This window comes from Saccostrea cucullata, unplaced genomic scaffold, assembly GCF_032062105.1.
Source record: "Saccostrea cucullata isolate Sc308-1 unplaced genomic scaffold, CSIRO_AGI_Scuc_v1 ctg1993, whole genome shotgun sequence".
Lineage (NCBI taxonomy): Eukaryota > Metazoa > Mollusca > Bivalvia > Ostreida > Ostreidae > Saccostrea > Saccostrea cuccullata.
Window position 1 is genome coordinate 1232 of NW_026937029.1, and position 72089 is coordinate 73320.

The 72089-nt window shown below is 33.6% G+C and overlaps 1 protein-coding gene, 1 non-coding gene and 1 pseudogene across 2 annotated transcripts; 1 reads left to right on the forward strand and 2 right to left on the reverse strand.

Annotated features, from left to right (window-relative positions):
* Nucleotides 1-511: 511 nt before the first annotated feature.
* On the reverse strand, nt 512-31644 carry LOC134247081 (myosin light chain kinase, smooth muscle-like; the record flags this gene model as incomplete). The annotated part of the gene is made up of 11 exons (XM_062729421.1): nt 31609-31644; nt 29260-29326; nt 28783-28870; nt 27690-27893; nt 4927-5065; nt 4190-4389; nt 3844-3996; nt 3097-3142; nt 2123-2200; nt 1872-1974; nt 512-575 (listed from the first exon to the last, which is right to left on the reverse strand). Coding segments are annotated over exons 1-11 (1178 nt in total), but the record flags the coding sequence as incomplete, so codon positions are not given.
* Nucleotides 31645-50805: 19161 nt separating this feature from the next.
* Trnan-guu (transfer RNA asparagine (anticodon GUU)) lies at nt 50806-50880 on the forward strand. The gene is given in 2 exon segments: nt 50806-50841; nt 50846-50880. It is a non-coding gene; the product is annotated as a tRNA-Asn (tRNA).
* A 7888-nt stretch (nt 50881-58768) lies between these two features.
* On the reverse strand, nt 58769-60415 carry LOC134247080 (uncharacterized; annotated as a pseudogene).
* Between the last annotated feature and the right edge of the window lie 11674 nt (nt 60416-72089).

Genomic DNA, 72089 nt, shown 5'->3' on the forward strand with positions numbered 1-72089 from the left:
ACCTACTAAAATCGCATCACAAAAAGGATAAATCATCGCATTTTAGCTGCAATCAATATCAAATAACTATGTTACGATAACTTCGCAAGATGAAGATTTACTTCCAACTTCCACTTTGTCGCCATTTTGTTTCTTTACGATTGCAATACGACAAAACGAAATTCGTTAAAAATCGCTAATTTTTTCGGTAAAAAGTGAAAACAGATAAAAGGAAAGTAATTAAATACATATTACAAATAAAAGTTACACCAAAAATAATTTTTAATGGCTTAAAATAGCGATGCTGTTTTTGAATTATCCACTTCCGGCAGGATAATCCTACTTCCGGTAGCATCACTAGCATTGACCTAGTTTCAAACCAGCATCAGGATAAGGATCAAACCAGGATCAGGATAAGGATAACTAGCATCAAAATCAGCAAGCAAAGGAAGCATCAAAATCAGCAAGCATAGGAAGCACCAAAATCAGCATTGATGCTGTAACAAAATTATTTCCCTGCACTGTAGCTGACTTGCCTTCTTTCACACTTACATTTCTAGGACACATGAGAAATTTTGGAGCTGCCTCCTTGTGATCTATGTGATAATTCATAAATTTCTGCATTAATTTGGTAGCTTACTTCAGTTATTATGCATTCAATCATAATTCATTATATGTTCTTATGTAAGGCATCACATGAAGTATAATATACCTAACAAAAGGTAAACCCCATCCTAACCCCAACCCCCTCCCCAAATACAACACAGCACCACATTTAAGCACACACTGAGGTCATATAAAATTTATTATATAAAGAGAAATAGACAGGAACATAGGAAGAAAAAGGGAGATGATATGGGATTTTTGATGAAAGGCTCCACAAATATAGCATGCTATTAAAGATTGTGCTAAAATAATTAGCAAGTGCCATGAACAGTTCATTTTAGTGGACACTAAAAGGAAACAAATATGTGAATAGGAAGTTGAATTTTATTTAAAAGCATAAATTACTTAAAACAAGAGATGTTTGTTAAACACTTATGTCCCCCTTTGCCCAAATTGGAATTCGTCCAAGTCCAAGGGGCAAAACTCTGTCAAAAATGACATATTTGTACCCAAAATAGATTTGACCTAGATATTCATCTGAAAATTCTGTATTCTAAATTTCATCTCAGCATGTGCAACGGTTGTGAAGAAAATGAACAGAAACTGCAAATAATTGGGATTTCTCTAAGTCCCAGGGGCATAACTCTGTCAAACATGGCACAATCGTACCCAAAAAACAAACTTGACCTAGATATTCATCTCATAAATCTGTATACTAAATTTCATCTAGGTATGTGCAACAGTTGCAAAGAATATTAACGGAAACTGCAAATAATTAGAATTTTTCTTACTCGAAGGGGCATAACTCTGACAAAAATGGCGCCATCGTACCCACACCAGATCTTGAACTAGATCTTCATCTGATAAATCGGTATACTAAATTTCATCTCAATATGTGCAACTGTTGCAAAGAAAATGAACAGAAACTGCAAATAATTACAATTTTAATAAGTCCAAGGGAAATAACTCTGTCAAAAACAGCGCGATCGTACCCGAAACAAGGTTTTACTTACATATTCATGTGATATATCTGTATACCAAATATCATTTCAGTATCTGCAAGGGTTGCGAAGAAAATGAACGGAAACTAAGTGGACCGACAGACCGACGGACAGCAGCAAAGCAATAAGAAGTAAGAAGTTTAAATGAGATTGTTTCATGAAATTGACATCACTTGCAAAGTTGGATTCCTTATGAAAATGACATGAAAATTTATTTATTACAGACACTACATGATACATCAGTGTACCCCCATCTCCTATAAATTGATAGAATAAATGCAATACCGAATTCTGCATCATGAATGTGGTACTCTTTGGGATGAAGTCTTCGGAGAGAGCTAAAGTTAGCCATGCCTCCAATACCTATCAGTGGTTGTGGCCAGCCAAGCTGTTAATTTAAAAAATATAACATCAAAGGAATGCATCTTCTATTGAATCCTTTGAGGATTTCACTTTTCAGTAATTCGCCTTTAATGACAATCAATTCTACATTTTCGAATCATGAATGCGTTGTTGGTTACATTTAAATTACATACATATTGTTCTCGGATCCTGGGCATGATTGCATCATACCGAGTGTAAGCAATTTGTGTCGTCCTTGTGGCAAGATCACCCTAAACCAAAACAAGAGGCCCATAACCCACATCGCTCACATTAGCAGTTGGGATAGTTGAAATACTCACTTGAGTACTGATGAAATCAACATGTGGGATATGGGGAAATTTGAATTTTCTATTACTTGAGAATTTCACTTTATCAAAAAAACATATATGTATTATATCGCCAGAATTTAAAAAAAATCTTGAGTAGCTTCAAAATTATTCATTGAGCTGCCATTGTGACCCCTTGCTAACACCCCCCCCCAACCCACCCCACCTAACCCTGCTTTGTTGGCCTGCCCTAACCCCAGAAGGTCAGGATTTTTACAAACTTTAATTTACAACCTGTGAAGAGGCTTCGACATGTTAAAGTGTAATGGTTTTTTTAGTTAGGGTTTTGGGGAAAAAGATTTTAAACAGATTTTTGATATAGTTACCTATGTAAAACTTTTATCAGCCATTGTGGCGCCGAGATACCCCCAAAAGTCATGATTTCTGCAAACTTGAATTTACACTACCTGAGGATGCTTCCATGGGAGTTTCAGCTTAAATGGCTAAATCACGTCATTAGTTCTTGACAAAAACATTCTTAACAGATAAGTTTATTTAATATATATCTCACCTTGAAAGTAAGACAACAACAGACTAATTCTGATCTGAAAGGCCTACTTGAGCATTAACCTCACCTCAGCTGAAAAAAAAAGGTAACCATTAAGAGTTTAAAGCTAATTTAAACCAACTAAATGATTAAGTTGTATTTTTATAAATTTTTATCGGGTAAAATTCAAATTCATAAATTAATTCTACATAAATTATTTCTACATATCTTATTTCATAGGGCAAGTAAATGAATATGAAAAAGAGTTGTGCAAATATTAACAATTTATATAAGGTAACTGAGAATGTTTTACCACCAGCCAGGCATGGTCTAAGCTCTCATGAACTGACATCCTTTCACTGTGAAATAAAAAGAATGACATAACCACTTGTAATACATGTAGGTTTCCTTCAGTCTGAAACAACACATATACATAAAGGAGTACATAATTCAGCAAGCCTAACAAGAAGCCCGAGGGACTTATAGGTCACCTGAGTTTCCTGTAACAAGTTTCCAAAATTTGATTTCAATTCATGTTATAAAGCAGAAGGCATACACTTCACTTATACAAGTCATTCACAAAAAAATTGACCATTTCTCTACATGCACTTTTCTTCATCTTACTTATATATACTTGAAACATTGGCAAAATAAACAGGAGCAAAGATAAATATTTTCTATTGATTTGTGTATATCCAATATCTAATCAAAAGTCCCCATCCCCACCCATCCTTCAAACAAATGACAAACTCCTTAACACAGGGGCCATGAGATTTCCAAAGTGGGTTGAGGCACTCCTGCTTATTATAAGAATATATCAAGTTCATTTAGTTCATAACCAAAAGATCACCAGGTTACAGAATTCTCATATCCCAATTATGTAACATTTTCTAAATTAATAATTCAACATTGAATTCACTCCTATTCGAAATGAATTGGTAAAATCAGTTATTAAAGACTTTCAAACAACCTTCAATATAATGAGATTCAAGTTTCCGGGGTTAAAGCTTAATCTTATAAAAAATTTCAATCTAGGCTACGTGGTACTACATGTACTTACTAGGGGTTCCTCACAAGGAGTCTCCTAATGAAGTCCTTGGATTGTAAAGATACTTCAGTAAAACACTGGTCTGAGAAGTCCCACACACAACGACTTACATTCTGCCTAGTCTTCAGGTCGTCCTCACCAGCAAAGGGAGAGAATCCACTCAACCTTCACAAAGACAACATTTATTATAAGGAATGTGAAATAAGAGCAAAAACAATGCCTTTCATCTTAGGGTCAAGTTAAATATATAAAATAGCACATTATATTTTTATTCTTCATTTCTTCTAATTCATAACAATTACCTTCAGTTCTTTATCTATTGCTGATAATTTTTAAAAGTTAACTATTTCATACTCACAATGCATAAGAGAGCACTCCAACAGCCCACATGTCTGTGTAAAAACCAATAGGTTCAGAGTCTACAATCTCAGGAGCAGCAAAGCCTGCATTAGCAGTTGTCACTTTGACAATCTCCCCAGGTTTCAGTTCAGCAGCAAGGCCCAATTCTATCATCTTCAGATGATAGGGATTGATGGAATCACAAACTATATTCTCAGGCTACAACAAGAAAACAAAAAGCCACAGTCATCATCTCATCGTACAGATGGCCATCATGTTCTTCACATATATCTTTCTATTCTGACTTAACCCTACTCATCTCATACTTTTGAGATTTCATATTGTGGCTCACAGATAATCTTATTCTGTCCCATTCCTTATCAACAAGAAATGTATACATGATTGCAAAACATTTCCATACCGTTCTCAATGTCTACAATTGCTAGAGGGCATAGCAATAAATTTAACACAGCTTTTCTACAATTACTACAAGGGCTTAAATATTAGGCTTGTTCTATATTAAATTTAATTCCCCTTTACCCACAAATGCTTTGTACCAAGATTCGTTAAAGTGGGCACATTGGTTCTTGACCAGAATTAGAACATGTGAAACTTTTACCATTGGAGGACAGACAATGGAGGAACAGAAAAGCACACCTGAGCTTTCAGCTCAGTTGAGATAAAAAAAATCATTATACATAAATCAAATACTCAAAATAAAGCGTTAGTGACCCTGAGACAATTCACTTTACTGACCTTGAGGTCCAAATGGACAATGTTGTTCTCGTGCATGTGTTTGAGTCCCTCACAGATCTGTTGGATGTATTTAATCACATCGGCCTCTGTTCTATAATCTTCCATTCCTATCCTGGTAAACAAGTCCTCTCCATAAAGGCTACAATTAAAGAAAGAAATCCTGAAGATGGGTTCAATCACCTGACCCTAACCATTGCATTTTACTATGGCTAACTTGTTTCCTACCATTTGTTAGAGCCTAGTTATTATATAGAGTTTTCTACCTGATTGTCCAGCTAACTGAACATTACAGACGGCTCACGGCAAGTGTCACCAGTGAAAAGGAGATGCTTACTCTGTGTTGACACCTAATATCAGTGTTGGATATGACAGATTCAATGTGTTATACAGTCTTCGCCAAATCTTTTTTTCAGCACATGCCCTTCGGGCAGGTGTGATCACCAATTACGCAAGCCCAAACAAATATGTACATGTCCAGAATTTTATCAAGTTATTTTATTCTTATTTGCCTTTTCATGCCAAGGAAAACAAGAGGCCCATGGGCCTTATAGGTCACCTGAGCATCAAGCAACAACTTTTCAACCATTCAATTTGGTTCATTTTTTAAACCAGAGAGGCCATGGCGTACACAATTTTGAAAGAGGCACCATTTCTTATCATAACTATACAATTAGGTAGCCCCCCCCTTCTCTATGTTACCATTGACCCACATGACCCAGGGGTCTTTAAATTCACAATTCAGAATGAAGGACCCTTGGTATTAATTCATACCTATATTGACTTGTATTTGAAAAATTATTCTAATATATCTACTACTTATACAGCCAGATTGAAATGTATTTTAATATTTACCAAAAAAAATTGATAATATAAATGCCCATGAGATGAAATGTTAATTGTTAAACTGTACATGTATTACTGTATCAGATGCATGTAGTATATTAAATACACAAATATATATATAATATTGTAAAAAGTAAAAGTGAACAAAATGAAAGTTACAATAAAGAAGTAATATTTGATCAATTGTATGTTTCATCCAGACTTAATGAATCAATACGGACACATGACCACATTACAGAAAACAAGCTACAAAGAAACAATAATTATCAATCAATCAAATCCTTTGGACAAACTCGTATATCATTAACATTTTCAAATAATATCATTATTATACAAAATCATAGGTATACAACATTTAACTTATGGTATATCAATTTGATTATTACAGAACTGTTTACATGTGAATTTGCAATCTGTTAGGTAATAAAACTACCTCTTATACAGTGACAGTTTTACAATGCTGTTGTGGATTTAAAATTGTGGATTAACAATATAATTATACATAAATTAAATTTAAATAAAAAAAAGTAGACAGTACAAAGTATCATTAATAAAATACATAATTTCATCTCATGGGCATTTTATTCTACATCTTTTTTATCCCAGTAATGAAATTTAAAATACATTTATATATATAAAACATACTGAGAGTTATTGGGACAAAAAAGTAGTTGATGAGTGGCAACCCTTGATTTTGCCTAACCACTCTAGGCAGTATGTAAATATTTAGCTTCCAATGGAAACTAAATATTTACATACTGCCTGTTATTTGCTCGAGAGGGTTTTATGATACTACACAATGTAATTAAAATTCAGTTCTGTCTTTAGAATAGGTTGCTTAATTAAGTCATATCTGCAGCACAATAAATCATATTATGGTCAGACCAATAAGCCTGAAGAACATCTGTTTCTAAATCAGTAAAGTTGGTAAATATCAGGTCTAACTGTGTCTTATTCTTTGTGGTTACCTTGCTTATGATTTGCACACAACCAAATTTTTCTTTCATAAAGTTCAAGAAATGAGCATATTGACCAGAACATAAATCCAAATTAAAATCTCCCATTATCACAGTTTTTTCATCTTTGTTAACAAATGGGAGCAACCTGTTTGTCAAGGTATCGTAAAAAATTTGAAGAGTACAAGAAGGCTGCTTATATAAAACTACACACTGTATTGGAGTATTGGAGAGCATAATCAAAATGATGGAAAATTCAACAGATTTGGAAGTAAAAGAGCTGTATGAAACACACTGTAATTGATTTTTCACATATATGACAATACCATGATGTGGTCTGCTCTGGGAAGAACTTGCATCATTCCTGAACATTGTAAAACCCTCTAAACTAAAGTCTTCATCAGAATCTAATTCACAAAGCCAAGATTCAGCTATACCAATAACATCTGCTGCCCAAATACTTGGTTCCGATTTTATATCAACGAAGTGTTTGTGTAGAGATCTGGCATTGTTGAACAAAAATTTTATGTCTTTACATACCGAGTATAGTGGAGTATATGAGAGTTGCAATCTATTTTCTCTTAACCTTTCCATCTCTTTATCAACCGTTTCATCTTTTGAAAGACTCTTTTCATTGAAATCCAGAATGAACAGACCATCAAGTGACCTTACTCTTGAAAGTGCAACATAATGTATATGAGGAATTTTTCGCTGCTTTGTCTGTGCTAATCTGACTACTGCCTTTGAAAGAGTTGCTCCTTGTGCTTTGTGGATTGTTTTTCCAGCAGATGGTTGCAGTGGAAACTGAACTCTCTCATATGTTTTCCTGTTATAAACAAATGTTCTTTTAGCTTCAAATATGGGAGTCCATGCAGTATTAATATTTGTGCTAAACAAATGCCTGTATTGATGTCTTCGTGAAATACCTATACTTGAGTCAGCAAACAGAACCCATACTATGGCAGGTCTTAATCGTGATTGTCTATATTCAATGTATTTCACAACACACGAAGCACCATTTGTCAATCCATCTGTAACATCAAGATTCACTGATATGTCATAGAGCATATCCACAGCAATAACAAGATTTGTTCTTAATTGTCCAGTAGATGCTGGATTTTCAGGTAAATTTTGAACTAGTTTCAATTTCACTGATGCAGAAAGTTTTGTCTGTGATAATACATCTGTATCTGCTCTTACATTTACCTTAACTGTTGACAGGTTCTCTATTAAACTGTTATTAAAACAATCGACAAACTTGTTCTCAATGAACAGATGAGGAGCCTGTTTAGGATAGTTTTCCGAGTCTTGCCCAATGATGCGTTGAGAAATAAGTTCTTTGTCTTCATCTGTCATCTTGTTTTCACGAAGTCTATTCAACATTTCAGCAAATCTGAGGTCATCCTTTTGTCTCATAATTTCAGTTAGTTCATGCATATGAAAATGCTCATGCCACAAATTCGTTGCTAAACTCTGACCAGGATTAGAAAGGTCGTTGAAAATCCACTTGTCTCCAACAGGTGGTATCTGATATAAATCACCTACAGCTATGATACTAATACCACCAAAGTCTTGTTTTCTACTAGTAAGTTGTTGGAGTCTATCATTTATAAATGTCAGCATATTATTTCCAACCATTGAAATTTCATCTATTATCACAACTGACAAATTCCGGTACTTTGTCCTAAATGAGTTCAATTCATCTGCACCCATGTGCTGCTGTGTTTGATACATTTTCCTGTGAAATGCTGATGCAATAGTGGTCCCTTTGATGTTGTATGCAGCTTTGCCAGTGTGAGCACAAAGTAATATTCTAATATCATCAAGGTTTTCTCCTTCTTTTGAGTAAAGTATTCTGTGTAATGTTTGGAAAATGGCATCAATAACCACTGACTTTCCTGCACCTGCTCCACCAGTAAGAAAAGCATACAATGGTTCTTCTCTGTTTTGAATCCAGTTTGTCACATGATTGTAAAATTCTCTCTGCTTTGTATTCAGGGATTGCAAAAGTTATTAATACTGCTCATCAGGAATTCGGACAGCACTCATTTCTGTTTCAGTTACTTTTGAGGACAAACCCAAGTCTGGACCTATATCAAAATCTCTATGTTGAACTGTATCAGGATCAAAATGAACAAATTCCTCGGATGGTTCAGAACCTATCTCTGCATCTTCTGCTCAGCATGTTCTGTATTTGGTGCTACTGTCTCCAGATCATCAAGATCTTCTTCAGCTTGAAGTCGAGCTTGTTCTAATTCATCCACAAAATGTTCATACTGCCTTTGCTTCATTTGTATTATACTTGCTTTTTGCATGTAATGCTGTTCATAAGTTTGACAACTACCAAAAAGATCAGTATTCTCATTTCTCCACGGCAGATAGAGAAGAATTCTTTCTCTGTAATACTGTTCGGAATTTGTTTTTTGGCTGTACCCTACGTATCTTATAACCCGTTTGTTTTTTCGTCTTCTGATCTTAATCCCATTTTTCAAATGAACTAAAACATCCTGATCAGAAAAGCTTTTCTGTTGAGAATCTACTTCAGGGTCATCGTCATTCACTTCTTCTTGCACATCTTTTTCCATTTCTTTTGGAAAAGTGACTTCTAACTCAGAAGCAACATCAGCTAAGCACCAATTTTCTAGTTGCTTTGGTCTTCTTGCATATCTCTGTATCATACCATCTGACTTAATGTCAGTTGAGTCTTTTGGTAACTCATTCAATTCATCTTGATGTTTGAGTAAGAAAACTCTGTCTTCAGGTGGTGAGGTATTTATAAAAACAACCTCTCTACTAGCTTGTGTAAGTGGCATCTGAAGGATCAAATAACTTGCTTCTTGTGCACTGACCTCAACGAAGTTCAAGAACTTGTTTCCAATGTGTCGAACTTGGCGCTTAAGATCCATATTTCCCTCTGCAGCTTCTTGAGATGCCTTATCAAGCATAGCACTTATTCCTCTTTGAGATTTGCTGATGTAAGCAACAATGTATGTGGCACAGGCATAAGGGTCAAGTACAAACTGAATATCTAAGTTAGCATTCCAAGCCTTTAGCACTGATGTATTGTAATAATTCACTCTCATTTCAGATGGACTTCTCCTTAGAAACACTTTGGGACCTTTTAGGGATGCTCGAATACATTTTATATACTCATCCTCACACATTTCTACTACAGTCTGTAAGAATGACTCGTAGTCTAAACTACAACCATCTTTGTAATCATTCATTTTCTTTTGAATATCAGAATACAACTTTCTATAATGCTCAACATCAACATCCAAGGGTTCAAGAAGCATGGTTTTGGGCAAAGGTGGCAAAGGAAATCCAAATCTGCACACAGATTTACCCCCTTTTTTACAAGTCTTTGAGTGTTTATGTACTTGAAGCTCTACAAGGCACTTCATTTGAGAATCATTTTCCTGTATACCACATGTGACATACTTATCTACATATGCTTCAATTTCCTCATTGCTATTTTCTTTGTGCTTTGGAGCATCACTTGTCCATACCAGCATATGAATATGTGGCGAACCTCGATTCTGGAACTCTACCCTTCGAAACACATCAGTGACAACACCTAGAGGATTGTGAGGACTCTTAAGAACGGTATTGATGAAAAGTTGAACTCTGTTGTCAAAGAATCTTGCACATGTCACTGGATCTTGTTTAACTAGTTTTGATTTATCACTCCAATTCAAATCCTCTAGTTCTTCTGGTGACAAAGATTTTCCATCTAGCATTGCCAATGTTTTAAGCAGATCTTGCCATCTGGTATCAGCTGATGAGAGAGAAATAAACCAGGTTGGAAGACCCAACTGCCTTATCATGGCAAATACATCCTTTTTCTTTGATGAAAGATATGCAGGAGAATTTCGAAGTGTTCTGAATATGTAATATCCTTCATTTAATCTTACAATTTTTTCTGCAGAGGCTGGATTTAAAACTTGTTCTGCAGTGATTTTTTTACCCTCTGATTTACATCTTCTCAGTGCCAAGTTAACTTTGTCACTAACTTGCCTAATTTGAATTTTCTTCAATTTAAAAAAGATGTTAGGTACAGATTGTGCTGCTCGTCGATCAACACTGCGCAACTCCCATTTTGCAATATCACTGTAGTGTACTGGAACTTCTCTTTCTTCATTTTCAACTCTGCGTTGACCACAAAATATTGTTGGAAAACAGAGATATTCTGCATCTTTGTCTGTAAATAAACTTATTGGTTTTTGGTTTTCTCCAGGAGCAAACACATAAAGTTTATTTGTATCAATGTCTGCTTCATCTACAAGTGTATCAGAATTGCCCTGAAGGCAATCATCTGAGGAAACTTCACAAAAACCATCATCATTTCCTTCAGTCTCACGATCATCACTATCATTGAAGATCCTATCAGTTCTTGTACTGTTTCCTCATTACTTTGTTCTATTTCATCTTTCCAAGAATGGTCTATCACTATACCTGAATTCTTATACAATTCAGAATATTTCATAAGCCATTGTAAAGCTTTTATTACAACATTTGGTCGAACATTTTCTGTGAAACATGCGGACTTGTGAGATAATCTCTTCTTCAGTTTTACAGCTATAGTTACATGCTCATCTATTTGTCTCGGAAGGGCATTCACAGTTGGCTGAATATCAATTGGTACATTTACAACATTTCCTTTGACTGACATCTGACCTCCTCTTGGTAATTCTCTTATCTGCATAAATGGTATTCTTTGAGATATTAATCTCTCTTCCAGTGGATGTAAATTCAAAGCATCTGGTTTCTCAGGCCATTTCATTCCATTTTTTACTGAAAGCTTTGGAATTTTCTCATCTTTCAGAGCTGAACAACAGGTCAAACATAGCCATTCAATGTCATTGACTGATCTAAATCCAGTGCAGATACTTTTACTAGTAGCACTAAGACAAGTTGAATCTAGTTTCACAACACTGTTCAAAAACCAAGTTTGATGACAACATGTACACACATAAATTGGACCAATTTTTACTTGTTCATGGAATTTCTCTATGCAATCTTCTAAAGAATTACCATGACACCTTTTCTTCACCCCTTTGTTTTCATTGTCTTTGAATTCTGTATCAAGCCTTCTTTTAGCCTTAGAAACTCTTTCATTTTCCCTTTCTTTTTCTCTGTATTTTTTTCTACTTTGCTGTTTACGTAGCCGTTCCTTCTCCAACTGCTCTACATTGTCTCTTTTCCTTTTCTTTGCTTCTCTTTCCTTTAAACAGAATTCTGTACTCTGTCTTGATTTAGTTTTACTTTTTAAAGTACTTTCTCTGTCCTTCTGCTTTGTCTCTGAATTTTCTCTACTTTTCTGTTTGGAAGCAAGTTCTTTCTCTTTAAATTCTTTACTTTGTCTTGCTTTAGTTTTACTTTTTAATGTACTTTCTCTGTCCTTCTGTTTTGTCTCAGAATTTTCTCTGTTTTTTTGTTTGGAAGCAAGTTCTTTCTCTTTAAATTCTTTACTTTGTCTTGCTTTGGTCATACTTTGTAATGTACTTTCTCTGTCCTTCTGTTTTGTCTCTGAATTTTCTCTGTTTTTTTGTTTGGACGCAAGTTCTTTCTCTCTAAATTCTTTACTCTTCCTTGCTTTGGTCATACTTCTAAGGTTACTTTCTCTATCCTTCTGCTTTCTCTCTGGATTTTCTCTAACAAATTTTTTTGAGGCAAGTTCTTTCTCTTTAAATTCTTTACTTTGTCTTGCTTTGGTCATACTTCTAAGGTTACTTTCTCTGTCCTTCTGCTTTCTCTCTGGATTTTCTCTGACAATTTTTTTTGAGGCAAGTTCTTTCTCTTTAAATTCTTTACTCTGCCTTGCTTTAGTCATACTTCTAATGTTACTTTCCCTGTCCTTCTGTTTTATCAGCGAGTTTTCTCTTCTTTTTCGCATATAACTTCTCATATATTCATTTCGATTTTCTTGAGGTGAATCAGAAGTGTTACATTTTTTTGACATATTCTCTTGGAAGTCAAAGTACTTATCAATTAAAGAAGGTCGTTTGCTTCCCGCATTAGATTCACTTATTTGTGTTACAGACACTGGCTGAATCTCAAACTGGCTTGTCATTGAAATATTGCAACTTTGATAAAATGCAAACATGTAGTCCACAAGTTGATCGATATCACTAAAAGTGATTTTAATAGCCTTACCATCTGCAGAGGAAAGACCGTCCTCTCCATGTGAATGTGAATCAAAAAATACAGGACAGTTCTTGTCATTGACATATATTGCTGAGCAAAGTCCTCCAACTATAATTAATCCTTGATTGAATCGTCTAAAGAGTAGCTCAATACCTGCCTTCAAATTATTACTTTGGCATGAATTGTCCCAATCAATGTGAGTTACTGTTCCATAAATCTCTTCATGATAGCATATTTCATACTGGTTATCATTCACAAAAACAGACTTGGGAAGTTCTTGAAATTGTAGCATTTTTGAAACAAGTTGAACAGTTGACTGTAATTCTGCAATTCTGACTCGATATAAATCATCCGCAGCAAAGAGAACTTCATCTCGTTCTGCTGAAGTAGATGCACTTTTCAAAATGATCGACATCAAAGCATTGCATGTGCACTGAACTCCTCTTGAAAAAGGTGGAAATAAATTACTAGCTTGATTAATTGTTGCAAATAATTTTGTCACAGGCAAATTTTTCTCAATGAAAGACAAACATGAAGCCTGTTCAGGGCAAGAGAAACTTTCGCTTGCTTTTTTTAAATCTAAGGAAAAATTATCTGTATCCTTGGAATAAAATACCACATTGTTAGATGTCATAGAATGAAGTGGCAAACTGTCAGAATTTACAAGTTTTGAAGGTAAACAGGTATAGTTTAGAGACCCAGAAGACAAATTTGCATTCTTAATACATGTACAGTCAAAACTGCCATAGCGACCCACTGTATTAAGCGACTCACTGTCACATGTGACCGTAAAAATCCCCCCAATGCTTTTCCCTATATATTCTACCTGTATTAAACGACCACCTGTCTAACGCGACCAACGACCGTGATTTTCCTGACCATTTTTAGTAATTTCAAGCAATTTTACCTGAATTTAACGACTATATAATTTCAGATTTCTACTTTCGATTTCGGTCGAACATGCTTCGTTTTTGGTTCAAACCAACTACAGACATGACTTTATTTCATTTAATAATTATATAATGTGAGTTTTACGAATAAAACAACATTTATAAATGAATATTTTTACTTACGCTTCGATATTTATTGAATAAACATTAAAATCTACAAGATAAACATCACGTTTTTCTGTCCAGTGATCGAGCGCCATTTTGAAAATAAACGTTCGAGGTCGATCCCGATATCATTTCATGCTATAAGGGCCAAATGGATATTCAGCTATAAAACCTGCCTGTTTAACTTTAATTAAGACGTACTAAATCATAGATGTTTATTTAAGTGCATTGTGACACCAATGGGTATGTAAACACACGCTAACTAGCACCCACACTATGTGATAATTGAAGTGATTTAAATCACAAACAAGCAATTAGACACGGTAATTCAGTAATGAAAAAAAATTAATTAGGTTGAATAAATATCTCAGTCATAAATATAGTTTTAATTTGATACCATTTAGTGCATAACAAAAATCATGATAAGTTTTAATTCTTAGTAATATGCAAAACATACGAGGTTATTTATACACGTTCATGTAAAAAAACAAACTATTATTAGGGGGAAAAAAACTTTGCAGCTTTTTTATACAGTTACTGTATGAAAAGATATTAATTTTTTCAGATGTTCACAATATTTCCCAATATTCAAATGACTCATGTGCAGATCAAGAAATTTTTATTTATTAATAGGACAATTGTAAAAGCATTTTAGAGTTGACCAGTACCTATTAAAAAGTGTAAATGAACATAAAGTGTTATAAAATAATTCAACATATACACATATGATTTTTCAGCATGGTATATGTTGAACACTGCGAAAAATAAGCAACCTGTATTAAGAGACCACCTGTCATATGTGACCTTTTTTCCTTTCTCCATTGGAAGGTCTCTTAATACAGGTTTGACTGTAGTATCCAAAGGCGTATTGGCAGAGTTCATAGTGCCCGAAGGCAAATTTGCAATGATACTGGTGCCCGAAGGCGAATTTGCACTGTTTCTGGTGCCCGAAGGCGAATCGTGTACTCTTTTTAAGGAGGCAGTATCCCCCCAGTCTTTAGCACTATTTTTTACGTGGCTAGCTTCCACGAGTCTCAAAGGTCCGTCAATTGTTGCGTCAATTGTTGGGTCTTTCGTACTATTTTTTACGTGGCTAGTATCCACGAGTCTATTGTCACTTCTGCCACGACTCTGGTTCCCCATCTTCACCAGTCCCATCCTCCAGTTCTTTTTGCGAGGCATCATCCAATTTCTTTAAAATATACAAAAAATTCAATCAGTATTACTATTCCTTCAGAAATACTTATTTTTCATTATATCTCTAAAATAAAAAACAAAACAAGATATGTTTGTGAAACACTATTCGCCCGGCGGCAACAAACTTCAAAAAAATATTTTTAGTAGATAAGTCACAGTCAAGGTCACAAGGTCATTAACCTTAGTGTCATTTGAAAGAATGTAATCAGTGAAGTAAGCATACCAAATATGAAATCTCTATCTCTCATGGCTCAAAAGTTGTGTTTAAAGTTCTAAAAAGCTATTCTAGCATATAGGTCAGTCAAGGTCATGACCTTGGTGTCATTTGGAAGAACTTTATTAGTGGAGTATGCATACCAAATATAAAGTCTCTACCTTTAATGGTTCAAAGTTATGGTGAAAGTGCAAAAAAGCTATTTTTAGCATATAGGTCACAGTCAATGTCACAAGGTCATTGACTTTGATGTCATTTAAAAGAGCTTTATTGATGGAGTATGCATATTAAATATGAAGTCTCTATCTCTCGTGGTTCAAAAGTTGTGGTGAAGGTTAAAGAACTTTGACAATAGACAAACAGGAATGACAAAAACAATATACGGATCTACTGATTGTAGGGCATAATTAAATTTGGGCCTAGGATAGGACTTGCGTTGAGAGTTGAAGTTCTGATATCAATTTAAAAATATGTCCCCATGCATATGCAAACTTGTCTGACTTGTTTTCAATTAAGATTCCTTATTTTATGAACACATGTCATTTCCCTAAAATATATGAATCCTAATTCAAACGTAAAATGTTAAATTTATGAGATAAATAGTCAATCAGGTCAAAAAGTGTTGACACACAACTCTATACTTATTGCATCTTTATGAATGCTGCAGGATAAACAAAACACTTGAGCAGAAAATTCAGTAGGTTGGACAAGCCTCACCTTCCATCACATTTTCTTAGCCTCGTCCAAATATCACTTCTAATTTAGGATATTATAATCAATCTTTTATTTCTATATTTAAACACGAAGAAGTGAGGGATTGCACCTTTAATATTATTCTTTAAAACAATGTTGATGTTAATGTTAATGTTGATGAATAGCTTCTGTGAGTATCAGCATATAGTTTGACAGTAATTAAAGAAAAGTGAGGTCATGGTCTAAGGAAAAGTTAAAGTACCGGGGTAACAGTTGAAAAGCTCTCATCAGTATGTATCAATATCAGCATATGAAGTTTGATTACACTATCCTGAATGGTTTCTTTAAAACTGAGCTAAACACTTTTCAAGAAAAAAAATGTCACAAAAAAGGTCATGGTTGAAAAGATGATGCAGATGCATAGCTCTCAACAAAATCTAACACCATGGTGTTTGATAAAATTATCTTGAATGAGTTTCTTAAAACCAAGCTAAACACCAATCTCAGAAAAGCGAAGTCAAGGTCAAAGGCATGGTTGAGATCAAAAAATGTAGATGCAATTTAATTGCTCTCATTGTATGTTAATCATCATCTAAAATTTGACATCACTATCCTGAATGTTTTTTTTTAAACTGAGCTAAACACAAAAACTGAGGTCAAGGTGAAAGAAAGGTCAAAGTCAAAAGTGTTGATGCAGTTTAATAGCCCCTATCAGTATGTTTCCACATTGAAGTTTCATTAAAAAAATTACCAATAAATGGTTTCCTAACAACTGAACTAAACACAAGTTTATAAAAATAGGGTCATGGTCAAAGGTCAAGGTAAAAAAAAAAATGATGATGCAGATAAACATGACAAACACTATATGCCCCGGCCATATTCATAGCAGGGTATATACATTACCCTGGTCACTCATCTGGAAAATGTTGGCTAGATTTAAGATCTAAAGCAAGTATTATTCATCTTATTCTGATAAATATAGTTTCCAAGGACACTCCTGAACAAACAAAATAGAAATACATAAGAAATACAAATGGTAAGAAGCATAAAAAAAATCATTAAACATGTTCCAAACAATCTTTTTTTTCTGGTTAGTGTATATCTCAACATCAATTTCAATACAAGTATGAATCAAGTAGAACTTATAGTTACTTAAAAGGCCTGTTTAAACATTTTTTAACCTGTTTACTTTTAATATCAAGAAAATTTTGGTTAATTCCAACATATAAAACAAATATGGAAGTTTTCATCCTTACATGCACCATTTCTGCACATTTATTCAGAACAGGTCATATTATGAACCTATTCATAAAACATTACCCTGGTCACTCATCTGTAAAATGTAGATTTAATTCAGAATCCAAAGCAAGTATGAAACTGAAAGTTTCATTCCTAGATACATCATCCATGTTTATTTTTTGGTTAAAATATTGTTTGAATTCATTCATGTGGAAAATAAAGGTTAGATCCAGCATTCAAAGTAAAATGTTACATGGACAATAATGTCCCCTACCAGGTATTTGCAATATTATTGCAAAATCCATGTTGCTTCACCGACACTGAACATGCTATAATATCGCACTTTTACATACATAGTCATTACATAGCCTTTTTAATGATATTGAGAATTGTACAGTTGCACAATGTTTTGCAAGCTTTAAACAAACCAGGGGTTCAAAATTTTTTTGTCATGGGCAAGTCCAGGACTTGAAGAGTAAATTTTAGGCAAGTCCGAGGAAGAAATTTCAGTGTCCATATTTACCTATACATCATTAAATTTATGTAACGTATAATTTATTTTCATTTGTTGCATTGAATGAATAAAGACTATGTGTATTAATATATGTTTTATTTTTCCTCCATAAACTGTCATAAAGATGGGTATTTCAAAACAATACCAGACTGATAGATTACTGGTACATTACAATAACTTTTACAAATACTCACTACTGAATAAACCATCTGTTACAGTAAACAGAAATTAGAATGTGCTGTAAGTCACAGCTAAAACCGAAATTTAACAAACTCATTGCCATTTGTCATATAGGAGGAAACATGAGGAATTGCGTAAAAGCAAGAGTCTAACCGCAACAGAAAATAAAAAGACGGATTGTATTTTTGAAACGTTCGTAATGTTTTATGGGTATTTTAACGCCCACAAACCCACATTTTTACTTATTAATAATACATTTGAGAATTTGCTTTATTTTTAGCTTTATGATCATTTTTTTAACTTATAAAAAAAGATAAACAAGAAACATAGCCAAGTCCCAGGACTTTGGCGAATTCTAAATGCCGAGTCCGGATCCAGAATTTGTTGGTCCGGGACGTCGGGCTTGAGGATTTTTGAACCCCTGCAAACTGTTAAAATTTCAGATAAAGAAGGATATGCATATACCGTATAAATCCTATTAACCATCCTGTGCACTAAGGAAATTGTGAAAAAGGGGCGTTTTTTTTTTTTTGGTATCCTCATAATATTTAATGTCTTATTTTAAGTTTTGAAAACTTTTGAGCAAAAACAGGGCTCTCAATTCTCCAAAAATAATTAAAAGAACAACTAAAATAATTTTTAACTTTACTTTACGTGAAGATAATCTACCTAAATTATGTTAAACTGATCATTCTTAACCAAAAATTGGATAATAGAGAAGTTTCTATTTCATTTGCTTCAAATTTTGGCAGATTTTTGATATGCTTCTAGATAATTTTAATCACATTACAGGGGGCCCTCATTTCCAGACAATTGAAAAGACCTAGGGGTGCTTATCAGGTCCAGTACAATCACTAGATTTAGCTAAGTAGGTAGAATTACCTACGTAGCGTTACTGTATACAGGGTTATTTTCGCCCTTTTTTCGCGAAATATTTGCTCCATTTTAAATTCGCCCAGTCTAAGTTTTGTTTTAGAAATTATGCTGTGTAATTTCAATTCGCACTGTTTTAAATTCGCCCAATCAGGAAAAGGGCGAAAGGGGTGAAAATAAACCGGGGGCGAAAATTTCTCTGTATACCTACCTCAGGTAGATTTATTTGGCTATTTCAATGCAACTTTTCAAAGTTGTTCCTTTTATTTAAAATAGATAATTTATACATCGCTGCATTTTGACAATTTTAGAGCAAAACATGTAATTCCATTGTTTAGTTAACTGTCCTCTCTCATGCGTGCGGTGAGGCATGGCTGAGTATGATCACTTCACATTGTGCTGAATAATTACGCGCGCGCGCGCGCGCGCGCGCGCGCGCGCGCGCGCGCGCGCGCGCGCGCGCGCGCGCGCGCGCGCGCGCGCGCGCGCGCGCGCGCGCGCGCGCGCGCGCGCGCGCGCGCGCGCGCGCGCGCGCGCGCGCGCGCGCGCGCGCGCGCGCGCGCGCGCGCGCGCGCGCGCGCGCGCGCGCGCGCGCGCGCGCGCGCGCGCGCGCGCGCGCGCGCGCGCGCGCGCGCGCGCGCGCGCGCGCCCGCGCGCGCGCGCGCGCGCGCGCGCGCGCGCGCGCGCGCGCGCGCGCGCGCGCGCGCGCGCGCGCGCGCGCGCGCGCGCGCGCGCGCGCGCGCGCGCGCGCGCGCGCGCGCGCGCGCGCGCGCGCGCGCGCGCGCGCGCGCGCGCGCGCGCGCGCGCGCGCGCGCGCGCGCGCGCGCGCGCTGCGCCGACCTATAAGCTATTGTTGTGTTAACCTGAACTGGACTTCTTCGTCATTTCATTCAAGGAGTAACTGTTCTAACTGTCATACATAGCTCCAAAACTTTCAGAACTTTGACTGCAATTGCGCAGAAAAAAAACACTTCTTCAAAAGTGATTTTTTCATGTTCAAAGTTGAAAATGATCACTGCTGACACTGCATCAAAATTATATTTTCTGCACACCCTGAGAAAAAGGCTTTTTTATAAAAATAAACTGATTTGGTAGCTAAATAAAGCTACCTCAGGGGTAGCACTAAAATACGCCTGCCGATGCCTGCCAGGAGAAAATACGCCTGCCGAGGAAATCTATACGCCTGCAAACTTTAAAATGATTAAAAATTTTATTCTGTGCTTTTAAAATTATTTTTGTTTCCTAAAACATCAACTACAAGGTCTGTAAAAGTAATAAATAAAACAAAAAACAAATTAGTTCAATAAATAAAACGGCAGGCGTATGGATTTTCTCAGCAGGCGTATTTTCTCCTGGCAGGCGTCGGCAGGTGTATTTTAGTATGACCGACCTCAGGTATGTAAATAAAGCTAAACATATAAATCAAGCTACATAGCTAAATCTAGTGATTGTACCAGACTTGCTTATAGTTATAGAGGCAGGGGCAGTTAATGGGGATTAAATGGCAAGTCTTCTGAATCATTCCTATTACACAGCTACAATGCAGTGCTTACAGAGAGAATATTAATACATGTACAAGTCACAAAAAGTGCCGTTTTGCATATACTAAGTGCCGTTTTCACTTTCAGTAAGTGCAATTTTCACGACACTAGGTACCGTTCGAATGATTGTAAATGACGAAATATTTCATCACGTTTCAAGTTCAGGCACATTTTCTACATAAATACAAAAACAACATATTAAATACCCAGTAAAAATAATTTATTGTTACATATATAAAATGCTCGAACCGGCAATCCTTTATCACAGTCTAAAATTAAGTCACCTCAAAAACGATTACCGAGAAATCGAATTCACAAAAGCACTTCACATTCCATGCTGTTTAAACTTAATAACTACAAATAATGATACCCACCGTTCGCAATACAAACTGTTAAACCTAAGAAAAACACAAAATAAATCGTATAAATGGTATAATGTCGCCTGGCTTTCTCCGAAGACTCTTCTAAGTTGCCGGAAGAGACGCTGAGTGGCCGATAACAAGTATACGCATGCGTGAAATATTCTAAATCACAAAATGTATCGGCATCGCAACTATATTTCCGGAATACTAAAATCGGTTGAAAAATCTCTCTCGGGTGCATGATTGAATTTCATACATTGTTTTGAAACGGAAATTGGTTTTGTGATTTAGTTTCGTTTTAACGTTTTACCTACGTTCTTATATAAATTCTTAAACACTAAAAAATATTAATTCTTGGATCATACAAGTAGTATGAAACTGCCTTTGTACTAGGGCTGCACTGAGGTAATTCATATTGAGTTACGGAAACTCAGGGGACTGACTGCACTGAGGTAACACATGCCGTGTTGCAGGAACTCAGGGGACCTCTCTGGTGAAGGAGTGGATAAACATTAGTTTGTTTCTTCTCTTGCATACGGTCGTAAGACCTGAATAAGGCAGACGAATGCAGGGGATAAACAGCTAAGTGTTTCACAGTACAACAATGCACGTAAGACCTGAATAAGGCAGTCATTAGGTTGTAGAGAGAGGTGGCATACCACAATTAGAGGTGGGGGAAGTGCCAAGATGCAGCAGTACTAGTGGAGAGGCAGGGCAAAAAGTAATTCATTTGCGGGAGACACCCGTCGACCACAGTTAGTGGTTGTCCAATCAAGAAGAAACCCATTGTATTTGTATATAATTGATTATAATCCTATTGGTCAACAAAAACCTGAGTTAACAGGTTAACGAACCTAAGTGTAACGCCTCGGTGATACAAGACATATCACCACACACCCAAGCTCGGCCGCGTTGCACGTTACATTATTTGGGGGCAAGCGTCGGGATTTTGTTGACCATGGATTTGTCTAAGACAGATGTCAGAAACCATAGGGCGGATGGAGAAGCTCTTAAAAAGGATGAGAACGCCAACCAGCAACGATGGTCAGACAAATGCGGCAAGCCAAGAGTCTGGATATGCAAGACACAGTACTGATAATACCGGTATGTCAGGAGATGTGTCATTTGACGAGTACGGCGCACGGCTCAAAGTTAGATTTCCAGACGAAGGCAATCCAAGCTACACACCAAATGCTGGGGTTGACGACGTTGTGACGGACCATCTGTTTGACACGCCAAAACTACAGAGGCAGTCAATGGGGACAGACAATTCCAAGACAGGCCATACAATCAAGCCAGCCACGTATGACGGAACCAGTTCCTGGCTTGACTACGGATCGCATTTTGAGGCTTGTGCTGTTGTAAACGGCTGGACAGAAGATAAGAAGGGTCTTTACCTGGCTGTATCACTGCGTGGCCAAGTATAGTCAGTGTTAGGTGACTTTCCAAGCGATACTGGACAGCACTATAAGACCCTCGTCAGATCCCTTGAGGAGAGGTTCTCACCTCCTAACCAAACAGATCTGTATCGTGTTCAGCTAAAGGAACGAAGGCAAAGAGCATCTGAGTCCATACTAGAGTTAAGTCAGGCCATTAGACGACTAACAAATTTGGCCTACGCATCAGCACCCGGTGATGTGCGAGAATCTCTGAACAAAGATGCATTCATAGATGCCTAGGGAGATGTCACAAATTGTCAGGCAATTGCAAAGTTTTGTACATATGTAAAAATTGTAAATAATTAATCATATGCGGGACGCATATAATCTCGAGGAGAGGGTAATGAAACGGAAATTGGTTTTGTGATTTAGTTTCGTTTTAACGTTTTACCTACGTTCTTATATAAATTCTTAAACACTAAAAAATATTAATTCTTGGATCATACAAGTAGTATGAAACTGCCTTTGTACTAGGGCTGCACTGAGGTAATTCATATTGAGTTACGGAAACTCAGGGGACTGACTGCACTGAGGTAACACATGCCGTGTTGCAGGAACTCAGGGGACCTCTCTGGTGACGGAGTGGATAAACATTAGTTTGTTTCTTCTCTTGCATACGGTCGTAAGACCTGAATAAGGCAGACGGTTGTAGGGGATAAACAGCTAAGTGTTTCACAGTACACCAATGTACATAAGACCTGAATAAGGCAGTTACTTGGTTGTAGAGAAAGGTGGTATACCACAATTAGAGGTGGGGGAAGTGCCAAGATGCAGCAGTACTAGTGGAGAGGCAGGGCAAAAAGTAATTCATTTGCGGGAGACACCCGTCGACCACAGTTAGTGGTTGTCCAATCAAGAAGAAACCCATTGTATTTGTATATAATTGATTATAATCCTATTGGTCAACAAAAACCTGAGTTAACAGGTTAACGAACCTAAGTGTAACGCCTCGGTGATACAAGACATATCACCACACACCCAAGCTCGGCCGCGTTGCACGTTACAGTTTATAAACATTATTACAGACATTTTAGTGCTTATTCATAATACGTATTCTAATACTTATTCTAATAGGTAATTTACTAAAATTATCATAAAGATTTTCAATGCACCATGCTTTATTTCATACTATCATGGAACTAAACCCCACCCTGGGGACTCTATCTCCAAACCCAGAGGTTAGGCATTTTAAAATGTTAAGGGCTTATTGATTATTATAAGCTTAATCATACTCATGCAAAGTGTTTGACTGCCTATAATTTTCAGAAGTAAAAGAGTTATCTATAGTAACACACTTTCCCTATAATATAATCAATAGACAAACCCCCACCCCAGAACCCTTCACTCTGGGGCCACAAATTTCACAATTTTGAAAGAGGCACCCTTGGTCAACATTACCATACACCTAGTTTATCTGTTTTATTTACAGGGGGAAAGAAGAAGATTTCTAAATAATTTTACATTTTCACTATATGATCAACAAAGCCCCGCCCCAACTCAAGAACCCCTGACCCTGGGGCCATGGATTTCACAATTTTGGTAAAGGGCCCTCTGCTGATTAAAATTATGCCAACAGTTTGACTGCTTGATGTCCAGGAGTAAAGAAGAAGATTTTTAAAGATTGCATTAATTTTAGTGGTTTTGGCCCCACCCCTCAGGCCCCAGGGGGCCAGGGGCCATGAAATTCACAATTTTTGTTCCCCTTCACCCATAGATGCTTTGTGCCAAAACTGGCTAAAATTGGTATAGTAGTTTCAGAGAAGAAGCTGAAAATGTTCAAATGTTAACACACGACACACGACACACGACACACGACGCACGACGGACGACGGACGACGACGGACAGAAACGGATAGCAATAGGTCACCTGAGTTACTCAGGTGACCTAAAAATCTGAAAATCCATTCTGTCAATTTCTTGTCTCGCCATTTGTTTTCAACCTGTACACTTTTTGTGTCTCTTCTACAGAAGAGTTCCTTGCATTGCCAAATAGAGGTAAAATAAGATGTCAGTGTAATTTTATTTTTTTTACTTCACTCAGATGGAAAATCAAAGACTTTAAAGTACATTTTATGTTATTGGTCTTATTAATTTAATTATACCGAGGCTTATACCCTAGAATTAACATGCCCTTCGGGCTTGTAAGTGTACAATTTCCACATGCACGCTTCCAATTTTACCAGGTCCCGGACATTGGACTCCCGGGATTTGTCGAAGACTGGTTATACACTTATCAAATATTTTTTTCCTTCATGGAAGTCTCGATATAAAAGGAGATGCTTACCCTGTGTTGACACCTAATATCAATGTTGGATATAACAGGGGTCAATGTGTTATCCAGTAATAATAAATCTCTTTTTTTATCATGGAATTGTTGATATGCATCACTGTCTGTTATCTTCAACTCTTAATACTCTCCTTAAATCAAGTAAAGAAAATCTTACGCTGCAATAATTATTACCAGCACTATCTCATAAAAACGTTTGCAGGAATACTCTAACCCTTTCAATTGAAGTAGTCGATGAAAAATCCTCCCCTTATTAACATAGGTTATTAATCAAAGCTGAAAAATCAATTTAGAACTAGGTCAATGAAATAATCTTGGTGTTAACTAATTCTGATAACATTGACAGTCAAAATTTAACTGTGCCTTGTCTTTACTCATAAATTATTTTTATTTCAGCCAAAGCCTCTTAACTTCTCAAAAGTTATTATTATGTCTAATCTGTTTTAGAACTCCTAAATGGAAGGGTCAAGCCAGCGTCGGATAATGCATTAAAAATTCATATTTATAAAATCATATTACTGTGCAAAGGTACAGATGTTTTAAATAAATCCATATGAATATAAAATGCAATGACTAACCCTCATCAGACATCTTTGGAATAGCCTAAACCCTAATCAGTAAGAAAAGTGTGTAACAACTACAATCTGGACTTATTGGGGGGAATGAGAGACTAACCCAAAAGCAGTTGAAGAGTGTGCGAGGACTAACTCTAACTCTCTACAGTGGGTTTGAGGAAGACCATTATTATTCAAATGTTTTTCAAGGAAAAACCGTTTCCACATGAATGGTATGCGAGGAATAACTCTTTCATCTCTTGTGGGTAAAAAATATAAGAAATTTCAGTAAATGTGGGGATAAATACTAATGTACTGGCTTCAGAAGTACATTACAAAAGGATCAGAAATTGACATGGATTATTATGAAGGCATAACTGTTCATTGTTTCTCTGCAACATCGAACCTTGACAAATCGGATCATCACAATGATCAGTGACCTGTCACTGGTCAAACAAGTCAGCAGACTTTGGCGTCAATTATGGATTGTTTAGGAGCATCTGACTTAGCCTAGAACTTTATACTTTGACGTGACCATAGGACTTTGGGGTCTTGCATATATTACATACACAAGGCTAAATCCAACAAGAAAAACAATTCCAAATATCTAAATATAGATCAAGTGAGTGACTCCGGTAACATTATATCAGAATTATAATAACTCAGTAGTCTATACACAACAGACGGTCTAGAGCCGTAGGTCCTGGTCAGAATGAAGCAGGGTTCAATTTTACCAGACATCATCAGAATTTTCGCAATCAATATAATCTACTTTCTTTTCCTTTGAAGGGTTTTATAAATTTATATATTATTCTAATTAACATTGTCAGAGCGTCGTTCTGCAGTAAAGTGATTGTATCTATACTACATCTGTGACTCTACTGTTACAAGTACGATCGACTTACGATAGGGAAAGGTAAAGAAATGAAGAAAATTGATTAATACAGTAATACTGGTCAATATAATCGGTTGTTCGGATAAATTTGGATTGAAGATTGAAAAATTATATCTAAGATTAAGAATTTCAATCTATATAATGTTGTAGTATTTGTGCTTATTTTGTAATTACTTTCACGTCTTTAAAGGTACTTGGACACAGATTTGAAGTTAATATTTTCTGTATACTACACAGTAATATGACGAATTATATATTTTATTAGCATTTCACACAAAAATTAATTAAAAACCATATTTCATTTAAAAGTTATTAAAACTTCAAATTTTTTGGCGGATTTGATTGACACATCCCTGCACTTTCACATAAATTTAATTTTATTCTTAATTCTTCAGAAAAATGGCAATCTTGTCGTGTTTTAATTAGACATATTAAAACTTTAATCCAGAAAAATAATTTTATTTGGAGTAGAAATGTTAGAAATCAAAACGCCTTCACAAGTATCGTCATTCCGAGCTAAGTCGTGTGTGCAAATCGATCACACTCGTGTTATGTACACAGTTTTTGTAACAAGGCAGGAGCTCTGTTTTTGTTGATGTTTTGATTTTACCAGGTGCGTTTAATAGTCAAAGTATGCTCACCACAACTGCACGGACTGAGAATATATTGTGTGTTTGTTTTGCTTTCGAACATGTCTATTCTGAATTTTCTGGAATATAGTATTAATACTTTTCACTCATAAACAACAAGATTGCCACTTTTCCTAAGTATTAAGATTAAAAATAAAATTTGTAAAAGTGCAAGGATGTGTCACTATAACACGCCCAAAAATTTTGAAATTTTAATAACTTTTAAACGAAATAAGATTTTTAATTAATTTTTGTTTGAAATGCTATTAAAATATATAATTCGTTATATTATAGAGAAAAAAATTAACTTTAAATCTGTGTCCAAGAACCTTTAAGGTTGTTTGTATTACATAAATCAGTCCCAATATGTTATTCATGTCATTTGATGCACCCTCTCTGTAAAAATTCATCCGCTACAACCATGACGTTTTTCTTGCGTAAACAAATCGTTACCTTATAGTATAATAAATTAAAGATACCATGGGGCCTAAAAAAAAATATGTTTGTTTCCTGTAACCCGACCGACCCATTCAAATTATCCCCGGGTGGATTTTTTTTTTCTGACAAATGGCAAAACTTTGTTTGATCAATCAGCTGATTCCATTTATTAAATAAAAAAAAATTGCTTGTAGCTTAATTTGAGACATAAAATATGTCAACCAAATTTACATTTACCTTAAATATAAAGAGTAATGATTAGTGTAACAACAGTTTCCCCCTACAACTTTCTGAAGTTCGTTTTCTGCCGCTGGCAGCCATTTTGGATGCCATGTTGGGTGTCCACTGTAAATATAACACCTGTTATTTTCAAGCCGGGGAGGTTTCACCATTCATAAGCAAAAACAAAAAAAAAAAAAAAAAAAATTCCGACCTACCGACCCTTGATTTTTTTAGGAATGTTACAGGAAACAAACTTATTTCTTTTTTTTTTAAGCCTGGTCATATTTTCCCATTCAAGCTATTATTCTTTGTGAACATTTCAAAAGAATTTGGTTTACAGCTGTTGCTATTTCTTATTGCGGATGCATCCACTGACACATTCGGTTGCATAAATCTGATTGATCACTAGAAGTCGATAGAGCTTCGCACAACGCCATAGAAATGTGCTACTGTGAATATTTCAATACAATTTCTATTCTACTTACAATTCCATAATTAAAATCATTTCATGATTTTCCTCAAATGCCTCCTTCAGATGAACAATACTGGGGTGATGAAGTTGGCTGATTATCCTTATTTCATTCTTCACCGTGGCCTTATCAACTGGGCAAGGAGTGCTGATAAACCTGGCGAGATACTTCCTTCCACTGTCCTTCTCTATAGACCGATGAACTACACCAAATGCACCGCTACAATACATCAGCATATGTCATATGAATGCTTCTTTCTCCTACCAATAGGCAAGTTTTGTAATACTACTTCATCATTCTAGTTTGATGGCAATTATGACTAGTCTTTGAAATTCTTTCTTACAAAATAAATTATCAACGAGTTCGCCCTGTATGATAATGTGTACATCAAATTATGATTAAGCGAAATTGTATTTCCTTTAAATTTATATACACATCTTGGTATATCTGTTTTGTTTCTGGATATATCTCATGATAAACTGTCAAATATATTGTTATGTAAGTTTAAAAGTGTACTGTGTGAGTGTGTGTAATTGCGGTGGTGAGTGGGTGTAATTTCTTTGCTATGTGTTAACATATATGCATATGGAAAAATAGCTTCAAACTAAACATCAAAAGGCCTGAAGGTCCACAATGGCGCCGCGCTTTAGATATAGCAGTGATACTGTGAAATTATGGGATTTCCAAGCATTTTTAAAAGCATGCATATGTTTACATAATAATATAGCTGTACTTGTACATCTAGATAAACCTAATGGATTTTATTTTAATCACGATTCTACGATAACATCGATGTCCATTTTGGGTTTCAACATTTAACATCGTTTAACATCGCAAACTTACCCGATGAAAGTGGGTGAGTTGGCAACTTTGTATAGGACTGTTCAAGTTGTTTGTTTTTCAAGCAATTTAGGAAATAAGCACAAAAATTGGTAAGTATATTCCTACATTAGATAAAATGATGGTATTGGTTCGAGTACTATATAACTTGAACCAATTCCATCATTTTACACTATATTACTTGGCGCATAAAGAAAGTGGTGAACTGTAAGATATTTTCCTCATAGCCATAAAAAAACTGCCACGTCTAATAACCTATTGCACTTACCGACCAAGTTCCTCAAAAATGTCATAAAATTGGTGCACGCTGACTGCTCTTATACTGGCAAGCTCAGATTTTCTAGAACAATCCTCATCTGAAGAAAAAATTACTGAGTAAATACCAAAACACGTCCTTTTCAATCATTTCACATTACATAGGCATTTTTATATTTACACATTGGGTGAAAACATTACTGTATAATACATTTACATTCTTTTCAAAGACCAGTATAAATTATTCATTAACCGCTTTGCCATTTGCAGATATATAACTTGTTTGATGGGTTCTCATTGGATTTTTAGGAGTGAAATGTATTTCTATGTGCTGCTTTCCATTTAAAAGGGGATATGAATTTATGCCTCTCTTCAACACCTTAACTTTAACAGAATTAAACAGGGCATTTTATAATAATTTGAGATGCAGGTAGGTTTGCCATTACACTTCTGCACTACATTATAAAAATAATTATTTACAATTCCTTACCCGGTTCTCTATCTCCTGGGGACCGAGACAGTTTCTTCAACTCTACATTGGTCAATGTATCAGTTTCCTAAAATTGCATTAGAATAAAGTATATGGAGAACAGAAACAGTAGTCTATATCTAAGTCTGTAAAACGATATATATTAAAAGCAGAGTTTCCGAAAACTATCGGTCCAACCAGCAAAACCGATAGAAAATCGAAATGTCCCATGATATTCGCTACAGTATCGGTCCGTGTGACCGATCAGGGCTCTCGATTCTCTAAAATTGGGGCCGTTCAACGGCCCCGTTCCCAATGCAAAAAAAATACCTTTTTTCCAAAAAGAAAGGTGTAAATTTCCCAATTTTCATAGCAAAATATTAATTAAAAAATAAAAGTCCATGAAACTTAATCGCAAAAAAAAAACCCCAAACAAACGCACTTGAAAATGAAAGTGAAACTGTACCACTATTTTATTAGTTCGCGCCTAATTCATTCGTAAACTGGTTCGGAGAACCAGGTTATTGTTTTTACCGAAATGTGTACTATGAGTTAAGAGTATCTTGTCATGTACATTCGACATAGAAACATCATTTGGGTTTCGAAAAAAGACATTTCTCTTAAATATTAGTAAGCTGCACGTAGAAACATACCCATGCACGCTTCCGCATGATCAGTCTCGCGCTGTATTGGTAATCAACTTTGTCCATGTGATCGAGAAAATTCAGGACAATGTGACTAGCGACTGTCACTCAGAAAGACAGATAACCACAATATCAACACTCAAAGATAGTAATGACAAAGCTAATGTACTTTCATAAATAGCCTACCTACCCATGTTTGATCTGTATTCAAAACCAGAGTTAAATAGATGACAAAATGCTAGAAAAGCAAAATTTGAGGATTTCTTAAAATAAATTTTGGTTATCCAACTTTTCCCGAAAGGATGGTAATTTTCCTAATTTGAACGGCCCCGGCCCTAGTCCCAAAAAGTGGTGTGAGAGCCCTGCCGATTGTGGTGAGGGCTTGTCCTGATTAATTTCTTGTACTCTAATCTAGGCCTATTGCAATATCTTCATATATGAAAAATTTCAATGCAGCCAGCTCCTTTTCTTCGTTAATATCCATTATCTTATCCATCTTGCATTTCTACTTGACTTATTTACTTTCAAAAACGATAGTTTCTTCCTAATCCGAATTTCCTCTATTATTGATAAACACATATATAGGTCATGAGGTGCAATGCCCACTGAGAAAGCGTAAAAATAATTTTTTAAAATTTACCTTCATTTTGAATTTCTACTGCTTCTTCTATATGATTCAAATTTACAAGTGAGAATTAAACTTTAAATTTTAAACAGAATTCTAGAAACCTTGAGAAGTTTTCTTTTTCAAGAATTAACTTTTTTGTAATTAGTTGTTTCTTTCTCACAATATCTACTTGGGGCTAGTGCCTTTATTGCTGCCACAAGCCTGTGTGACCTGGTGCCATGTTTGAATTAATTATAGTTGCATTTTATATTCCTTTTATATCACAATCAGTGTTTGTGAGCCACCATTTTTCTTACATATTCATTGCCATTTTCTTTGAATTACATCTGACATGAGAAATACACTATATATTTTAAAATTCATTCGGAATAATAGAATATGTTTCGGACTGATAGAACACATTAAGTCATCAGTCCGAATGACTGATAGAAAAATTTGGTTTTCGGAAACTCGGTAAAAGCACAGCCAACAAAAAACTTAAAAACATCAGAGGTGGGATCAGGTGCCATGAAGGAGTGAGCATCTCCTACCAACAAGTCACATCCGCCATGTGCTCCTAGTCATGCTGTGGAAATAACGGAATAACCTGTTGTCATTTCAATGTTAAAAATTATGGCCTAACAATAAGCATGACAAACCTCATGGAACTCAATCTTAATATGGTTTTTGCTGTCGAGGTCATTCAATCGACCATATAACTTAGGAAATGATGACTTTCATCAAAGTTGCTGATATTCTTGTTTCATCAATCAACCGCCAATGTCAACATTATCTTTTTAAATGGAAAAGTGTTATGATACATATCCTTGTATATTATGTGAAGTGAAAGACTTAGGAATTAATGGCCAATGTCAGAACACAAATACAAAACCTTCACAACATCATTTCGTACAGTATGGGGGCATACCATTTCTCACCGTTAGTATACCTTACACAGAAGAGGACATTTGACCTCATCAGGATTAATTAATCTCATACCATTCTTGAGAACTATAATAAGGAATTTACAATTGCTTCAGTCCTTATTCAACTTCTTCCTTGAGAATGGATATCTGCGTTAAAGTGCGTTTAATCTGCCGAATTTAAAATCATACATACCATTTCTCTTACTTCTTTCCTTGTCCAATCCGCCATCCTACAACAGCATTATAACAATATATTCATGACCATCTCACTGGTAAATTATCATTGAAAATTCTACATTGATAAACGGTTGTATTCGGAAACATATGAATTGATAATTCAGCTAAATACTGTATACAGGGAAATTTCCCCCCCCCAATTATTTTCGCCCCTTTCGCCCTCTTCCTGATTGGGCTAATTTAAAACGGTGCGAATTCAAATTACACAGCTTAATCTCTTAAACAAAACTACGACTGGGCGAATTTAAAACGGGGCAAAATTGTTAGCAAGTGCACCAGGGCGAAAAATAACACGGGGCGAAAATAACCCTGTATACAGTACCCTATTTCTGTTTCAGAATCTATTTGTAGCATAGAAGAGCTCCAACACATCAAAAACCGATTAACGGCGACAATTGCTTCATCAGAGAGTAAGTTTTTCATCCTAGATTCTATACAAAAATTTCTTTACACAAATTAGAGGTTTACAGCTATATCGGAATTATAGATCATTTTGTGCATTGCCCGTGCGCGGAAATGTTTGTTGACAACGTCATGTGGTCTACATTTATTTCATTTCTATACCTTCTGAATATCAGAGCACTACATCAAATTGTGACATGTTACAGTACCCGCATCGTTATTCTTTACAATTCTATCGTGTTCTATCGTGCGTGTATCCTATCGTATCGTGCGTGTATCCTATCGTATCGTGCGTGTATCCTATCGTATCGTGTTTTCCGTTTATCAGGTTTTGCGTTTTCTATCGTGTTTTCCGTTTATCGTGTTTTGCGTTTATCGTGTAGATCGTTTATCAGGTTCTATCGTGTATCGTGTTTTGCGTTTATCGTGTATATTCGGAAACCCTCGCTTTTTATCTTTACTATGTAAAGAAACTACTGAGCTATTCCGAGTTTCTTTTTCGTTTTGTGAATAAAAATAAGATTAATTCAACCGAAAAAGAGAAAATAAAGATTTTTCCCTTTCTTTTTCATCAATAGAAGAAATATTAAAGAGAAGAAGGAAAAAATAATTAATCGCGTATTTCATGAATGAATAAATTGATTTATTAATAAGTAATTAATTAAATGAATAAAATAATAATATCATGGTAAAGCAGAGAGTAATTGTCAAAATTTAAACAGTAACTCTATTTCTCGGAAATGAAATTATAAGTAAATCGATCACCTGGTCTATTTCTTTAAAAAAATAATTTATCGAATTGTATGATTTATTTTATCAAAATTAAATACTATGAATATGATTTTCTCAAATGAATCGGAGTTACCGGAGAAGGATTTTTCGTAAGCTAAGATGTTCCCGTACACAAAAAGCAAATAAATAAATAATAAGCAGGATATTGAAATGTATCTTTTTTCATGCAATATTCTGTTTTTCCTTGTTTATCGTCTGATAACGTTAGGAATATGTTAACGCGTCTGACCTGCATGTATGCACAATTTTTTAAAGTCTTGATGTAAAAAAGTCTTGATGATAATATAACATAAGACAATGATCCAGATGATTTAAACAACCATTTTGGCCCTATACGTTCAAATTTTAGATTTATTTTTTAAAGCTAATTATAAAATTCCTTGACACATGTCTAAATTAATAAAAGAAATCAAAATTATAAAATATAATGCATGGAAATATTCTACCCAATTTATCACACCATGGCTGTTACTATAAAATAGAAGATTTTCATTAATTTTATCTGGCATTAGATAACATAAAAATAATATAAACATGTACAGGGGAAAACATGAAGTTTTTTTAACAGCTTACCTTTTCGGCGTGGAAATAAATTCAAAATATAATTCAGCGGGATGCCAAAAATCAAAATAAATCGAAGACCTTTCCTTGCAAGAAAACTGACACGTATGTGTAGCTCTCTAATTAGCACACTGTCTTCCTGTGCGGTGAACCACCCCCTCCCACTTCTAGCCTAACTGACACCTCGGCCCGTGTGTGTGATCACCGTCAACATACCTGTACTGATTTCTCACCTGGGGTCAATTAGTAACCTCGAATACTACCTGGTTTTAATGAAACGCATCTACTTATTTACGGGATTTTGTTTCTAACTTGTTTGAATAATTTTATCAAAGATTTAATTCAAAGTATATTAAATAATTGTACAATTTTTGGATTAAAAAATCATCTTGAATGTTAAATAAAAATTCAAATAAATCAGCTTAATGCAATGAAGTCCCTAAACTCACTCCGTTGATTTTTTTCATTTCGTACAATGTTTCCATTATGTTTATGTAAATAAGTCTTTTAATAAACTTAAAAAAATATACTGCACTTATGGTACATGCACTTTCGGGTCATCGGATTTTCTACGTAATACGGACAAAATTAATTCTAGGAAACAATATCATTGATCGTAGAAACGGATGAAATAGTTCTAACACTCTAAACTATGAAACTTAGCTCGCATTATTTTTTTAACGGTATCTTACTATAAAAATAAAACAAAGGGAGTCGTCTGATCCGCCGTGACCATGCAAGGCTAATAAATACACCGAATCAATTTATAGTATTAATGGGTTTTATTCCATACGTATATAACTTTATTTAAGAATTCAATATTATATTTGGCTATTTGGTTAGATTTTGTATATCTAATTTTAAATTGGTTGCGGACTTTCAAAATACAGCCCTTCGAATATGCCTAATATGAGATTACCGGGTCAGTGTAAAATGATTTTAAGGTTTAATAATTCATTTGCCGAATTAAACCCATTTTTCGTTATTATTAGAAACAGTACACACAGAGTTGAATAGCAATGATTTATGATTATTTAGTCGGAAAAGTCGCATTTCACTCTTTTAATATTTGTTAATTAATTTTTCTGTTTTGTATTGTAAAGAAGAAAGTATTTAACCATTCAATGTTCGTAAATAAATACGAGGTTTTAAGTATCTTTAATGTAAAATGTTAACATGTACACAAGTCAGAGCTTAGCGTAAACGTACATGTGCAGTTGTAGCAGATTCAAATTCTCATGACACAGTTTACATGTATTAATGCAGAGCGCCATTATTTTGATAATTATTTAGATTTCTATTCAGGAGATTTAATTATCTTGAACTGTTTCGTTCTTGATAGATCTATCATGTTAAATTTATTAATTTTGTTAAAGCCGTTTTCTTTAAACCTTTCTTTCGGCCGAACTCCTACTTGTATTATTTTCTAAGATATTTAATATTTAATTGCGATTTTTGGATACATCGCAGATTGTAAGCTTTAGACATTAAATCAAATATTTAATTTATCGCGTAAATTTCTTCCGTGAAATAACTTGGTACTTGTAGATAAATTTATTAGATAGAAAATTAAAATGTATATTTTTCATAAATAATAAATCTGTTTATAGAGTTTCAAAATTCACACCCTTGAGAAGAAATAAAAAAAATACAGTCTCCATTTCATGAAAATCCATTTAATCACTGTCAATTTTTATATATATAAATAAACAACTTTTGTAAAATTAATACAGAGATCTCAGGTTCTTTTATAATAATTAAATGTACTTTATAGTTTAGATTTGAAGCTCTGCAAGTATTTAAATTAAAATATAATTTAATTTAAATAATCTTTCATCTTTTAATTTAATTCAAAATAATCTTTTCGTCTTGTCAGAAAGCGTTCCGCATTTTGAAACAATCCTATCAGGTTTTGCGTTTATCCTATCGTGAAGATCGTTTATCAGGTCTATCGTGTTTTGCGTTTATCGTGTTTTGCGTGTATCGTGTTTTGCGTTTATCGTGTTTTGCGTTTATCCTATCGTGCGTGTATCCTGTCCTATCGTGCGTGTATCCTATCGTATCGTGCGTGTATCCTATCGTATCGTGCGTGTATCCTATCTTATCGTGTATCCTGTAAAGAATAACGATGCGGGTACTGTAGGCTTTTTCAAGTATAATCAATCATTTCAATACTTGCACGTACAATGTGGAAATCACTACAGCAAAAAATTACCTTCCATCAGTTTACAAAAATCTACATAAAAGGTCTACTGACTCTTACTGTTTCAACTCATTTGTCCGAGTAGTTTCAGATACTTCAATTACGTCAAATTATTGACTGCAAATAGTGCTGATATCTATAAGATATATTTTTAACCCTGTGTGAACAATTATTTTGTTTCATTATCTACAGTGGTAACATAATCTACAAAGATATCCTAATTTAGCATTGCCAGCAAAAGACATGAAACTTGCATATTACCTTGAATCTATGACAAGCACGAATACAAAAGGTAAAAAATGTCAACCAGACACGTGCGCCTTTCTTTGGAGGAGTCCTTTGGCAGGCGGGGAGACGAGAGAGAAAAAAAAATATACACAACTTTACCTACATATCTGCTCTCATTCTCTTTAGAAACTTACTCTCTTGAAGCCCGCTAACTTCCAACAAAACTTTGAACAAAACCTGTTCATCACCTGAGCACCCTAATATGCATGCTCGTACTCCCGCCAGGTTTTTCCCCTTCTAAGCAGGGATGACGTAACTACATATTCCTACGCTTTCGGCTTCTGAACACCATACGGTACATGGTCAATAAGATTTCACTTATAACTTATAAGCCATTTCAGCTACGCCTCTTCTTTAGAATACCATAACATTCAAGCTCCTACATTTTAATTCTATCTGAAAATATCGGAGGTCTACTTCTTATCAGGCATCGAAAAAGGTGTTATTCGGATCAGGTAACACTACTGAATTAAATAACCCCTTAGATTCCAAAAAATCCCCTGTTGTCCCCCTGTCAGTCCCTGACATTTACCTGTGTCTCCCAGACTTTCTCCTATGATCCCCTGTCGTTGTCCCTGCTCTCCCTGTCTAGTCCGTGTCATCCCCTGTCGTTGTCCCTGCCTTCCCTGTCTACTCCCTGTCGTCCCCTGACATTCTCTGATCTCCCTGTCCAGTCCCTGTCGTCCCCTGTCGTTGTCCCTGCCCTCCCTGTCTACCCCCTGTCGTCCCCTGACATTTATTTTGGCCAAGAATAGGAGTTTAAAAAAATGTTTGTTGCATTTAAGAGAGAAAAATGATATATTCTTGAAAACTTTAAGTATATTTTTTGAAAATGTAGACTTAGTAAAAAGTTAATACATTTTTAAATGCCTTAACTTAATCCCCTGTAATTTAGTTAATATTACTTGTATCAATTTGATTTTTTTGGTTTGGTAGCATTTCGGGTGGAGAACGGCAGAGAATTGCATTGATTCTAAAGAAGAAATAAATTACCAATTTATTTCATCTTCTGATGGTTAATGGCTTGTACATTGTATTTTATGAACCTTTTATATATATTTATAATCTTTTTCATTTTTTATTTGATCTACTTTGAAACATGTTTGAGAGTAATAACTGTGTTTGTAGAAGAACTAGATTTAAACAATTCGGAATACATTATCAAATCCATGCATGGGATATTTTGTTTTCCCAAAGAATTTAATGAATAAAAAATAATTGAAAGGAATGATATATAAATGCATTAATAAAATAATTTTTTTTAAATAAATAAAAATTATTAAATAAAATTAAAATCTATTATATTCATTTCTGATGTGAATAAATCTACAAATCGAATGAATAAAGAATAAATAAAATAAATAAATAAAGAAAGAAAGAAAGAAAGAAAGAAATAGATAAATCAATCAATCAATGATGAGAATTATATAAAGTTATTCATTTATTTGTTTATTTTTAATTTATCACTCATTTATATCTCCAAAATTTGTTTTAATAGTTTTAATTTAATTATTTGCTGAAATATGCTACAAAGTATTTTATTAGCATATTTAAACGACTTTTTATTAATTTAAGTCAATGATGGGTATCAAAATGATCGTCTCATTATGCACAATATTCATCTGTCAATTAGATTTTTGACACTTTGTTTTGATTAAAAAATCTGTTTTCAAAACCCTAACACGGTTCTAAAACAACATGAAAGCCATTGATGTTGACCAGTAATTAACTCGGGGTACACAGTCATGACACCTATTATCTTTTTCACTGACCGCTATACCTTGTTTATAGTGTGGCAGGACGACCGTGTGTAGTTTGCAGCTGTTTGAAATAACATTTTCTCTTTGTATGAGAACTTTTTTTCAATCAAAACAAAATAAAAGTATCAAAGAAGCTATTGACGGGTAAAGATTGTGCGTAATGAGACGATTATTTTGATATCCATCATAGATGTAAAATAATTAAAAGCAGATTTAATATGCTTCAAAAATACTTTGACACATATTTTTTCATTAATAGTTTTTACATAAAATAATCCCAAAAAAATCCCATTCTCGGGTATTTGATTATTCAATTTGTTTGTATCGTCAATTTTAAAAATAAAAACGATTGTTTTTATAATAAATAAATACAGGCAGTTCATAAGTTTATGTTTTTGTATTGTTTAATACAAATGGTACAAAGTCAATCCAGTATTTAACAAATAAGACAGATTGCAGCAAAATAAATTCATAGAAAATAAATTAAAAACAAAAAATGAATAATAAAAAAAATTATTAATAAAATATCAATCTATTTATTTTTGAAATTGAAAATACAACAGATTAAGGAATCATTTATATCTGCAATAAACTGTGTTTCTTTAGTTTTATTTCATATAAACACTTGCATCCGTAGGTGTGCTACAAAGTATTTTATTTGCGTATTAAAATGACTTTTAATTATTTTAAGTACATAATGGATATCAAAATAATCGTCTCAGTATGCACAATATTAATCTGTCAATTCGAGTTTCGATACTTTGTTTTGATTAAAAAATCTGTTTTCAAAACCCTAACACGGTTCTAAAACAACATGAAAGCCATTGATGTTGACCAGTAATTATCTCGGGGTACACAGTCATGACACCTATTATCTTTTTCACTGACCGCTATACCTTGTTTATAGTGTGGCAGGACGACCGTGTGTAGTTTGCAGCTGTTTGAAATAACATTTTCTCTTTGTATGAGAACTTTTTTTTCAATCAAAACAAAATAAAAGTATCAAAGAAGCTTTTGACGGGTAAAGATTGTGCGTAATGAGACGATTATTTTGATATCCATCATAGATGTAAAATAATTAAAAGCAGATTTAATATGCTTCAAAAATACTTTGACACATATTTTTTCATTAATAGTTTTTACATAAAATAATCCCAAAAAAATCCCATTTTCGGGTATTTGATTATTCAATTTGTTTGTATCGTCAATTTTAAGAATAAAAACGATTGTTTTTATAATAAATAAATACAGGCAGTTCATAAGTTTATGTTTTTGTATTGCTTACTAAATATTTCAAATCAATTATTGTATTGATTTAAAAAAACTTAATTATTCCAAAATGCACCAAAACCCCCTGCTGTCTCTCCCCTTTTTTTAATACAAATGGTACAAAGTCAATCCAGTATTTAACAAATAAGACAGATTGCAGCAAAATAAATTCATAGAAAATGAATTAAAAACAATAAATGAATAATAAAAAAAATATTAATAAAATATCAATCTATTTATTTTTGAAATTGAAAATACAACAGATTAAGGAATCATTTATATCTGCAATAAACTGTGTTTCTTTAGTTTTATTTCATATAAACACTTGCATCCGTAGGTGTGCTACAAAGTATTTTATTTGCGTATTAAAATGACTTTTAATTATTTTAAGTACATAATGGATGTCAAAATAATCGTCCCAGTATGCACAATATTAATCTGTCAATTCGAGTTTCGATACTTTGTTTTGATTAAAAAAATCGGTTTTCAAAACCCTAACACGGTTCTAAAACAACATCAAAGCCATTGATGTTGACCAGTAATTAACTCGGGGTACACAATCATGACACCTATTATCTTTTTCACTGACCGCTATACCTTGTTTATAGTGTGGCAGGACGACCGTGTGTAGTTTGCAGCTGTTTGAAATAACATTTTCTCTTTGTATGAGAACTTTTTTTTTCAATCAAAACAAAATAAAAGTATCAAAGAAGCTTTTGACGGGTAAAGATTGTGCGTAATGAGACGATTATTTTGATATCCATCATAGATGTAAAATAATTGAAAGCAGATTTAGTATGCTTCAAAAATACTTTGACACATATTTTTTCGTAAATAGTTTTACATTAAATAAGCCAAAAAATCCCATTTTCGGGTATTTGATTATTCAATTTGTTTGTATCGTCAATTTTAAAAATAAAAACGATTGTTTTTATAATAAAAGAATACATGCAGTTAGTTAGTTTTTTTTTGTTCTGTTTACTAATTATTTAAAATCATTTATTGTATTGATTTTAAAAACTTAATTATTCCATAATGCACCAATATCCCTTGCTGTCGCAAACTTTGTATTTAACGAATAAAACAGATTGCAACAAAATAGATTCATAGTAAATAAATAAAATAAATGAATAATAATAAAAAACATTATTTATAAAATATCATTTATGTTTCTTAGTTCTCCTGCCAGACAACTGGGCTTGTTTTTGGTTAAAGCAGGCAAAAACAAACAACATTATTAAAGTGAAAAAATGTCATTTATTGAAGTAAATGATGTAAAATTAGTAAAAACATATTTACAATACAAGACAGGGGGTCAGAAAGGGGGATTTAAATATAAAATATTACATATCTTTATCACAATATTGCACAATCTGACCCCCAGCACCATAATGTCATTGTAAATGTTATACATAGAAAAAAGGGGGAACAACCAGTAGACTAATTAAGAAAACAAAACATGGAAAAAACATTGGCATGTATAGTATACATATCTTAGTTGACCCCCTACGAAACATAAAAAATTATAAATATACATGAAAATAAATGTGCTACATTGCTGCCTGCTATCAAAAAAGGTGGGTAAAAGAAAATAAAACAGCCACAATCCAATTGCAAATTGGATCCACCAAACTTATTCTATTTACTTTTGAAATTAAAAATACAACAGATTAACGTATCATTTATATCTGCAAGAAAATGTATTTCTTTAGTTTTATTTCATACAAACACTTGCATCCGTAGTTGTGCTACAAAGTATTTTATAAGCGTATTAAAACAACTTTTTATAATTTTAAGTACAAAATGGATATCAAAATAATCGTCCCAGTATGCACAATATTAATCTGTCAATTTGATTTTTGATACTTTGTTTTGAATGAAAAATTGGTTTTTAAAACCCTAACACGATTTCGAAAGGACATCAAAGCCATTGATGTTTACCAGTAATTAACTTGGGGTACACAGTACACAGTTATGACACCTATTGTCTTTCTCGCTGACCGCTATACCTTGTTTATGGTGTGTTCAGAGTGACTGTGTAAAGTTTGCAACTGTTTGAAATAACATTTTCTCTTTGGTTTGGTTTGAACATATTTTATTGTATAAATACTATACAAATGGTTTGAACACAAGTTCTAACAACTTACTAGGTTCTCACCATACAACTGTCAATATATATATATACATAGGGAAATTAAGTGAAAAGGAATATTAATGTACAAACAAATTTGTTAAATTGAAACATACATTTGTTACAAAATTATGATAAATATATAATTATATAGATATATAGAGTGTAAGTGTTAGGTAGTAATAGTTAATTAAATCTACCAGAATCTCTTATAAATTTATGAACTGACTGAAAAATATATTTATTGATTTCTACATTTTGTGACTCATTTCCCCACAGAAGTAAATGACAATCAATAATGTTCAATTTGATATTTGGTTTCGTAAGACACAGTAAATCTCTGAATAGCTTTTCTCTAGCATATTGGTACTTATTGCAGACAAAGAAAAAATGATATGGGTCTTCTGGTGTACCACATGAACAGTTAGGACTCTCAATAATGTTTCTTCTATAAAGATCATAATTTAAAATGCAATTGTGTCGTAGTTTAGTATGTATGATATTAAGTCGTCTATTACCATGGGAGAAATAAGAAGGGGGGTCTGCTGGTTTTTTATGTATGTTATTTTTAAAGCTGCTAAAAGATATGCTGTTTCTAGTGGTGATACTCAGACTATTCCATTGGTTTATTGTATCAGGAACAAAAGATTTCTTGAATATTTCAAGTCTACATCTAGGAATAGTGTAGTCCTCTCTATTGCGTGTATCGTACTTTGATTCATTACGTCTTGTTGCGGGAAAAATACTTTTTAAATAATCGGGTACTAAGTTGTGATGTACCTTGTACATAGTATTAAGTTTTGCTACTTTTCGCCTATCTGCAAGAGGTTCCCATCCTGTTTCTAAATATAATGCATCTCTTGAAGCGATAATTGGTAACCCTGTAATAATTCTTGCAGCATAAAGCTGTACCATTTCTAATCGTTCAACATCTTGTAAAGAACACCCGTCCCAAACTATAGAACAATATTCAAGTAGCGGTCTAATGAATGTTATGTACATTTTAGATAAAGTTTTTCTACCGATATTGTATTTCAGCTTTTTTAAAAGACCTAGTCTTTGGTAAGCCTGTTTAACTATATTGTCTATATGATCAGACCAATTAAGATTTTGGCTCAAAAGTAAACCCAAATGCTTATGAGAGGTTATGTATTCTAGATTACATCGTTGAAATTGTAATTTTGGGAGATAATAATTGGATTTTAATGTAAAGAATAATGCTTTCGTTTTAGATGGGTTAAATTTCATAAGCCATTTGGAAGACCACTTGTCCAGAATATCTAAATCATGATTTAAAGTATATTCAATAGTTGCGACATTATAAGAGGAACTTTGCAACGAGTTGTCATCTGCAAACAATCTACACAATGAAATCATGTTTTCTGATACATCATTCACATAAATCAAAAAAAGTAAAGGACCAAGAACAGATCCTTGTGGTACACCAGCGTTAATGTTTCTGTTAGACGAACAAATATCTTTGTACATAACTTTCTGTCTTCTATTACATAGATAACTCTCTATCCAGGTAAGAATATTTCCACATAATCCATAAGTTTTTAATTTAAAAAGTAAACCCTTATGCCATACTCTGTCGAAAGCCTTAGACAGATCACAAAATACCATGCAACAAAATTTCCCTTCGTCGATATTCTTAATTATAGTGTGATAAGTTTCAAGTAGTTGGTAAACGGTTGAGTGACCTGGCAAAAAGCCTGCTTGAAATTTGTAAAATAAATTATTTTGATGAAAGTAATTGTACACATGTTTAAAAACAATTCGTTCCATAATTTTGCTAACACAGCTCAACAATGATACCGGTCTATAATTAGTAGCTACTGAAGGATCATCTTTTTTAAACAACGGTAGTACATGAGCGATTTTCCATTTATCTGGAAATATATTTTCTGCCAGCGACTTATTAAATAACCAGCATAGCGGTTTAGACACAGAATTAATAGTAGATTTTAACATCTTGTGGCTTATTGCATCAGGACCTATTGCTTTATTGACAGGGAGTATTGATATTATATCGACAATTTCTTGCTCAGTAATTACTATATCACTTAGTGTGTCATTGCATAGGTAATACTGTGGTGGTAATTGTTTGTTAGAGTCATCAACATTGGATATAGAAGAAAAATACTTATTTAACACATCGACTTTATCATCATCTGAGAAAGCTATATTTTCTTCTCCGCTATCAGAAATGTATTGTATGGGTGGAATATCTTTGTTTGGTTTTACATGAAAAGCATCTCTTAGCATTTTCCAGTATAATTTAGTATTATTCACGCTCGCTTCAGATAGCTGAAGGTCCATGTTGTCATAATAATTCGATAGCGCATATTTTTTCATGTTATTGACTTGATTTCTGATTTTTCGATATTCAGCCTTATCCGATTCTTTCTTCGTTTTTCTTGCTATTTTATGTAATCTGTTGCGTATTCTGATATTTTTCCTGAGTACTGAGTCAAACCAAGGTTTATCTTTCGGACGAATTGTGACCGACTTTTCTGGAACACATTTTCGTACAGACGATAGGAAATGAGCAGTAAAGTTTTCCGTAGCAGTGTCAACATCTTGGACGTTATTTATTAAGCTGTCCCAATCGCAATCTTGAATTAAGGAATTGAGTTTTTCAAAATCTGCTTCTTTATATAGCCATACATTTCGCTTATACGCATGATTAATTTTGTAGTTCATGGTGAGACACACATAAGTCGCTCTGTGGTCGCTAAGATTCGCACTTACATTTAAAGTTCCTGACTCTGTAACGTCAATGCTTTGTGTTGTAAATATTGGGTCAATAAGTGTTCGAGAGGAATGCGTGATTCTCGTTGGCTCGCTGATTCTGTTGATCAGACTACAATTGGATATTATTTCATATATAATATGTGTGTGAGGAGTGCTTAAGAGATCAACATTTATATCACCAACAATTATTATTTTGTCGGAAAGTTCACTTATTTTATCTAAAGACCATGAAAAGTTTCTCCAAAAAGTGGAATCTGCGTGCGGAGGACGATATACGCAACATAAGAAGAGTTGAGAGGTAGGGTTATCAATTTCTAACACGACAGCTTCAATATTGACAGGTTCAAGATCCATTCGTCTGCTCGAATATTGTTACTTGTGTTAATAAGGACTCCGCCTCCGAAAGAATTTCGATCTTTGCGAAAAATACAATTAAAACCGTTTACGTAAATATCTCTATTCAGGATTTTGTCGTCGAGATGCGTTGCAGTAAAGCACACAATATCAAAATCATTTACTACGGCTTCAAGTGGATCAATTTTGTTCCTGAGACTTCGGATATTTAAGTGTAAAATGTCAAGGACACTTTCATAAGTAGGGCCTGGGTTTGTTTCTATATCACCAGATATTAATAACAAAATAAAAGCAAAAAATTGCATGAAAAGGGATATGTGTACTGACAGATTTTTACCAAAATACAAACTTTTCAACAGAATTTTCCGAGTCACATGTTGGAAAAAGATAAAAATATCACGCAGTGAAAGAAAAACAAACATTGACGAGCAAGTTACATACCTACACACAAAGTAAAAAGTTCCAATTGTAAGTAAAAAGTTCCAAAAAAAGCTCGATATTGCTCTATACTATTACCCATTGTCTATAATGTCGGATCTAAAGACATTTAATTCGCCGCAAAATGGAAAATTTTGTAAAAAATGTACACAGTACATGTATGTATAAAGACTAGGAGTTGAGTTTGAGTTTTTGTAACAGATATGTTGACAGTTGTAGAAATATAAACATGAGGTTATATCCAAAGCAAAACATTGAAAACAAATAAAAAGAAATTTACATACGAACAGAAAAAATACTAACAAAAACATCAGAAGGTCTACTATACAAATCTGAATGGGAAGGGACTCATTTGCATGTGTGTTCCCAAACAATACATGACAATAAATCATGATATAAGACAACATAATGATATGCAACATAGAAAAATTATATAAATATGTACAAAGGTCCGTAATAAGTGAATTATAAACTCAATAGTAAGTAAGCAAGTTAATAATCATAGTAATCATTTATTGAGGCTTGATCAATTGACATTGATTGTTAAATCTGTGAACTGACTGCATTTGTCTATAAGCGCACTTGTCTATAATGAATTGTTATATTTTATGAAACAACATGTTGAAACATGAAAGGGAGTGGCAATAACTAAGAAGTGGCTGCTTCGGCGGTGTTGTCCACGTGTTTGTCCGTGTTGTTTTTCACAACATCCGAAAACGAGTTGCGGTTGGTTCGATCATTGACAGTTTCTTCGTTTGTTTCGTCGTTTTCTGTTTCGGAGTCACTGTTCACTTGTTCATAAAAGATAGGTGTGTCAAGGTCATCATGTGACCTAATAATCACTCGTTTGTCATCATGTGTTTTGACGAAAATCTTGCCATCTGTTGTCCAGCATCCCTTTATTTTATGTTTTTTTAGCGCTTGTCTAACTTTTCCGTATAGGATTGCACGTTTCTGGGTCAGGGCTTCATTGATGTATATTCTGTACCCGTTTTCTTTATTCTCGTTGAACCCTTTGAGGTTAGATTTGTTTTGGTAGATTAAAGCCTTGTCATCGTACCGTACAAACCGTACAATGATATCCCGCGGTCTATCATGGCGTGGAGGGCCAAGTCGATGGGAGGTGCTGATAGCAAAATTGTCTAATTTATCGACACCCTCGGGAATGTAAGTTTATTTGTAATGTTAAGAACAATCTCATTTGTGTTCTCATTTTGCCTCTCCGGAATTCCAGTAAATTTCAAACACGTTTTTCTGGAATATTTCTCTTTGTGTGAGAACTTAATTTTTTTTTTAATCAAAACAAAATAAAAGTATCAAAGAAGCTATTGACGGGTATAGATTGTGCATAATGAGACGATTATTTTGATATCCATCATGGAAGTAAAATGATTAAAAGCAGTTTTAATATGCTACTAAAATACATTGATGCATTTTTATCGTAAATAAGTTTACACAGAATATGCCAAAAAAATCCCATATTCGGGTATATGATTAGTTAGTTTGCTTGTATCGTCAATTTGAAAAATAAAAACATTGTTTTTATGATGTTTTGATACATGCAGTTAATATTTTTTTTTATTTACTTACTATTTTAAATCAATTATGTTTTGGTTTTAAACACCAACATATTCTAAAATGCACCAATACCCCTTGCTGACTTTTTTCTTACAATTGGTTAAAGTTAAACCTGCATTTAATGAATAAAACAGATTACAGCGAAATAAATACTTTGTAAATAAATTAAAAAATATATTAAAAAAATAATGAAATAAATATAAATAAAATATCAATTTATTTATTTTTATAAAGTACAACAAATTAGTCAATTATTTATTTCCACAAGAAATTGTGTTTCTTTAGTTTTGTTTTATTCATGTTTGATTCATTTAATAATGGAGTGACTTTCTACCTTTTGTAAAATAAATAAATAAATAAATAAATAAATAAATAATTAATTAATTAATTAATTAATTAATTAATTAATTAATTAATTAATTAATTAATTAATTAATTAATTAATTTATTAATTAATTAATCAATTTATTTATTTATTTATTCATTTATTTTTTTTATTTATTTATTTATTTATTAAATAAATAAATAAATAAATAAAAGTTAAGATAGCAGGTGTATTGGCGCATTTTGGAATATTTTAGTTTTTAAAATTAATACAATAATTGATTTTAAATAGTAAGTAAATAAAAAATAAATAAACCAATTAACTGCATGTATTTAATCATTATAAAACAAAGTTTTTATTTTCAAAATTGACGATCCAAGCAAACTAAATAATCATATACCCGAAAATGGGATTTGTTTGGCTTATTTTATGTAAACTGATTAACGATAAAAATGCATCAAAGTATTTTTGAAGCATTTTTAACTGCTTTAAATTGTTTTACTTCCATGATGGATATCAAAATAATCGTCTCATTATGCACAATCTTTACCCGTCAATATCTTCTTTGATACTTTTATTTTGTTTTGATAGAAAAAAAGCAGTTCTAATAAAAAGAGAAAATGTTATTTCAAACACCGGGAAACTACACACGGTCGTCCTGCCACAACATAAACAAGGTATGGCGGTCAGTGAAAAAGATAACAGGTGTCATGACCGTGTACCCCGAGTTAATTACTGGTCAACATCAATGGCTTTGATGTTGTTTCAGAACAGTGTTAGTGTTTTGAAAACCGAATTTTAAAATCAAATCAATGTATCAAAATGTAATTAACAGATTAATATTGTGCACAATGAGACGATTTTTTGATACCCATCCTTGACTTAAAGTAATAAAAAGTCGTTTATATATGCTAATAAAATACTTTGTAGCATATTTCAGCAAATAAATAAAAAAGTAATAAAACAAATTATGGAGATATAATTGTGTGATAAATGAAAAAGTAAACAAATAAATGAATAACTATATACAATTCTTATTATTTATTAATTCATTCATTCTTAATTCAGTCGATTTGTAGATTTATTCACATGAGAAAATAATTGAATATAATAGATTTAAACTTTATTTAATAATTCTTATCTATGACATAAAAATTTATTTTATCAATGCTTTTATATCATTCCTTCATAAAGCACCATGTATATGCCGTCTACCATTACAAGATGAAATAAATTGGTAATTTATTTCTTCTTTAGAATCAATGCAATTCTCTGCCGTTCTCCACCCGAAATACTACCAAACCAAAAAAATTACATTGATACAAGTAATATAAAGTAAATTACAGGGGATTAAGTTAAGGCATTTAAAATGTATTAACTTTTTACTAAGTCTACATTTTCAAAAAATATACTTAAAGTTTTCAAGACTATATCATTTTACACTCTTAAAAGCAACAAACATATTTTTTAAACTCCTATTCTTGGCCAAAATAAATGTCAGGGGACGACAGGGAGTAGACAGGGAGGGCAGGGACAACGACAGGGGACGACAGGGACTGGACAGGGAGATCAGATAATGTCAGGGGACGACAGGGAGTAGACAGGGAAGGCAGGGACAACGACAGGGGACGACAGGGACTGGACAGGGAGAGCAGGGACAACGACAGGGGATCATAGGAGAAAGTCAGGGAGAGACAGGAAAATGTCAGGGACTGACAGGGGGACAAAAGGGGATTTTTTGGAATCTAAGGGGATATTAAATTCAGTAGTGTAAAATACAAATTACGGAACCGAATGCGGTTTATCATCCGGAATTTAAGACGGTTGACGAACTAAACAATACATGAAATCAGATCAAAAGAATGAAATGTATTCTGACTACCTTACATAGGCGTCTGAGCCTATGGGTGGGTGAGGGGGGGGGGGCTAGGATGGGGTCTGCCCCCTTTCTTTTCCAAATATAGAATTGATATAAATATCAGACATTGCTACGCAGGTCTAGCCTACCCCCCCCCCCTCCTAACTTTCCACAGACATATTGTAGCAGAAGCTTAAAATGGGGAAAGTGGAGGTATTTGGAAAACAAAATAGGTAATAAACTCAGAATACAACCCCCATATAGAATTTTCTGGTCTGCCCAATGCACTTTTCCATTTTTCTTAGGCTAGTCAATTTGTTTTGAAGGTATTTTTTTTTCACAATTAGCCCCCCCCCCCCCCCTCCCCGACTTTCATTTTTATTACATTCTACTAATTCAGTCTTTCTTTGAAAATAATCTCTGTTCCTTTCCTTAATTCTTTCTTTATTCAAAACATCTTGATTAGATCTGAGTATTGCAAGCTACCTAACAATACGATACATATCACGATATGGTCGTGTAATACAACATGTATCATGATACAGATGTCAACAATTAAATTAACTGATACCCGTACATATTCTTGCTTGCTATAACCTCCAAACTTTATAAATTCTTTTTGAAAATACGTTGAGACCACTACACATTTATTTACAGGTGGTCTACTAGTCTTAGCAATATTTCTTTCATTGCAACCTTCATTTCATTTATTTTAAACAATTACATTTCTTATTTTGCATGTAGAATTTTTGAATAAGACAAGGAAAATTAACTTCTCCTGCATCATGATACATACATGGCGATACAATATGCGTATCGTGACACCTTGTGATCAATACGATTGATATATCGCTGTATTGTTAAACCTCTAATCTTGATATTTTCCTTATTTTTCAATCATTTCTTTCCTTCTTTAATTATTCCTTTCATTTACGTAACTATAAACATACATCTCTTCCTTCCTTCATTTCCGTTCTTCCTATCTACATTCATTTCTTCTATCACATCTTCACTTTTGGACCTTAATTAAAAATACTATTCATGTACAGGTATGCAAAACAAATAACAATAAAAAAGGGGGGACCGGCAGTCATTTCAACTACCCCTGTAATGACATATAATTCTTCTTCGCTCCTTCAACATTGAAGGGACTTATTTTATGGAAAATATCAGGTTTAGCAATAATAAAAGTCTAGCAGAAACCCCAAACGGGTAATTACCCACCAACGAGGGTTTCAATATCTGTCATGCAATGCAGGGGAACAGTATCTCATGCAGTATCTAATACATACAAACTTAGCTATATCATCTAGCTTAGTAAATAAAAAAAATCATTATTAATGTTAATTCTGCTCTAAAATTGGTAAAATATGTCAACCATAATAATTCATAACATTAAATTTTCCCCTTATTGGAATTTATAATCTAGGAATAACGACTTATTTCCCACCGCTTCATACAGTAATTTCTTTTTTTTGGGGGGTGATTTTTCACTTACATTTTAATTTAATTGTGGGCTATAAATCAAAAGGAAAAATATTCTATGAATGAGAAAGATATGAATTTTAAATTACAATTTATATAAATAAAAATTATTCAAGTTTTCCTTCAAAAGATGTAAATTAATTTCTAATCAATTCCACATTTCTTCAAATTTATTTAAGGACTACACATTAAAAAATATTGCTTTATAATTTCATTTTAATTTGTATTTCTGAACACAGCCTGAACTTGATATTTGGATAATGCCGAACGCCGAGTGGTAGACAGAAGAATTCAAAGCAAACTTAAACCTCCGATATCAAATAAAATGATATTAACACCACATTTCCTTGTATTTCTTAATAATCACAACAATAATTATTACATCTTTAATACCTCATCAACATTACAAGAAAAAAAATCGAACCTCTCATGATCATGTCCTTTAAATTCGACTACTGGACTGTTCCGTAATATTTCTATAAGGGTAAGAGCGATAACTCTTACTTCTGTCGAATTCAGTTCAAGGCCCAAGGGGTTCCGAATGATTATTTGTTTACTTTCTTCAGCCTATTTGAAAGCATGTGTACCGGATTTCAGGCGTATACCTCTGCAATGTAAGTGATTTTTAGAATGTTTCTCATCATTTCTGATATTACATACCTTACTTTATTTCAAAGGACACCTTCCTTTGTATAATACGGCCATCAAAGGCTTCTGTTGGCATTATCATGACATACTTGTCATGGGGTCCAAAATAAAAAAAAATAATTACAGTGAGAATAATTATATCTTCCTCCTTCCTGTTTCATATTAATGAGGATTACAGGATTACATATAGTATTTTGGGAGTTTTGTGTCATTTCAAAGAGCAAGTCATTTCATATGTAAGTTCTAATTACAAAGGTTTCAAATGTGATACTCAGTAGGATTTTATAAACAAAAGTCTTAGCTCAGTTGGTTAGCTCAATGGTAGAGCATCCCTTTGTTACTTAAAGGGAGGTTCTAGGTTCGAATCCTAGACCAACTACAAGTTTTCTTCTTAGGAAATATATTTTGCACATTGGCTTTGGGACAGGGTTAGTAAGGGGGAGGGAACAGCCCCACCCCCTTTCTGCTAATATAGACAATTTCTATGCTTTGAACATAGGGGTTTACCATATTTTTCCTGCTGGTTTGGAAACCCACCACATAACATTTCTATTTCCAACCCAAACCCCACCCCACCCCCGCACATTAAATCTCCTCCTAACGCTCATTAGGCCGGTGGTCTGCGGATCATTCTGGCATTCATATTTCAAACACCTTATGATTCTTCTGAGGGTCATTGAAATACCATACTTAGGACATATTCATTCATTATTTATTAATGAAAAGTTAAGTGCATGAATGATGTCATTTATTAATTATATAAATTTATACTGATAATGGCTTCTTAACAAATTAACACAAACAGTTCCATTTTAAATCATCCATATAGTTTTTGCATTGGTATAGTATAGGAAATTATAATCACAACATTTTGTTCCTCTTAATAAATATATATACATGAATAATAATTTACAAAGGCTCCCAAACTTACTGGGAAGACATGTTGTTCGCCTCCCTTTGAATATTTCATTTTGTAAATATCACTTTACAATTTCCTACAAAATCAATGATTTGAATTGTTCTTTTCAACTTCACATATTCATACAGTGTTCCTTCACATTAAAAGGATACAGATTCGTGGACTATAAGAGATTATAATACTGATTGTTTGTGTGGTACACTAAATGTATGTTCAGTATAACCTTTCGGATAAGCCTATACTTCATGTTCAATAATTAACAAATTAGTTTCATGAAAATACCTACACTTATGTGATTCATGAACCCTTTCACAGTTTTTGCCCTAGGCACTTTAAACCTTGACACTACAGCTGAAACTGTTAAACATGCATACAGATATGTTTTTTGAAATTTTACCAAAAATGGAAATATCTACAAACAAGAAGTCATAGAAACCTGGGACCACCTTCATAAGATTTATTGACTTCTGACCTTTACATTTATGCAAAGGTCATAAGTGAAAGTCAATGCAAAAATGAGCAATTTGGCTCTTTCCTTATCTCCTTTGTCTTTGAAGATATACGAGGTGTCTTTGTATCATTAGAATGAATTATTAATACTACATTCAGAACTTTATTATTGTCCCTTCATATTGACCCTATTAAATCTTATTTGTCCCTTGCACATCACAATTGTTTATCGCAGCTACTTGGAAACCCTAAACTACAGAGACATGAAACCTTCACTAATGTTTTAAAGGAATTTAGGCACAATTTCTCTGTTCATGTTAGAAAGGATCTGAAATCCCCTTGAATGAGTTTTTGCGGTTGAACACTTTTGTGCTTCATCCTAATCCATATTAACTTTCATACTATAAATCATAGAGGCATGGAGTTAACTGCAATGTAACCCTTGACCTTTGACCTTCAACATTAATTGAAGGTCAAATGTCACGCTCATTTCTTAATTTTTAGAATTTTCCATTTTTCCCTCTCTTCAGCCCTTTCTGGTTTCCATTTAAATAAAAATTTAATTTATAAACATATATATTTCACGAATTCCAAATTCAAATAAGGTGGAAATACCTCTAATTTTTCAAGAATAAATATTCTACTATTGCTTATTATTATTATTTTTAAGATTACTAAGATTTACCCAAAATCCTTTTTCAAGAACTTCATAGTTAAGAATAATCGATATTTACAGTTGTTTAGTTAAAAACTAACCAACGCACATGACCTAGGTCACCTATGGTGTTCTTGCCCTTTGTACTCAAAATTTTGTTTTCAATACTCCCTCGAAACTCTTAACCAAAGAAGTTTGAAACCTTCACAAATGTTTTGGAATGCTTGGGTACATCCCACTAATTATGTTCCCCAAACGGAGTTTGGGAACAAATTGTTCTCACTCGGTTTCTTCTTCTTTTTCTTCTTATTTTATTTTTTTTCTTATTTGTTCTCCGGTACTTCTTTGTACGCAAGTGTTCTCAGAAACTGTTCACCCAACTGAGCTAAAACCTTTTTAGGGTTATTAGGTGTGTAGTGTAGGTGTGCAAAACGAAGGTCATTTTGGGCGCATATGCATGCACGTGCATGCGCGTTAAATGAATGAAATGACTGATATACCTAATATGGCCATAACTTTTACATTTTTTGATGAAATGCTTTTGAACTCATTACATAAGGATATATTAATAGTGTTAATAATATGACATTGTTAAATTAGCACGAACTCACGCACATGCACATGCGCTTTGCTCTGATTGGCTGAAACAAAAATCTCAATATCTCTTTTGTTTTTGACAAAATGCTTTGAAATTAAAAAAAAAATTATCCTTAATTAGGATAACCTACAATATGATATGAAAAAAAATCATGGAATCACACGCATGCACGTGCGCTGCAATCTGATTGGCTGAAACTTTAAATGGCTATATCTTCTTCATTTTTTGACGAAACGCTTTGAAATTTAAAACATAGTCATGCATCTGGATATCCTGCAATATGATATACAAAAAAATAAATGAAATCGCGTGGATGCACGTGTGCTGCAATCTGATTGGCTGAAACTTTAAATCTCCTTTCTTTTTTTACGAAATGCTTTAAAATTTAAAACAATGTCATGCATTAGGATATCCTACAAAACTATAGAAAAATATAGAAAAATATAGAAAAATTTCATGAAATCACGTGCTGCAATCTCATTGGCTGAAACTTGAAATGGCTGTAACTCCCTCGGTTTTCAACGAAACAGGATGGGAATTAGAACATAGATAGATATAAGGGTCTCCTGCAAGAAGGTATGGTCATCATGCATGCGCACACACGTGCGTGCATTTGGAACGAGTGAAATTAAAAATAAACTTGAATGAGTATTTTTTAATACTTTTGAAGTAAATGCTTTAATATATATAGTATATTTAAAACTATAGATAGTGTAGATAAGATCATATGATCATTATGCACATACATTCATGTGCGCATGCGTGCAATGCTAAAATTTAAATATGATTCGTACCTTTCTGGAAAACGTTGTTTCAGTAAAAAAATTCACAGAGGTTGTCTTATTTAATAAGGCTTACAAGGAATATAGGACCAAAAGGGAGATGGGCAGCGTTTGTGGAACATCTGTAACGGTTCCTGTTACAATTAGTACTAGTTATTTTTAGAATCGGTAGGAGAAAAAAATGTGCAGAAAAAAGAAAGTACAACTTCCTTAATTTGCAGACTTGCATAAAAAAATTGCATGGGCAGATGTACTGAACTGAGTCTCACACTTGTTGATAAGGAGTATCTTTCCTAACAAAAAAGTTTTGAAAATGTGATTTATCAAGAAGTTCGACCGAATTAATTTGTGTATTATAACCCAAGTGACAATTCTGAAATTCCCAACTTTTCACTTTCATTTCTATAGGTTCCTGCAAACAGACACATTTGTGCGGAAAACGAATATGACATACCATCTCGAAATTTTAAACAAGGAAAGACAATTTAATGTGCTTTGATTTGAGGGGTCACTCACTTCTGAACAAAAATTAGGGACATTGCTATGAGAAGAAACTTTAACATAGTCGCCTATGGGAAAACAATTATTGAACTGTACCCATATAAGGAAGCCAATAAGTAAGTGAAAGATGTCATAAATCATGAATTTATTTAAAGTTGGTGTTTCCTATTATTTTCTATTGTTCACATTCATGAAAAAAAAATCATTTATTTTTGATACACATTTTTAAACAAATTGATTCTTAAATAAAGTGTCTAGACCCCGCCCCCGCAACAGTTAAAATGCTCATACATGTATCAACCATTGTTTACACATGTATCATGTAGATAAAATGTAGCGATTTATATAATTTGCTTATTCAGAATCATAAAGGCATAGCTTGATTTACAAGCAATTATGTAGAAGTACATGCTCCACTGTGGTTTATTCTCAATACACAAAAATTCACAAATGTGTTCGGGATCGGTAGTCAATCGGGGTTAGGGTCAAAGTGAAAGTAGAATAAGCAGAAAGTTTTCAAAACTGTTCAGTGCAGTGTTTAGCAGTATATAGGTGATGGGCATTTGTATTTAACACAGGAGGTAAGAGGTATACCGTTGTACAATATTTGTAAATAACAAATTAATGTTTTTGGAACATGTCCATGATCGGCACATCACACACATGACATACATCATTTAAGATCAGTTGTGCGGTGAACCTGGTTACAGTTGTCTGGGAGTTAAATGATATGTGTGAACATGCACATTAACTGATTTTTCTCATATTTTTTAGCAATTACATTACAAGTATTTGTTGAATGTACAACTTTTGTCAGTAAATCTTGAATTTTACCTATTCTGCTGAATCTACTTAATAAACAATGTTAACAGTGTGATTTCAGGTGGGAGCAAATTAATTTTTTTTAAAAAATTAATTAAGTTCAAGAAATGGGCATGAAAGGAATAGGGTTAAATTGTGAGTGTTGAATGCTTGTGTGTCTGTCTGTCTGCAAACCCTAACTATTTCTAAAATGTTATTCCTGTCCATTAATATTTACCCTTTTAAAAGTTATTGCACCTTGTATGATAAACCGTTTTCATCGCTACTACTCAGAAACCCTAACCCAGAGAGACATAAAACTGGGAATAATGTTTCATGGGACTTTAGGCAAAGCTTTTATGTTCTAATGCGAAAGGATGTGAGGACCCCTTATATGAGTTATTATTACCCTTCAACACTTTTATAATAAATTTGAAAACTTATAAATTTAAAAATATAAGTCAAAGAGGTATGGAGTTAACTAAAATATTATCCTAACCCTTGACCTTCAACATTACTTGAAGGTCAAAGGTGAAGGTCATTTACAATTTTCTAAGCCATTTACGGTTTCTTTTTAATGAAAATTAAACTTAAAAATATAAATTTTAAATGAATTGGAAATTCAATGAAAGTGGCCATACCTCTAATTGTTCAAGAAGAATTAGTCTCTTAGTGCTGATAAGGTATTTCCAGCTTCCTTGGAAAGAACTATTGATTTCCTTTGTCCCTCTTTCTTATTCTTTTTTTTCCCAGGGTAATTTCAGGTTTCAAGATTTATCGAAAAAATTTCAGCCAATAAAAATGTACTCGTAAAGATTTTCTGAGTTGAATCGGTGTATATTACTTTGACCCCTCAAGGATTCATGACCCCTTTAGCAATAAAAGCTTGTTATAGCTACTCCTCCTAAACCATAGTGATTTGAAACCTTTATTAATGTCTACGACTAATTTAATTGACTCGTCATGCAAACAGGGCGAAAGGATTCGTAATCTTTTACAATGAATTATTGCCCCTGAATGTTTGCGATGTTTACAAATATCAAAATATTTCCTGAATAGAGACATGGGGATAACTGCAAAAATATTCATTGACCTTTAACATTAACAACTAGGTCAAGGTCATTCAAATTAGGTAAAATTTAGCTTTTTTATGGGTCTTTATTCGTCACCTTATTCTAAACATCTTTGCTTTTTTAGTATGTACTGTTTCTGAAACCATTTCTGAGATTCCATGTTTGTCACCTAAGATTGATCCATTGAAAAGTTTTTGCCCCTTTCTAGGAAAACCCTTGTTATCGCTGCTTCAAAAACCATAATCCGTAGAGATACAAAACCTTCCCAAATGTCTGAGACTGATTTAGTACACTTCTCATTCTATTAGTGTGCAAGAATACCTAAAGTATTTTAAGTAGTCATTTCCCCTATCCCTTTCTGATGTTTTTGAAGAACATAAAAACTTCTCAATGACAAGTTGTACAGACATGGAGACAATGCATGAGATCTCTTAACATTTGAGCTTAAAGATAAGGTCAAGGTCAAAGGTCGAAATCATCGGGAAAGTATGAAAAATGCTTATAAATGCTTGTTTTTTAAAAGACCATGACCTTGGACTTCAGGTTTGAACTTGACCATTGACCTTGACTTGTACTCCAAAAGTTAATAATATATTCTTATTACTTTCACCTACATTCAGCTCCAAGTGTAAAACTCAAGTTTATAAGTGTGGACTTTTCATACCTTTGTAATGAAACACATTTATAACCAGATAATTAAGATGACTCTGTACAGTTGACGCATTATATGGACATTCTGCTTCTTGGTTAAATTCTAGATATACTTCAGGAAAATATTTTAGTGTCTTAAGAACATACAGTTTGCCTAACTTGATTATGCTTACGGGAAATAAGCTCCAAAAGGGAGTTGGGGAAGTTGTGGAACATATGTAACAGATCCTGTTCAAATTTGCCCTAATTATTCTTACATTTATTTCTTTATTTCATTTACATCCAAACAACATTAAATATATATTAAACCTTAGCTATTGTCTATGAGAAAGTGAGTAAAATGCTACTTTCCATTATCTTCTATATCATTTACTGTAAACCAACTTTTATTCAGAATTACTGAATTTCCCTAGTTAATGGTAATAAACCTATTCTGTGTCTAATATTTTCCTTATCTAGCCTTTTTTTACCGCTATATACAGAATCAGAGAATTAAAGAACAATATTAACCAAAAACAATATTACTTGGGTAATGAGACACAACTGGATTCAATGAAGAAAACAACCTTCAATACAGGACCAGTCCTTTCTCAAACAACTCTGATGCACATCAGATAAATCCTACTTCTATTTCAGTGGAAATTGCAAAGAGCAGACCAGTACATATTTCATCCGATAATCTTGATGAGCCCTATACATTGAATGCATTGGTAGGAACCATTTTTGGCAACAGAAATACATAAAACTACCAAAACTTATATAAGATTCTTATCCTTTGTAAAACCTTTCCAATGATATCAAAAAATTAAGGAATAAATAACAAAGTTACAACAATTCAAATTAATACACATTTCAATGAGTACTTCATTGCTTCACAACTTTCCCTTTCAATTCCCTATTTTCACTTTCAATTCCTACTTCCCGACTTTCAATTTCACTGCTGTGTCCTAAATAGTCCGTTTTTAACTCTATTCCTATCCTTAACCCTAACCCTCATCTAACCTTGTCCAATCGCTGTTTTTAAGACTTTTGTTCATTTTCCGCATGTTTAGTCCTTCATATCTTTAGAGAGAAAAAGCAGTTTTGCCAACTCTTTGCAGCTACCAAGAGTCCTTTTTAGGGTATCTCACTGACATAATTGGAATGTGTCAATTGCATGCCATTCGCGAGATCTGGAAGATTGAAAATGGTCAAAAATTCTGAAATTGTTAAATTTTTTTTAACACAATCTGTGGTGTAAAGAAGAAGCAATTGTCTCCCCTTTCATGCAACCTATGTTTAAAGACTCTGCATTCATAGTATTGTCCGTTTTCTTAGCTTTCCAACGACACCAAACTCGTCTAGATCGGATTGTAAATAAGAAAGTTAAGAGCTTCGGAAAATTCTACTTTTTCCTTTACCTTTGCTACTATAAGTAACTTTCACTTTCACTTTCTCTCCAATACTTTCACTTTTACTTTCATGATCTAGATTGGCCATGACCTAGATTGGCCATCTTTGCTTTAAGCCCTATTCCTAACCCTTACCCTAACACTAACCCTAACCCTTCCAAGAGTCCCTTTTGTGGAGTCTCACTGATTTAAGTGGGGTGTGTTAATTGCATGCCATTCTTAAGATCTGGGAGGTTCAAAATGGTCAAAAATTCTCAATTTGTCGATTTCTCAGCACAACCTGCGGTGTAAAGAAGAAGCCATTTTTCTCCTTTTTCCTGACACCGAGGTTTAATGACTCTGACTAAATCGTGTGCCTCGTTTTCTTAGCTTTCCAACGACACAAAAATTATCAGATTAATTTGATAAGAATAAAATTTGAAAAACTCTCATGACTTTTATTAATTTCATATGTAGAAATGGCAAATATTCATAACATCAGACATTTCATCAGTAACCAGTAACCCGGCCTCTATGATCTCTGCCAATGGAAGGTTACTTTTATCCAAAAGTAAGTTCAAGCTGGGAAAAACCATTTGGGCATTAGTTCTCCTGTTTGTTGTTAGCAGTTTTACTAGCGACTTGATGGTTACAGCACCTACTGTATTAAAAGTGGTCTTACAGGACTTCATCTGTCTTAGGAAATCTTCAAATAGAACATAACTAGCCATCTTGCCAGTTTCGTGCAAGTCATGTAGTAAGGCAACGACCAGATGTCTACCAATAACTCCGTAGCTGCCATCCAAGTGATCGTGTAATCCCACTGATCGTGTTATCATCTTACTTATGGCCTCAGATGTTGTCCATATTTCTGGTGGTGGAATTCTATATTCGTTTTGCATACAGGTTGAGTACACTTCTAAAGATAGGAATCCAAAGTGGTCACTTACACTTAGGATTGCCAGGTAGCATGCACATTTCCTGTTTTCTGATACTCGTTCAAAAGTTCCTGAAGTTCCTTGCAAATCCATAAGCCCAAATGTCGAATGCATGTGAGAATTTGACTGGGAAAAGGCACCAACATAGGAAAACTTTCTAACAGAAATTCAAGATTTGTTATATCAATAAAATCCAAGGCATGCAAATGGTCTGCAACAGAATCCTGTGAGACGACAAATTCGATCCTTCATGCACTTTTCCTCAGCAATGTCCAGTTACTTTGTAATGGTGATATATAATGCTCTGCGTCACGTAGAAATGCTTCCGCTGTCGATCGTGGGAAACACATACCCCCAACAATGCAGCCAGACACTGAATGATATCGTCCATTTGGTTGCCGGTGTGGAATGTCAGCATAAAGCTGTACAAATTGCACATCCTGTGGAAAACGACAAATCTTCATCAAACAATTTTTAACATCCATTGCTCTGCCATCTAAATTGCTCTGATAATTACCGCAGTCTGTGAACGATAAGCAGCTACTTAGTCTTCCTCTGTGGCCAATAACTTGTTCCAAACCTGCTGTAGACCAAAGCAGATCAACGTCTTCACTGTCTGACAAAATGTTTCAGGCAACATGAATAGTTGTACGCAGTATTAATTCGGTATAAAAATCTGACAAGGATAGCCCACATGTCATTTTTTCACCAAATCTGAAGCAAAATATGATTGGTCTTAAAAATCCACTTTGAGGCAGTTCGTCTAAAGATGTTTGCAATGCTTCGAGTATGGGACAACAGTCATCAGGTAAAATGAACATTTTTCGAGCGTCATTAATGTCATTCTTTTGCAGAGTTCTCGTAGCCTCCCCCCTCAAGGCAAGCGTCATTAGTGAAGTTTTAAAACTCTCCCTCAGTTGGAAAAAGGTGGCTAAGGTTTGTTGTCTTACTCGATGCTTTGATAAGGCAACTGAATGCATTTGGTGCACAGGAATTAATCCTACCCAACATTCCCATCCCCTCTCATAGAATAATTGAAAGCCTAGGCTGTTTGAAAATGTCATGAGCTCGCTTTTACTATACTGTGGTAATTTTATATGTTTTTTTCAAAACGCCTCTAACATTCCGTAAACTGGCATGATCGTGGGGAAACAGAGTAATATGTCTCACTGGCATTCTAATTGCTGTCAAAGATTTTAATTCCAAAACGCATCCATCAATATCGAATGAATATCTCAGCCATACTTCTCTGTCTACTTCATCGACTGTCAAACATCTTCCATAAATTCGTTCATCCCTTCTTAAAAAGAGTTGAGGTGTTTCAGATACAGAATTATATAGCTTTGCTAAATTAAAGTTCTCTAGCACAGTTTCAGAAAAAGTCTGTACACTTTCTTCAACGTCCATCTGAAATTAAAAAAACATTGTTTTTAGAATGGTAATCTTTGCAGAAGATGTAAAATACAGAAAAAAAAATCATGTGCTGAAAATTGTACTAACAATATCAAAAAATCCTACATAACAATAATGGAAAGCTAAAAATTATATGCACTCATTATCATTAAGTAAAAAAAATATGAAAGAAAAGTAGAAAACCTGTAAAAAACCAAAGTAAACCCATCGAATACCCGGGTTGCACAATCAGATTCACCCTGTAGCATGGCCAAGTTTTCCTTGGGTTATACCCGGGATTAACCTGGGTTAAACCCGTGTATATTCTGGGTTAAACTTGGGTTTATCGTGGGTTAAACCCGGGTATATCCTGGATTATACCAGGTATTTCCTGGGCTATACCCGGGTATATCCTGGGTTATACCCGGGTTTATTCTCGGTTAAACCCAGGTTTATCTTGGGTTTAACCTGGGTATACCCGGGGTTAAACCCGGGTATACCTACCCGGGGTTATACCAAGGTATACCCTGGTATAACCTAGGGTATACCCGAGTACACTGGTGTTCATACCCAGCATGATTTTAATTTTATTCAATGACCTTAATTTCAATCAATATGTTCTAATTGTATAATTAAAAGGAATATATCATAATGTATAATTGAAAATACACTTTTATTTACCAGGTATTATTGAAAAACACAAAAAATATACATAAACTTTGTCCTTTTAAACACAAATAATTCAATATACTTCCGTAAATTTTGAATGCTAAAATAAGGCAAGGTTATGCATAACTTCTATAAAAAAGATGTCGTTGTTTTCTCAAACAATACATAATAATTAGCAATTAAAAAAAATCAAATGAAATATTACCTTAGATCAAGAAAATCACCCATTAAAAACACAACAGTATATAAACGTCTGAATGGAAAGAAATCCAGCAACAAAATACCTACTTTCACAATAAAATGATTGACAATCACGTGATAAAATAGGCGGAGTTCCGCATTCCCGCACCCGCATCACGTCAAAGTGCCTATACCCTAACCCTTACCCTAACCCACCCTAACCCTAACCCACCCAAACCCTAACCCTAACCCTTACCCTAACCTTAGCTCCTTATGATATCAGGTTACTAGGAGAAGTAAGAATCCTCTGTCTAGATACTGACTCCTTGTGGTATAAATTACTGGGAGAAGTAAGCATCATTCAACTGGCGTCGGAATTACATATATATATATATATATAATCAATTTTGCTGAAAATTTCGCCAGTCGATGGGCCAGATATGAATAAGAAGACCTTTGCAGTACAAACAAGGCAACATTTTCTATACAATCTCACCGAATCCGACACACTAATGTTTAACAGTTTTATTTCTTAGTCTATTTAGTCATCTGTTTTGGAATAACAAATGAATGAAATTTAAATGCTGGAAATATGATCATGATGGACATTGATACCCTCTACACTAAATATGTATTTAAATTAAGATTTTCAACACCTCTGCAGTATATATATAAAAAAATCAAATTATTATTTATCTAGAAAATTTATTTAAAAAACGTTTCTTTTAAATCCAAAGACAGACTGTATGAAAACTGGGCAGGTGCAAATTATTTCCATCACTTCATGTTCATATGGATAAAATGAATTCTAAAAAATATTAGAAAATCAGGAAATACCATTATTGAAAGTTATTTGTGTTTAAAAAAGTGAAATAAAAAATACATTGAAACACTTACCATAGAATGCATATGTATATACATGTTTGCAAGTCTACTGTTAGTTTTATTATTAAAACAGGTCAATAATCTTGCCAGGAATATTGTAATAATGGTTTATAGCTAATATTTAGCATACCATTAAATTTCGTTAAATGATGGATTAACTTGCTGCTTGTATGAATCCATTGGTCCAATGTTTTGGGAATGGCTAGGCCTACAACACAATCTACATGCAGTAATATGCTATGGGATTACTAAAGATACATTGTAGAATAAAATGATATTACATTTTGAAAAAACAAAATTAATAATGCTACATTGTATACTGTAGTGAATTTATGTAATTCATATAAATGGGGAAAAAAGTTGTGTTCGAAAATTTTGTGGGAATGTGAAACCTCTGACATTATTGACAGAATATTAAAAAAAAAAACATGGAGAAATTGATGCATTTTATGCCCCCGTAATGACTCTCTGTCTCTCTGTTTGTCTGTTTGTTCGCAAAAAATTTAACCTTGCCCATATCTTTTGATCTAGTGAAGCTATTTCTTTTTTTATTTCATATTTCTTTGGGTACAACCAAATTTGAACTTTCGACCTTGGCCTTGATGTTTGACCCACTTTTACAAAAAAAATTAAACTTTTACTTTGGTCAAATCTGATTTATCCTTCACATATGTAATGTTTGTTTGTTGAAAGACATTTCATTGTATACCAACAACCTTGACCCTTGGACCTTGACCTTGTATATATTTCCGTACTTGTGAAAAAACTTTAACCTTGGCCATAACCTTTGAACGATAAGGGATAGGGCTTTCATACTTCATATATGTAATCCTTGTGAGAAGACCTTCATTGGATGCCAAGAACTTTGACCCTTTGACCTTGACCTTTGTTATTGACCCACTTTAAAAAAGCAAACTTTGACAATAATTGTTTTAAGAGTTAGGGCTAGTGCTTTCATACTTTACATATTTTATTCTTATGACAAGACCTTTCATTTGATAACAAGAACTTTGACCCTTTGACCTTGGAGTCTGACCTACTTTTTAAAAATTTTAAAAAATTGAACGTTGACCATAACTTCTAAACGGTTAGGGCTAGGGCTTTCAATTTAGGGATGGGTATCGCCAAAAATTTCGTATTGCGATATATCACGATTTTGTCCCACAATATTATGATATTATTATAAAATGATTTTTTTAAAAGCAGTTTTTACAATGATATTATATCAAAAGTCATTATTTTTCTAAAAATATGCTAGAAAAACAAAATTTTACGTTCTTGAATTTTTTATGTATATAAAATGAATTATGTTTGATGCCGTTCTTTTCACTTTTTTAACATTTTTTTTTATACTTTCTGCAATTGTAATTTGAAAGATTGAACAGATAAATGAAAAATTTCTTGACTTTATAATATGTACCTAAATAGTGGTATTTAGGTCTCCGTATCACGATACGTATCACACAACAAAAAATCGCGATATACCGGTATACCGATAAAATCGCACATCTCTCGCTTTTATGCTATTCATAAGTATTCTTTGTTGCTAGACCTTTCATTTGATACTTAATACATTGACCTTTTGACCTTGACCTTAGAGATTTTTGTACTTATTAAAAAAAACTTCAACATGGCTTACTTTCAATTTCACGATTGTTTTCCAGTGAGAATAACCTTCTTTTGGTACCAATTAATTGAATTTGCATTTAAGAACAGCTTAATCTATGTTGCCATACGGAGGCATCAGTATTTCACAAACACATCTTGTTTATTTATTCATTTATTCTTTAAGCCTGAAACTCTTGACGGCTACAAAGATAAAAGTATTATATATATAAATTGTTTTAATGTACATGTATTCTAAACAAAAAATGAACATTTTTTTCATTAATTTAGAAATTCTATGAAACTACAACCATAGATCTGAAGCGGATGTTCTATGTTTCCAACATAATCATAAATGATACTAATATTTTTTTTTAAATTGTGTAGCATTTGTGTATGCCAAAAGACATCATTAATTACTTGTTTAGGCCTAGTGAAACATTGACGGAAACAATAAATTTACCTGAGTTTAAATTTGTGTTACCGATGACTTCCATTACTTCACATATAGTCTCAAAGAACTCATTAGATATTTAGTGAAATTAAATTTCAATAGTTCTAAAACGTGTGCAACTTAGTATGGGGATGGGGGGGGGGTGCACAATGCATTACAGTTTTTCACTGACTGTAATAATACATCTATTTTATTAATTAATATTCAGCAATCACCTGCATCTGGTGTAAGCATCTCACCAACTTATGCAATTAGCAAGAGCAAGATCAAAAATAATTTTTAAGCTAAGACAGAATAATCAGGAATGCATTGACTAAAAGGGATTTTAATACCTTATTTTAAGTCAGCATTTCGAAAAATGGTTAATCAACGGGTCGAATGTTTGCTGTCTCTTTCATATCAATTATAAGATCGCTGCATACTAAATTAGACTAGAGAATGATCCGTCTATCTACTCTTTACATATGCTCACGGCTTACTTTTTAATTCATGAACCTGATCCCACCGCTGGAATTTTCGGTGTATGTATGTGTATTAGAGGGTGTGTGTGTGGTATGTGAGAGGGTGTGTGTGGTGTATGTGGGTTTGATCTATGCCCTGTTCACAGATTTGGATTGGTTGCTTTTTTTTTTAAAGTCGATCACTGCTCGTTATCTTTTTCATCACAATGATACCATGTCTATAAATCGTACAAGTGACCCTCACAATAATAACCTAATTAATTTAATCAGCAAGCAAACTAGCCTAATAAATGTACATACATCCACCGAGGCAATCCAAACTAGCCTAATAAATGTACATACATCTTTCCATGACAATCCAAACTAGCCTTATAAATGTGAATATATCTTTCAAAGGCAATCCAAAAACGATCCGATGGGTCCGTGAGCTTTGACAGAAGCTGGACAGACTTGGCAAACCGGAACAGGAAGTTTGAATTGGAAAATATGAGCCAATACCGGGTCTTTAATTGGTTTAAAAGTATAACCAAGATATTAATAAACATTTGAAGTTTGAAAGCAGTTAAAAAATAAATTGATGTACGGATAATATAAACAGTAATCTACTTGCTTTGGTCTTGTTTTAAGCAGTTCAATGGTTAATAAAAAATACATTTACGAGTTTTTATCAAAATAAATGAAAGATAAGACAAACAAGAATGGATATTCAAAGGACTTCCGTATTTGAAAGTCCTTTAGTTTTTGAAAAGTCCTGATGCTTTTAAGTTTTGTGTGAATTATGGGTAAGTGAATCACACAGACTTGCCACGTAGGCATATTTCATTCAGCACGCTTGCACTTATTGAAAAATATACCTACGTACAAGTCTGTGTCATTCGCACACCCATAATTCACACAAGGTACGAGGGTTGTCCAAAAATGTCGTGGACAATGACATTATTGTGAAAATAAATGGTTCTTTATAGATCTGTTGTATATCAAAAAATTTGTTATGAAAAAACAAATCATAATGATAAAATTTTTATTGATGGATCGGAACGTAATATTTTTGTAAACATCGGGGTCTTTAGAGGTCGCGGAAAGTGCGCACAGACCAAGGGTAAAATGGCATTAACTCTGATGTAAAGTGTTTGCATTAAAATAAATATTTTCTATATAAGACAAGTCAAAAATTAAAAAAAAATTAATGTTCTACAAATAAATATATAATCATTTTATGATACCTTAAGTATCGCTTACTATATAGACAGTAAAATTACTAAACAAAAACCCTAACAAATATGTGTCAAAACTCGACAAAAACAGCTACGTCGGCCGTCCGCACGGGATAGCGTCCGATCCAAAAAAATAAGTTTTTATACGGTTGAAACGACGTAAGAGACAAAATATTTCTTAAAACAACTCAAAATTACTTAAATATATTTAGTGTATCAATTTCAGATTGGTATATACGATTTTTCAACCGTGTGTACGAATTCGAAGACACTACAAGAGTTTAAAAACACGTGTTATTTACTGAAATGGAGATTTCTATTCATGAGGTTGTTATAAATCTAGCGCAGCGTCGGACTGGGCTGTGAAGTTTGTGTATACAAACTGTTTATTTAGACGACGCTCGTAATTTTTGTGCATAGTTTTGAATTTTAAAAATCAAATAAATCATAATCTATACTTAAAGATTATTGCTAGCACTTGAAAGTGTGTTGCGCTTTAAAAAAGAAATGAAGTATGTGTCCATGAACATGTGTTAAGTCAAGCTCCAATTTTTTGACGCTATAATGAAATTAGCTTAACGTCAGACTGGTCCCTGCGCACAATCTGCGATCTTTAAAGATCCGATTTTTACAAAAAAATAAGTTTCTTCAATAAAAATTATGTCATTCTGACTTGGTTTTTTATAAGAAATATTTTGATATACAATAGATGGATATAGAACAATTTATTTTGACAATCCTCGTATATTGACGGTCAACAGTGACAGCGTCTTTTGTTCTTACAAAAGTAGTTTGTCCGTATGTTTTGTACTACATGGGGACTTGATCAAGAACGACTTCACTAAGAAAAGTCACATTACATTTCTATACTAAAGATCTGGGGATTTTTATTTTGGAATTTTTTTCTTCTTTTTTCATTTAAAGTTTCTTAAGTTGTTATCACACCATCTTAATCAAACTAAACTGCGCCGTTATGTCATCAAACGTCACTTTTTTTCGTGTGTTGTGTTAACCACTTCCCCATTTCGAATGCTCAAGAAACTGCAAAAAAAAATTAATAACCAAATGCCCTGAAATTTTTGAAAAGACGACAAAATAAATTGTAGAACCGAATAAGGATAATTTTTAGCACCAATCTCATGTGTTTAAATCTGTTATTCCGAATCAATACTCATGTATTCTCTTATATAACCTTTGTTTTTTTACCGTGAACCGTAGGTCCGTACCTGTACATATTCAAGCATAATAAAATCTTGATTTCTGTCAATAATTTTTTCAAAATCTTATGATGCACTTCAATATGATAAATAAACATTTACTGAAAATTTCAGCTTAGTGTGTCCATTATTTTCAAAAAGAAACACCTTGTCCACGACTTTCCCGGGTCCAAGATCATGAAGCATCTTAAGCTTAAGCCAAAACCTCAATTTTGTTCTTTAATGTTGTAGAAGTCATGTGGATTAAAACTAGAATAAGTTTCAATAATGACTCGCTAATGTGCTGTTCTTTGCAAATTTTGAAATAAATTTGGTAATTAATAAAAAATTTTCAGGTGATCAAAAATTTGACTTAAGTCTAATGATCCCGAGGCCAGGACAACCCTCGTATATCTAAATAAAGCATGATATAGGAGCAGATTGTAGATATCTGCCTCTACGTAGTTTAATAACATGCATTTAAATACTATACGATGGGCATGTATATAGTCAGATACAGTTTTAAACAGTGCATTTTACAAAAATCTTTAGATTGTTATATTATTTTCTCTGGGGCTTTTTCTGCGAAACAATATTATTGTAATACAGATAGCTATTGATTTTGAATATATCTTAAAACAGGAAAGTAATTTGATTACTCAATAAGGTATGATTATATTCAAATAAGAATTAATGTTTTTTTTTTATACAGAAAATGACGTAATCCACCAGTTAACGAAAGAAAACACCTCATCCCTGTATGTGACCATAACTCTACAGAATGGTACAACGCTATATGAAATGTACGATAGATTCTCTGTCTCCGACGAAGCAGGAAAATATCAACTCTTTCTTGCAGGACCTGCCACGGGAACCTTAGGTAAGTGTATCCATATTAAGTTCTTAAATTTTGGTAAAAATTACATAATTTATATCTTCATAATTTTACTTTTTCTGTATTGACAGATCATTAAAGTGTATAAAAAAAGAAAAAGATACGTTTTTTTTTTCAAAATATGCTGTATGCGTTTTTGATTCCACGCTTATTAAAAAATTTGAATATTTCAGAATATACTTTGCAGATACAGTTCACGAATTCAGCAGACATTGAATTTGTTATTGTCGAGTAGCAGAAATTTCAAATTATATGTCTTAAATACAAAGAAAATTGTTTTTTTTTTAAATATTTCAAACAAACAAATCCAGAATTACATTTGCTCAACCATTGTTATTCAGCTTGGGTTTCTTCATAATTTTTAATAATTCACATTTTAACAACTATGGATAAAGGAAGTTAACTAATTGATATATAATGTCGACATCTTGTTGTTTGTTCGGAAACATATTTAAATAAAAAAAAAACAAATTCAAACACCTCAACGTGTTTCACATTTACTATACCTTTTCTCTATTAAATGAAAATCTAGTCTGATTTTCAATAATTGAGTTTTTTAAATACCAGAGGAAGAGGAAGTTTACAGAGCGTCATTAATCCTAAATGTCGAAAATGTTACGAAAATTTGATGATAAAAAATATTCGATCGGATACATATTCAAATAATAAAATTAAAAAAGCAAAACATATTAACTCGTTTCACATTTACAATATGTATGCTTTATGTAATGAAAATCTAATACTGGTATTTTAATACATGTACACCATATCTTATCTTGATACAAATTTGAATGATTTATTTAGTATTACATTTATAAATCTTTAAGGTCACGGTCTCTGACTGATGTTAATTTTTCATTTATTCATGCTTTTAAATATTCCAGTGGTCTTACCCCCCAAAAAATACTTTATTAGTGTAACATGCCTTGGGTTTGTTTTCACACTAGAAAGGATGCTATATGAATTGCGCAGTGTTTTGTTCTCAGGATTTTTAAAAACTACATCTCTTTACAGGATACATCATGTTAAACTTTTTATCGGTATTTATTTCAGACGTACTTCAGTATTAAGATTAATGTGATTTTAATTAATAATGAATAATTTTTTCTCTGTTATATATTTTCTCTAATACTGCAGGTTCCAGTGTGATTAGACACCGGAGATTCTATGACTGAGCTATATACATAGTATCGATCTTTCCCACATCTTAAGCCGTATAACCTAGAAGTACCTCAGTATTATAATTGACAATTAGATAGAAGATATATATACATCAATTCTTTCCGTGATTCCTTTTGTTTACTTTTACAGGTGACGCTATGTAAGATACTGGTAAGTCTGGTGCTGATCTGTCTGAGATGTATTTCTCCACCCAGGACAGGGATAATGACGGATCTAGTAGTAGATTTAAGGTCATACGCAACGTAGTTTGAACTTTATCGGGTTTTTCCCTGGTGCTGAAGAGCTCCACTAAAAGAAGAACCTGTGTGCAATGCTTTTAATGTCTATATATGGATTTGTACATCTCTTCTAAAACAAATTTTAAGGAGAAAACAATCTGGAATTTATGTTTTGTAATTTTTGCATATTTTTCTTTGAATAATGCAAAAATGTTCATAATTTGATATCTTCCAAAACCCCTGGTATTGCATGCTGATTTTTTGTTTATGAACATCTGATGGCACTATAATTTTTAATTAAGAATATCTTGAAAAGATATCAGTATATGAGGTACGTTGCGTATGTCGCTGCTTACAGTGACCGTAGAGGAGGCTGGTGGTTTCACGCCAGTAACTACGCCTTCCTTAACGGTCAATGGTCCCCGGGGTCCTGGTATTGTCCATGGTATCCTACAGTAGTGTTGGGGACGTCAGTGAGGGGGACCACTATGATGATCAGACGTAACTAGGTAAACATCATTAAATCTTAATAACAAGTTTTTTTTCTTTTGGTATCTCCGAATTCCGAATGGTTTTACAATTTTTTTTAAATAGAAAAAATAGGCTTTATATCTGTTAAATATCAATTTAATTCTTTTTAAATTTTTTTAACAGAGGATAGACCATCCATCAATTATGCAAACCCTCAAGAAAGGATTTTAAATTAACCTTTATCGCGGGATTCTTCTTTTAAAAAAAATGTTTTACATCACGTGACAAAACAAATACTTTTTCAGTAAAGGGGCGATGAACTATTCTGTGAAGCAATAAATTTTTAAGGTCTTCCGTCTTCACGGAAGACCTTATAGTGATTCTACTGTTTCTTCTTCTTATTATTATTATTAAGGTCTTTCGTCTTCACGGAAGAACTTATAGTAATTCTACTGTTTCTTATTATTATTATTTTTTTTTTTTTATTATTTTTTTTCCAAAATTTTGTGCACGCGATTTCTCAAAAACTACTGGATGGAATTACATGAAATTTTCAGAAAAAGATGTGTCGTAACATGAACTTGATCTATCTGAGCGATTTTTTGGAAATTCGCTTCCGGTGCCAAGTTACGGGACATTTCCTGATTTTGAATGACATTTTGTCTGTGGTTAATCTCAAGAACGGTAAAAGATATCAATGTGAAACTTTCAGGGATTATAGATCGTGATAGATACTTACCTAGACGTGACCTTTCGTTCGTCGTCAATACTTCCTGTTGTTAGGAGATGAGAATTGAAAAAAGCGTATTTTCTAACTTTTTTGTTTATCAATATTTTTCATTTATTTTTGGAATGTTAATAGCGACCTTTCTATTGATGTTTACTATATAAGTTGTTTGAATATTGGGTTATCTGAACTCTAGATATAAATATTTGAAAATCTGAAGCGGGCCCAAGATGGCGGCTGTCTCTGTCAACTCCCGCCATTTTGCGAGTAGGGGTTTATGGGGACAGCTGAGCGTTTGATTAAACTATTCTGACATAAGGATACATGAAATGTGAAAATCTACTTGGACTTTCACGTAGTAGTACGTTGCAATTCAGTGTCAATCTTAAAACTTAATTTCCGTTTAACCGCTTAGTGTAACTGGGCTTGGTACGATATGTAATGTGTACAATGTGTTAAATATACGTTCTTAACGTTGAAATAAAATAAAGGCGATGAGAACGTTTTATTTATTTAATTTCATTGAAGCTAAAAAACTATTTAATAGACCAGTCCAAAGAAAAGGCGCGAATATTTACTCGTGGCGTTTGGCGCGAAATTATGAAAAGTGGCCAGGCTTTCATTATTGTTAGACAGGTGTATTGTTGAAGAAGTATTTACAAGTGCATTTAGAGCAGTGGACTCAATAACGTAATGTAAGAGCGTTGGGAATAAAAAAGAAAAAAGAACGCTTCGGATTTCCACGTTGGCGACCTGGGTTCAATCCTCTTTGTGACCAAATTTTTTAAATCACTTTTTCAACTCGATTTTAGGTTTTTTTTCCTGAATCGGACGGAAGACCTCTCGTTGCTCGCAACGAGATCGTTTCTAGTTAAGGTCTTCCGTCTTCACGGAAGACCTTATAGTGATTCTACTGTTTCTTATTATTAAGGTCTTCCGTCTTCACGGAAGACCTTATAGTGATTCTACTGTTTCTTATTATTATTAAGGTCTTCCGTCTCCAACGGAAGACCTTATTGTTTTCGTTCGGTTTCTTTTTCCCTATTATTATTATTATTATTAAGGTCTTCCGTCTCCAACGGAAGACCTTATTGTTTTCGTTCGGTTTCTTTTTCCCTATTATTATTTTTCTTACCGATTTTGTGCACGCGATTTCTCAAAAACGGCTGGACCGATTCTCACCAAATTTTCAGATCTGATAGATATTTATCTGAATCTTGTCGGAAACTTTTCGTAAGTACGTCGTCACTTCCGGTCGTGAGATATGGACGATTTTCTGATTTTTAGAGGGTCAGCTTGTC